The 60,948-nt window shown below is 45.9% G+C and overlaps 4 protein-coding genes and 1 pseudogene across 8 annotated transcripts in view; 2 read left to right on the forward strand and 3 right to left on the reverse strand.

Annotated features, from left to right (window-relative positions):
• Nucleotides 1-1,954, forward strand: part of RSPO1 (R-spondin 1) — a 23,476-nt gene extending 21,522 nt beyond the window's left edge. For all 3 annotated transcript variants that reach the window (XM_033227065.1, XM_033227066.1, XM_033227068.1), the window contains one exon: nt 391-1,954. In XM_033227065.1, the coding sequence (XP_033082956.1) occupies nt 391-557 (167 nt within the window). In that variant the 3' untranslated portion in view covers nt 558-1,954. The remainder of the gene's footprint in view (nt 1-390) is intronic.
• A 15,202-nt stretch (nt 1,955-17,156) lies between these two features.
• GNL2 (G protein nucleolar 2) lies at nt 17,157-48,542 on the forward strand. Of its 2 annotated transcripts, none has more exons than XM_033227069.1 (16): nt 17,157-17,383; nt 19,263-19,347; nt 20,301-20,395; nt 22,281-22,420; nt 25,336-25,520; nt 29,519-29,585; nt 30,537-30,695; nt 31,134-31,247; nt 36,912-37,040; nt 37,768-37,872; nt 38,665-38,823; nt 39,032-39,145; nt 45,750-46,201; nt 46,695-46,777; nt 47,287-47,378; nt 48,351-48,542. In XM_033227069.1, exons 1-16 carry the CDS (start codon nt 17,320-17,322, stop codon nt 48,501-48,503), a joined length of 2,196 nt encoding a protein of 731 aa, XP_033082960.1. In that variant the 5' UTR covers nt 17,157-17,319; the 3' UTR covers nt 48,504-48,542. The 2 variants fall into 2 exon arrangements, with proteins under 2 accessions (XP_033082960.1, XP_033082961.1); XM_033227070.1 differs by lacking the exon at nt 17,157-17,383 and adding an exon at nt 18,599-18,808.
• LOC117092856 (60S ribosomal protein L18a-like) lies at nt 42,052-42,672 on the reverse strand. Its single transcript, XM_033227072.1, has one exon. The coding sequence runs from the start codon at nt 42,628-42,630 to the stop codon at nt 42,100-42,102; it is 531 nt and encodes a 176-aa protein (XP_033082963.1). The 5' UTR covers nt 42,631-42,672; the 3' UTR covers nt 42,052-42,099.
• Nucleotides 48,501-59,263, reverse strand: DNALI1 (dynein axonemal light intermediate chain 1). 2 transcript variants are annotated; one of them, XR_004440937.1, is made up of 6 exons: nt 59,099-59,263; nt 58,420-58,565; nt 56,182-56,351; nt 53,930-54,104; nt 53,412-53,576; nt 48,501-50,324 (listed from the first exon to the last, which is right to left on the reverse strand). XR_004440937.1 is itself a non-coding variant. In XM_033227071.1 (6 exons), exons 1-6 carry the CDS (start codon nt 59,243-59,245, stop codon nt 50,289-50,291), a joined length of 843 nt encoding a protein of 280 aa, XP_033082962.1. In that variant the 5' UTR covers nt 59,246-59,263; the 3' UTR covers nt 48,501-50,288. The 2 variants fall into 2 exon arrangements, 1 of the variants encoding a protein (XP_033082962.1); XM_033227071.1 differs by having other exon boundaries at nt 53,926-54,104.
• Nucleotides 59,264-59,622: 359 nt separating this feature from the next.
• Nucleotides 59,623-59,930, reverse strand: LOC117092857 (annotated as a pseudogene).
• Between the last annotated feature and the right edge of the window lie 1,018 nt (nt 59,931-60,948).

A 60,948-nucleotide genomic window follows, 5' to 3' on the forward strand; every position in this document is an offset into this window, starting at 1 on the left:
TGGCGGGGAGGGGATGGGGGCAGTCCTGCCTGTTCTGAGGGTTGCACTGAATACCTGGGAAGTGCTCTTGGTCCATTGGGATCCAAGATCTGAGGAACCCATGAGGAAGAGGATGATGTCTTGTGTGCCTTGAGGGTTGGGGAGCGAAAGGGCTCTTGGGCTGCCTTTCAGTGCTCATGCCTCAGGGTCCTCTGAAGTGGCTGCTGTCAGAGGAGGTCACCATGACCCAACTACCTACAGGCAGCATCTCCAGCCTCCTCCCTGCCTCTCCCCTGCCTCCTCCCTGCCTCCCCTTCCGCTTCCTCACACTCCCCTCCTAGGGCCTGTGGCCATGCCCAGGGGCTCCCTGCACATCCTTTGTTGATTCTTCCTGCTGTCTGGTTGTTTCAGGGCAGAAGAGGAGGAAGGGAGGCCAGGGCCGACGGGAGAATGCCAACAGGAACCTGGCCAGGAAGGAGAGCAAGGAGGCGGGTACTGGCTCTCGAAGACACAAGGGGCAGCAGCAGCAGCAGCAGCAAGGGACGGTGGGGCCGCTCACATCTGCAGGGCCCGCCTAGGGACACTGTCCAGCCCCCAGGCCCATGCAGAAAGAGTTCAGTGCTGCTCTGTGTGATTAAAGCTTTCCTGAACTGGAACATCGGGGGCAAAGCATACACACACACTCCAATCCATCCATGCATACATAGACACAAGACACACACACTCAAACCCCATCCACATATACAACCACACATACTTGCACACATGTGTGTGCATGTATACACACACACAGACACCACACACACACACACGCACACCTGAGGCCACCGGAAGACACTTCCATCCCTCGGGTCCAGCAGTACACTCTTGGTTTCCGGAGCTCCCCGTGGACGTGTCAGAGACAACACTTCCCAGCATCTGAGACCAAATTGCAGAGGGGAGCCTTCTGGAGAAGCTGCTGGGATTGGACCAGCTAGTGTGGCAGATGGGAGCCAAGCTTGAGGACTGCTGGTGACCTGGGGAGAAGCCTTCTTCCCATCCCGTTCAGCACTCCCAGCTGTGTGACTTTATCATTGGAGAGTATTGTTACTCTTCCATGATATGTATCAGGGCTAACCTGACTCTGAAAACTGCCTTAAAGGTTTATTTCAAATTAAAACAAAAAAAAAATCAACGACAGCAGTAGACACAGGCACCACATTCCTTTGCAGGGTGTGAGGGTTTGGTAAGGTATGCGTGGGAGCAAGAAGAGACAGGGAATTTCAAGAGACCCCAAATAGCCTGCTCAGTAGAGGGTCGTGCAGAGAAGGAAGAAAACTTAGGGGCTGCTCTGAGGGTGGTAAACAGGCTGTCTATATCCTTGTTACTCAGAGCATGGACTGGCAGCAGTGTCGTCACAGGGCAGCTTGTTAGGAATGAGAATCTCAGATCTCATTCCAGACCTGGTGAGCCAGAGTCTGAATTTTAACAAGATTCCTGATGATTGGTATGTTATATAAATGTGAGAAGTGCTGCTCTAATTCCCCTTAAAGGATGGGAGAAAGGGCCCCAGCCATGTTGCGGCAGGAGGAATTCTGGTCATCTATAAATGAGGACTTTCCATCTGGGAGAGGCAGAATCTATATACGGAAGGGCTAGTGGCACTGCCAGGGGAAGGGAGTGCATAGGCTTCCAGTGATGGTTGGGGACAGTCCTGCCCAAAGGCAGGGCAGTGGATGGAATAACTCCTTGTGGCATTCTGAAGTGTGTGCCAGGCTCTGGACCAGGTGCTAGGTTTCCAGGGAGGAGCCAAACACAGGCCTTGCTCTTGTGGAGCTTAGAGGTTGGTGGGGAAGAAGACAGGCATGCACTGAGGAATCGTACAAACACATATGTAACTACAAAAGGATGGTGCCAAGGGCAGGCGACCACTGGCATCTGTGCATAGCTATGAAAGTTAATAAAACAGAATAAAAATAAAATACTTTCTCTCAGGGAGGTGTCTCAGAGGATGTGATATTTGAGCCTAACGCTGAAGGATGGATAGAAGGATTTAAGACAGATTGCTGCTGTCCAATAGAAATATGTGAGCCACAGGCCGGGCGCGGTGGCTCAAGCCTGTAATCCCAGCACTTTGGGAGGCCGAGACGGGCGGATCACGAGGTCAGGAGATCGAGACCATCCTGGCTAACACGGTGAAACCCCGTCTCTACTAAAAAAATACAAAAAAACTAGCTGGGCGAGGTGGCGGGCGCCTGTAATCCCAGCTACTCGGGAGGCTGAGGCAGGAGAATGGCGTGAACCCGGGGGGCGGAGCTTGCAGTGAGCTGAGATCCGGCCACTGCACTCCAGTTCGGGCCACAGAGCAAGACTCCATCTTAAAAAAAAAAAAAAAGAAAAGAAATATGTGAGCCACATATTTAATTTAACATTTTTGGGCCGGGCACGGTGGCTCATACCTGTAACCCCAGCATTTTGGGAGGCTGAGGCTGGTGGATCACAAGGTCAGGAGTTCAAGACCAGCCTGACCAACATGGTGAAATCCCATCTCTACTAAAAATACAAAAATTAGCCCGGTGTGGTGGTGTGCATCTGTAATCCCAGCTACTCAGAGGCTGAGGCGGGAGAGTCACTTGAACACGGGAGATGGAGTTTGCAGTGAGCCGAGATCGCGCCATTGCCCTCCAGCCTGGGCAACAGAGCGAGACTGCCTCAAAAACAAACAAACAAACAAAAATAGCCAGGCAGGGTGGCTCACGCCTGTAATCCCAACACTTTGGGAGGCAAAGATAGGAGGATCACTTGAGCCCAGGAGTTTGAGACCAGCTTGGTGTGCAAAACAAAGTTAAGTAATAAAAAAAAAATATTTCTCTAGTAGCCACAGTATAAAAAGGAAAAGGAGGTGAAATTAATTTTAATTACATCTGTTATTTAACTATATATATGCAAAGTATTATCTTTTTTTTTTTCCTCATAGAGATGAGGTCTCACTATGCTGCCCGGTCTGGTCTTGAACTCCTGGGCTAAAGCGATCCTCTTGCCTCAGCTTCCCAAAGCACTGGGATTATAGCCATGAGCCACTGCACCTGGCCCCAAAGTATTATCTTTGTAACATGCAATCAAGGTAAAAGAAAATTATTAGTGAGATCTTTTACATTTTTAAAACCACGTGTTCAATGTTCCATGTGTATTTTTACACTCACCGCATATCTTAATTTGGATGCTACATTTTCACTGGAAATACCTGATCTGTAATTACGCTGCATAAAAACTAAAGTTGAAAAAGAAGATACACATACCCAAGCTGTTTTGAGAACACTTAGCAGTTTTTCTGGAACTTAATGATGTATGTTTTTAAATTTTAAATTTAGGCAATTAAAATTAAATAACATTAGCAATTCAATTCTTCAGTTGCACTAGCCATATTTCAAGTGCTCGATAACCACATGTGGCCAGTGGCTACCATGTTGGACAGCACAGTTCTACAGACACAGCATATGCAATTGTCCTGTAGCAGAAAGTAGTTTGGCCAAGGAACTGAAAGAAAGCCAGTATAGCTGGAAGGTCTCGAGGGCAAATGAGTTCAGATGATTCTAGAAAGATTGCCTGGAGTTGGTCCTTTATTCTCAGAGCCAAAGGAGGCTGCTGAAGGGTTTTAAGCAGTAGGCCAAAACAAGTAGATTTGCATTTTGCAAAGATCACTTTGTCTGTAGCTTGAAAGACAGATTAGGGAGAGGTTGGTTAGGAGACTGTTGCTGTCATCTAGGTGAGAGATGTTGGAGATTTGAACTAGGGTGGAGGCAGTGGAAATGGAGAGAAGTGAGCAAAATTAAAAGGTATTTGGGGCATAAAGTTGACAGAGTTTGGTGATGCATTGGATGTGGAAGAGGGGAGAGACGGGGAGGGAGTTATCAAGGACGAAATCTCTGTTTCTGACTCAAACACCCAGAGAGATGATAGCGCTGTGTTCTGAGATGGGAAACCTGCGAGGAAGACCAGTTTGGGAGAAGAAGGAAGAATATAAATCTGGTTTCAACCACGTTGAGTTTGTAGTACCTCTGAGACATCCTGGTAAAGATGGTGAGCAGACATTGCTTAGACATAAACACAGGTTTAATTGTACAGGCAGAGTTCAGGCTGGAATGTAAATGTGTACAGAAGGCAATCGAGGCTGTGGGTTTGGAAGAGGTTAACTGAAAAGACAGCACTGGGTGAAGAGAGGAGTCTGGACCCATCTCTAATATAAAGACCCTCTAAATATAAAGATCAGATCACAAAGGGTGAGTTAAAGAAGAAGCAAGCAAGAGGAAACCCAGGGGAATATCAGGCCCCAGAAACTAGCAAGAAGGAGGGAGAGATCAAGCAAAAGAAGACTGGAAAGTGACCATCAGACTCAGCAACATGTGTGCCAACAGAAGCTTAGCAGCAGTGTTTGGGGAGGGTGATGGAAGCAGACAATTCCTTAGCTGTGAAAAAGAGGAAGAGAAATACGACAGGAGCTAGAAAGAAATATGAGTCAAGAGAGACCCTATTTCTTTAGATGGGAAAGACTTGATGGTGTTTAAAACCTTCTGGGAGGGCTGCACTTAAGAGAAAGCAGTTGAGTACACAGGCAAAAGAAGGGGAAATCAGTAGTGGAAGGTTCCATTGGGAGGAATTGCTCTGCAGGAGCAAGGAGAGAGTGATGCAGGTGTGGGAAGGCTGGGAGGTGAGGGAAGTGGGGGATTTCATGTCTGTGCACCTGCAGGTCTTGTCCCTTTTACACCTGTGATCTTCACTGCCAGTCACAGACTGCCCACAGCCAACCGCAGCCCTTCTTCCCTCACTCTTTCCCTTGTCTCCCCTCCTTGACCCTGGGTGTGTCTTTGCAAGTCTCTCTGTGTCATCCATCTTCCATCTCTGTGTTCTGTCTTTGCCCCTCTCTGCATCTCTAACTCTGTCTTCTCAGTCCCTCTTTTTGTCACCCTGACCTTCTCTGTTCCCACTTCAGCCTCTGACTCTATTTTTGTGCACCATTGATTCTCTTTGTCCTTCTGTTTCTCACTTCGGGGCATCAATCCTTAGTCCCAGTATGTCTTGGCTGTCTTTGGCTCTGATGTGTCCCTGACCCTTAGGCTTTTGCTACCCAAAGTGTGGCCATGGACCAGCAACCTTGGCCTAAAGAATCTGAATCTGCCTTGTAGGAAGATCCCTTAGGAAATTTGTGCAGATATTTAACAATTTGAGAAGCACTGTCATAAGCTTTCCTCTACACCAACATCAAAGCAGAAATTCAGAATCTTAGCAACATCAAAGAATGAGCTGAATCCTCCTGTATCTCCTACCATCAACTCTGTGATGCTCTGAGCCATCCCGCTTCTCCACATCACATCTTCGAGCCACCTAAAGCTGCTCTTGAAGTCCTAGGCAGCTAAGACAAGGTACATAGTATGCGTTTCAGGAAGTCCTGAATCCACTGATGTACACCCCACGCTTGAGCTTCTACATCTGCAGAATTACTGGCAAGATCGTCTGATACTGATACACTGGGTGCTTTCAGATGCGATCCCAGTACTTTCCAAAAAAACAATTAGCCCCACCTGGACCTACTCGTGTCTGTCTCACCCTGTCCTGTTTTGAGCTGGAGAGGGGTGTGTGTTTCAAAACCTGCTCACAACCCGAGAAGCAGCCCACCTGAGGAAGAGACCATAAGGGCTGAGAGCAGCCCGGAGTTGGTCCAGACATCACACCCTGTGCTTTTTAGGATGAGTGAGTGCTGGAGAGAGGGAATCTACGTCAAGATGTAGAGCTGCCTAACCCTATTTCCAGGTTTAGGCAACAACAGCACATGATTGTATGTGGTTGTTACGTGCCCACATTGTTATTTGGAAAATGTTAGCTTTTTCCTCTACAGGGCCACAGATTTGCCCAGACTAACACATTTCTGGCCACCGTATGCAGTTCCAGCTCTGGTATGTTTCAGATCAAATCTCCAGAGTGTAGATTTGTTTTCCATTTCAATATTTTGGGTGATGGGGTTGTGTTTTCTGGATTTGTTTACTTAAGTGGGGATTTTTTTTTCTTTCTGGTTTGTTTGGTTTGGTGTAGGAGGACTGAGAGTGAATTTAGGAAAAGGGTCAGCTTCTTGGGCTCTATTACAAGTCCCTGATGCAGGGCCAGCAACCCAGGTGCTGGCTTTTTGCGTCTCACTCCTCCAGCTGTGGTCCAGACAAGATTTAAATGGGCAACAGGTGGAAACCCAAGTGAACAGTGATAAGGTAGGAGGAAAACAATCAGAGAGAACAGGTTTCATTTTTAAGGACTAAATGGATTCATTGCAAAAGGGCTGGAATACTGTCTAGTACTGCCAGTAAAAGTGAGCCAGAACAAAAGCCTAGTTATAGGGGAGTAGAGAAGATCTGAAGATTCGGTGCCTCAGGGGTTGCTGAGACGTGAGCATACCAGGGTTGGGTGCACCTGCTTTGGTGTGGCACACCTCCTGGCTCTCCCAAGAGAAAGCCAACACACGGGGAACAATAAACAGGTTTTGACTGGAGGCTTGGTTGAAGCTCCTTTAGCATCAAGAATGTGAGGCCGGGCGTGGTGGCTCATGCCTCTAATCCCAGCACTTTGGGAGGCTGAGGCAGGAGGACAGCTTGAGGCCAGGAGTTCAAGACCAGTCTGGGCAACATCCTGAGACCTTGTCCCTACAAAAAGAGAGAGAGAGAGAGAGAGAGAGACCTGCACTAAATAGACCCTTGGGTGAGCTAGCATGGATGGGGACGGAGCGAGAGTTAGTAAATCTGGGCCCCTTCCTTTCTCTGTCACCGCTAGCCTACCAGGTTCTTGGTGACGAGAGACCCAGGCCAGTGGCTAGAGAAGGTGGCTTGGGTTCTGCCCCAGAGCCTTCCAGAAGTTAAGTAGGAAATTGCGAAACAGGGCTACATTTTGAAAGAGAAAGTATGTGAAAAATGGTTCCTCCCTCGCTTGTTCGCTCTCCCGGAGCTTGGTGCAGGGAGGTGGGTGAGATGGATTCCTGGCTGGACTCAATCTGGTGTGGGAAAGAGGCAGAGCTGAGGGGCCCCTCAGGCCAGGTCTCTGCAGCTGTCAGCCTTTGGTTATTGATCCTTGTTATTGGGATGCACTTTTTCCATCTGTCGAGCATCGGCCTGGTCCATGGAGAAGGCCAGCTCCTTCTTCTGGCTGAGTTTTGTCTCCTAAAAGGCCGGCTTCTGAGGGCTCCCTCTGCAACCCAATATGTACCATGGACTGCTGATTAAATACTTGGAATGTCTTCAGGGTGAGCCAGGCCTGTCCATAAAATGGGAGGCATTTTGGCAGTTCCAAGGCCCCTGGCACCCAGTCTTGGCCCCGGCCTGGCTGTCTTCTTCAAGGAGCTGCGGTGGGCCTCCCGCCAGAATGCTTCCCTGGGAAACATCGAAGTGAGTTAAAGTCAACAATGAGTTCATCTCCAAAAGGAATAAACTGGCAGCCTTCAAGGCAGGAGAACAGAAGCAGGGGGTGGGGGAGGGACAGGGACTGGGGGGCAGAGGAGGGGGATAGGTGATGCTGTAACAGCCAGATCAGATCCAAGCCTGTCAAATGAGCTGGCAGCGCAAGGAACAAAGAGAGGTGCTTTCCTGGGCCAGTCCTGGAAGGCTCGCTTGGCAAAGGTGTGACGATGAGGGTGTCACAATCCCAGGGACCATGGAAAGTATTCTCCTAAGGATTTGGAGCTGGAGCAGGACACTGAGATGGAAAGAGGCTGTGGCGGTTGGGTGGGTGGGGCAGTGAGCTGTGGCCCTGCTGACCCAAGCCTGCCCTGTGGGGATGTGAGGATGGCCATTCAGGCAGTTGAACTCCACTGTCTCACCTTGGAGGACTTGAAGAGGGAGGACTCGATGCTGAGGCCAAGTGACTAGCAGGCTCACCATGACAGAACCCAACATTTTAATCTAATCGTTGTTCCCATCAGATTTATCTCTGAGGGCTTTACATGTGGATGATGGTTCCTGATTTGAGCCAGTGTCTCGCTGCTACACTCTTCGCTGCCTGGGGCACGAGGAAACCACACCCTAAAGGGTATTGGACTGCCCTTGGCACACTTGGGCCTCAGGATCCAATGGCATGGCAAGCTCAAAGTGAGCACTGCCCTGGGATGGGCCTGAAGCTGGAGCCACCTCTTTGTGGGCCCCAGAGTAGAATCCCAGCCTACCCAGCTACTTCCAGGCCTGGGCTCAGCATGGAGGAGGGCAGCAGTACCTCCCTACTTTGGGCAGAAAAGTCTGATAAAAAGCTGCCTGCTCCAGGTTGAGATATACATAACCCATCTGGCTCAGACTTCGGATACGCCCCAGGGGCTCACGGACTCTGGCAACAATTGCCTTGAATATATACTTGGCCTTTCTCCCAAGGGCAGGACCATTGCCGATAGACTGTGCTTGATTTCTCTCATGCCCGCACATTCATTCTCACAAGGTATTTTATTGTACGAGGTATTTGCCTACCACGCATAGTTACAATTCTTTTCCCACCACCAAACCAACAAAACGTCCACAGACATTGCATCTCAATTTCTCACAAACACATTTTCATCGCATTCCCATGGTTTACCCTTCTGTTTCCTCTTTTTTTTTCCTCCCACTTTTTTCAAACCTGTTTCACCCTCCTGATCCTCCTGATCCCTCTCCATGCTGGCTGACTGGCTTCTCTGCTCTCCCAGACGGCCTGTAGCACCGCATCCACCGCTCTCCTTTGTCATCCTTTTTTTGCTTTCCTTTGGCTGTATGGCCACAGGTTCTTCACAGCCATGGCTTGCCCAGTCCATATTTCTCCTGTATATTTGACCAATTGCATTTGTCTTTTGGTATCACAGGCTAGATGTTTGTCGAGTGAATGAATGGACCAATCCCTCTTGGACGGGAATGTTCTTATATTATCCCTGGAGATGATAGTTGTTGATGGTGCTTACTCCTTTTTCCTTCTAGAAGGAAAAATGAGGCCAGCATCAAAGCTCAGTGGGGCATCAGGCCAAAAGCAAAACAATCTTGATCTTTCTGTCATTTGGCCACAACTGTTGATGGCAACCCAGATTTCCAAGCCCATCTCCTGCCACTCCCATCCCCTGCCCCATCTAGTCTTCTACTCAGAATTACTCACTGGTGCCCAGTAAAAATACACTTTCAAGTTCCCATGCCTTTGTCTATGCTGTTCTCTACCCTCAAAATGTGTTTCTCCCTGCTTTCATCTGCAGACCTTCTACTCATATTTCTTACCTAGATGGAATTACCCTTCCTCTGTGAAGGAGGCCCCTCCCCAGTAGCTGCTCCTCCTATATGTTTCTACGGACTATTTCACCTTTATGACATCCATGTCTGCATCCCACGGCCTAAGATCAGCTCCTGAGAGCAGAGACTGTGCGATGTATTCTTGCATTCCTGTTCTTTCCCAAGTCTCTTGAGGCTGTGGGTATAGTTGGAAATACTCTCATAGCACTTACCCTATGTGCATACATGTAGCGCTTACAGCACTACACATTGACACAGTGCTTATACTCTTCTAAGCCTTTTACTCGCATTGCTTCATGTAATCCTCGACACAGCCCTGTGAGGTGGATACCATTATTAGGCCCATTTTACAGATGAGGAAACTGAGACACAAAGAGGTGAAAGGATGTGACCAAGGACACACAGCTAATAAATAATGAGGTCAGAACTGGACCCCAGGTAGTCTGGCTCAGCTACCACTTAGCTATGTGAAAACTTGCATTTTCCATGTGCTTTTCCATAACTTGATACCATGATCTGCAGCCTGGTGAGTGTCTCATTTATTGGCAGGAGGGGATTCTGAGGGTTGGATCATATATGCTTATAAATAACACTATAGGGCCTGCAAGGACATCCACCCGTCCCTGCCTCACCTCTTGAGCCCCTCATCAGCATGCATTGCTCACAAAGCTATTCAAGACCACCTGCCAGTGTGTGCCCCTGTGCCATGCTGCAGGGGCTGCCTCCAACACGCCTGAAGCTGCCCGCACTTGGTGTAGCCCCTAAAGACCATGGTGCACCAGAACCATGCCGGGCAAGCGGACCATCTCCTCTACTTTCTGTTGTGCTTTGCTTCAAGGTCACCAAAGTTGCTTTCACAAAGACCGTGGACAAAGGAGCAGTTTGGATTTCTCCCTTCAGGCAGAAAAAAAATCCTGGGGCTCACCTAGGAGACTGATAGATCAGTGCTGCTCCCCTGAGACTTGCTTTTGTCCTCTAATACCAGCTCTCTCCCCATGAATTTTAAACCTCTGCAGAGAGCCCCCTGCTGGTCCATGAAAGTATCAGCTACATGAGGTGTGGAGTGGACCCCTCCTTTGAATCCCCAGGGCAGAAAAAATGAAATATACCTCTACAGTGGGATGGGCAATGTTCACTCTCAGAGAGCAATGGCAAATAGATCGTCAGTGAATGGTCAATTCCCTGTTTCTTCAATGATCACAGCACACACCAGTGCCCTAGCGCAGGCGGTTGTAGGCAAGTGTTTTCTGTAAAGGGCCAGGTAGTAAATATTTTAGGCTTCACAGGCCTTTTGTGGTCTGTCGTGTCTACTCATCTCTGCCTTTGTAGTGCAAAAGCAGCCATAGACCATATGTAAACAAATGGTGTGGCTGTGAACCAATAAAACTTTATGAGCCCAGAAGTTTGAATTTCATATAATTTTCACATGTTACAAAATAGTATTCTTATTTTGAATTTGTTCAGCCATTTAAAAACATAAAGACCATTCTTAGCTTTTGGGCCACATAAAAACAGCAACTGGTGGGATTTGGCCTGTGGGCTGTAATTTGCCTACCCCTGCACTCGGAGATAAGCTACTTCATTTGGTTCATGCCTTTTCTTGATGTAGGCGAGTGGGGAGGACACAGCAAAACCTGAGTCCCCAGGTCCTGGGCACAGTGACTGGGCATCTTGGGGATTTGCCCAGCTCTAGCTAGAAGCAAAACTGACAACTTTAAAGTCTCTCACATAGACTTTTAAAGCATCTAGAAGGGGCTGGGTGCAGTGATTCATGTGTGTAATCCCAGCACTTTGGGAAGCCGAGGCGGATGGATCATTTGAGGTCAGGAGTTTGAGACCAGCCTGGCCAACATGACAAAACCCTGTCACTACTGAAAATATAAAACTCGTCTGGGCATGGTGAGCCAAGATTGTACCACTGTGCTCCAGCCTGGATGACAGAGTGAGACTCCATCTCAAAACAAACAAACAAACAAACAAAACCATCTAGAAAGTTCCTCCAACCTGGGTTGCACAGTGGGTAGGAAGGATTGCTTTTCCCAAAGATGAGGAAGTGGTAGACTTATCTTTTTCTAATCGGGGTTCTAAAGAAGGAAACATAGCTAAAGGTTTTGACTAGTTCTTCCTCTGCTGCTTGAGAAGATATTCACCCTGACTTTCTTCCATACCTTTGCCCGAATCTCTATTTTAGAAATAAGATTTTGTTCCTAGTCTAGACTAAACCAGACAGAAGAGCAAGAGGGATGGAGGAGGTCAAGGAAAATCTCAGTGTCTTGCTGGGAGAGGATGCCCTTAGGGCAAGACTGACCATCTGACAGACAGAGCTCCACTGATTTGTTGGTTTTAGATGGGAAGTTAACTTTTCAGATTCTTCAACGTGACGTTATTCCACTGGAAACAAACCAAGGGACCTGGATAAAATTTTTTAAAAAGTGTTTTCTTAAAGAAAAAGGAGGGAGGTGGGCAGGAGACAAGGGGGTAAAGAATTACACAAAGATTTGGTCTAATGGCTTCAAAATCAAAAGGATCCCAGGACAGATAGATATCAAGTGTAATAGGAAACACACTGATCCTGGGGAGATGACTTAATATAGGCCCTCCAACCTCCTCAGAGCTTAAACAATTATCTACAATTTGGAATTATATTTTAAATTCCCACATCAGTGTGTGTTCTGGATCCACTTCTCAGGACACAGCCAGCAGTCTTGAGTTATCTAAACCACGCTGAAAATTAGAGGCCATTAATCGTATCTCATAAAAGGGCTTCTCAGATTTTCTTGCGCAGAATATGCCGAAGACCACAAGGGATTTGGTGATAGGAAGGAGTAAAATGCTTCTAGTTATTTTTCCAAAGCTTAATCTGGGGATCTTTTTGAAGAGCTCCTACCCAGCAGTGAGATGCATGCCAAGACTAATACAGACTGTTTTTCCCACTTAGAAGTGGTGACCATAAAGATAAGTTTCTCGGGGTTCCCAGAGGTGAGTCACCTAGCCATTTTTACAGCTAGCAAGCCCACCAGTTTGCTATATCCTTGTCCAAGAATTTCCCAGGTATCCTAGACTGAAAACTGAGGGTAACTTGGCCTATGAAGCTCCAAGTTAATACACTTTACTTTTCTTTTTTATTATTATTATTTATTTATTTGTGGCAGAGTCTCACTGTGTCGCCCAGGCTGGTGTGCACTGGTGTAAATCTTGGCTCACTGCAACCTCTACCTCTCGGGCTCAGGCAATTCTTGTGCCTCAGCCTCCCTAGTAGCTGGGATTACAGGCGTGCACCAACACGCCCAGTTACTTTTTGTATTTTTAGTAGAGACAGGGTTTCACCATGTTGGCTAGACCGATCTTGAACTCCTGACCTCAGATGATCTGCCTTCCTTGGCCTCCCAAAGTGCTGAGATTACAGGCATGAGCCACCACGCCCGGCCGAACTTTACTTTTCTTATACTTGAATTTGCTTGTAAAACTGTTGAGGTTGTATAACCAAGGACTCACTTTTTTGTTTTCTATCAATGAAACAAAACAACAAAACCCTGTAGATATATATTCTGAGCCTTTCTCTGTTCTTCCAGAGTCCCAGAACCTAGCACTTGGGGACTAGGACTGTTTCATATTGGGCAGCGGTCATTCCAGGGGCCCAACTCTTGGCCTTAGCAGGCAGGGGTCAATGCATCATGGACTTGCCAGAGGAGAGACACAAGAGGCCTGAAAAGAGCAGCTTCTGCTAGCAGTTCAATTGGGAAGTATAACCCAACAAGCTGACACTAATTAAGAGCTAATGGCCTTACAATGGAGCGTTGCCAAAGGGTAACCCTCCAGCTGCAGCATAAATATCAAGGCATTTGGGGCAGAGCCAAGACATATATTTTCAGAGTACGTTAGACACTGCAGCAGCCTTCCTCACCCTGGCTCTGCTAAGAACAGGATGGTTTAAGATAGGTAGGAAAGAAGCTGAATCTTCCAGGGCTGCCTTCTGGTCAACTGGCCAGAAAGCCTCCGAGTGACTCTTGGAAAACCCTTCACTTTTGTATATACAAAAATCGAGGAGCTTGCCAAAATGTAGATTCTCTTGGCCCCACCCCCAAGACGGTCTGATTTTGGAAGCTCTCCGATAAAACCCAGGAATCTGCATTTTTATTTTATTTTATTTTTGAGACAGGATCTCACTCTGTCGCCCATGCTGGAGTGCAGTGGCGCAATCTCACTGCAGCCTCCACTTCCCAGGCTCAAGCGATTCTCCACCCTCAGCCTCCCAAGTACCTGGGACTACAGGTTTGAGCCACTACGCCTGGCTAATTTTTGCATGTTTTGTAGAAACAAGGTTTTGCCATGTCACCCAGGCTGGTCTCAAACTCCTGAGCTCAAGCGATCCACCTGCCTCTGCTTCCCAAAGTGCTGGGATTCCAGGGATGAGCCACCACGCCCAGCATTTTTAAACAAATCCCCCAAGTGATTCTGATGCTTGTGGTTCTCAGACCACACTTTGAAAAATGCTGCTTTAGAAGCTGCTGCTATTTGCCCATTAGACCCCAATGACAAACTTTTTACAGAATGAAGATAAAAGTGAGGTCAGGGCCGGGCGCAGTGGCTCATGCCTATAATCCCAGCACTTTGGGAGACTGAGGCAAGGGGATCACCTGAGGTCAGGAGTTCAAGACCAGCCTGGCCAACATGGTGAAACCCCGCCTCTACTAAAAATACAAAAATTAGCCGGGTGTCCTGGCGGGTGCCTGCAATCCCAGCTACTCAGGAGGATGAGGCAGGAGAATTGCTTGAACCCAGGAGGCAGAGGTTGCAGTGAGCTGAGATGGCGCCATTGCACTCCAGCCTGGTGACAGAGCAAGACTCTGTCTGAAAAAAAAAAAAAAAAAGTAAGGTCAGGATTGTCTGCTTCCTGTGAAGACACCAGTCCAGAACATGGTATTCCCAGCCAGTCTCCATTAAGGTCTTCTCATTCACACAAACCTGTGGTTACCAGGAGCAAGATTTGAGGGGATGAGTAGCTAATCCTGGATTTTGAGAAAAACAGAAAGCATCCCTGGCCAGTGCAGTGGCTCACGCCTGTAATCCCAGCACTTTGGGAGGCCAAGGTGGGCAGATCTCGAGGTCAGGAAATCGAGACCAGCCTGGCCAACATGGTGAAACCCCATCTCTACTAAAAATACAAAAATTAGCCAGGCGTGGTGGCACGTGCCTGTAATTCCAGCTACTCAGGAGGCTGAGGCATGAGAATTGCTTGAACCCGGGAGGCAGAGTTTGCAGTGAGCTGAGATCACGCCACTGCACTCCAGCCTGGTGACAGAGCAAGACTTCATCTCAAAAAAAAAAAAAAAAAGCATCCCATCTGCATGATGTGTACCATGTCCGTGATGCTTCCATATACCGTAACTCATATGATCTTATTGCAGTCTTTCAGGGTAGTTAAGTTATTGCATCTGTTTTAAAGCTGAGGAACTGTAGACCTGGAGGTGTATCTTGCCTTTGCTGGTCGGCATGACATCAGAAAAGAGAGTGAAAAATAGTCACTGCATTACAATGCGGCAAGCAGGGCAGGCAAATCAAACAAGTAACTTAAGCTTGACCTACCTTGATCAGGCTTTTTATCTGCTGGTAGAATTGACGTTGGTTGTCGAGATTGGCAAATATTGTTGTAAAAGGATTGATGGGTCAGATTATAAAAATAGATGGAAAGTTTGTACGATAAATGCAAGCAGAGTATGAGAACAGGAGAGAAACAACCCACCATATCATCTGGGAAAATGAAACTCCTTGGCAAGACTTCACAACAGCCTGATTCAAAATTTCATAATGAAATTATGTCTCTGATCAAAGCCTGAATGAGCTCATAGGCTGATTTTTGCCATCCGTGTTTATTCTGGTTTGCACCAACTTGAGGCATCAGAAACACATTAACTGAATCTTCTCTCTGGGAGGAGGCTATTGTACCCTTGTTTTGGGGATCAGAGGGACAGTGTGGGGTGGAAGGGGGCATCTTCACTGGGCATGACTTTTTTTCCAAATAGCTCTCAGAGCTTCCCTAACACAAGTCAAGGTCAGGGCCTTCCCAGCAGAATTGCATTTAATCTCATGATACTTGCCCTTGGGGCAATGAAAGCGAAGCTCAAGGGACAGAAGGTATTTCCAGCTCTTGCCTATGACATGGTCTGCTTTTGCTCTAAAAAGAATGTTTCGGGGTTTGTTTCAAACTCAGAGAAATAAAGACTCAATCGTTCACTGCTCAATTAGAATACCTCACTTTATAACAAGTTGTTCGTTTTTATGAAATGAGCTACACTGCATGTATCCACCCTTCCTCTTGCCTAACCATCTCTTTTCTGGCCTATCCAGAGGGTACAAAGATGGCCACTTCCTGACAATTTGAGGTACCAAAAAAGAGACAGGGGCCAGGCGTGGTGGCTCACACATGTAATCCCAGCACTTTGGGAGGCCGAGGCGGGTGGATCACCTGAGGTCAGGAGTTTGAGACCAGCAAAGCTCGAGGGACAGAAGGTATTTCTGTCCTGGCCAATGTGGCGAAACCCTGTCTCTACTGAAAATACAAAACTTAGCTGGGCGTGGTACCGTGTGCCTGTAATCCCAGCTACTTGGGAGGCTGAGGCAGGAGAATTGCTTGAACCCAGGAGGCAGAGGTTGCAGTGAGCCGAGATCATGCCACTGCACTCCAGCCTGGGCGACAAGAGCGAGACTCTGTCTCAAAAGACAAAAACAAAAACAAAAAAATAAAAAAATGTTAAAAAGAGGGCTTCTTGGTTGAAACACTGGCATCTAGAAACTTTATTTTGGCTAGTAGAAACAGAAATCACTGGGTCTTAATGCCTTCCTTCACTCTCAAGGCAAGAGACATTCCCATCTACTCATTCTTTCATTTAATGAATATTTTTTGAGTCCTTTGTTTCAGGTGCTATTCAAGTCTTAAAGACACAGCAGTGAACAAATTTACAAGGTCCCTGCTTTCAAGAAGCTTACATTCTAGTTTGAGGGAAGCAGCCAATAAACTGGTAAAAAAAAAAAAAATTCAACTAGTGATAAATGCCATGAAATAAATAAAACAGAATACTGTAACAGAGTAACTATGAAAGGGTGAAAGGTGGCTGATTTAGACAAATCAGACAGGAAAGAGTTCTCACAGTATGAAGGGTCACCAGATAAAATACAGAACGTACAGTTACATTTGAATTTCAGGCAAACGATGAAGACTTTTTTAGTGTAAGTATTTTCCAGGCACTATTGGAGGTGTACTAAAGAAATGTATTCCTTTTTTTCCGCTGAAATTCTAATTTAATTTGGTGTCCTGTATTTCTATTTGCTAATTCTTGCAGGCCTACCAATAGGTGATATTTGAGCTGAGGATTGAATGACCAGCTATGCAAAGATTCTGGGAAAGAGTGATTCAGGCAGAGAGAATATCCAGCGTAAATGTCAGAATAACCAGAGGGAGGGAGGTACACATGAGATCAGATATACAGGCAGGCGCCAGATCACAGAATCCTGTAGGGATGGCAAAAAGTTTGAATCAATCTCTGTCTCTCTCTGTTTCTCCCTTCCCCCTTCCCCTATCTGTCATTCTAAGAGCGATGATAAGCCGCTGGAATTGTAAGGAAGAGGATGACACCTTCTAATGGATATTTGGCTGCTGTGTGGTCGGCAACTTTTGGAAGGATTTAGAAGACAAATTCAGAAGACAAACTTAAGCTTGTGCCATTGGCCTGGGAAGAGGCTTCTTTATTTGGAGGTGGACCCAACTGGGAGCTCTGGGCCACGCGTTCAGGGTATCTAGGCGGTTGCTATGGAGGGGCAGCTTGGCGGTTGCTAGGGCTGGAGCGGGCTGGGGCTCCACGCAGGGCGACGCCTAGGTGGCTAGGGCGGGGGAGGAGCCAGGCCCGTGGTGGCGCGCGCCGCGCGTTCACAGGAAGTCGCTCTGGGGCAGGGAGGGGCGCGAGCGGAAGTGACGTAGGTCGTGCACACGTGGTCCGGCGTAGTTCACGCGGGTCACTTCGGCCGGGCTTGGGTAGTTCTAAGTTTGTTTCCCCACGTAAGCCGGACCTCGCACTCCGGTCCCGGTCTCATCGCCAAGATGGTGAAGCCCAAGTACAAAGGACGGAGCACCATCAACCCGTCCAAGGCCAGCACAAACCCGGGTACAGGCGGCAGGGCTGATCGAGGGTGGAGCTTGCAGGAAGTATAGGGAAGGGCTCCGAGGAGGACTGGGAGGGGAAGGAGGGTTACTTGGGTGGCATTGCTTAGAATGACTACTAGCGGGGTGGCTGTTGGGGATGAAAAGGGAAAAAGGAAAGCAGTATTTGTGGTGGTTTCTTCTCAGGGGGACACTGAGGAGGGCTGACATTGCACGCCTGGCAGGCCAAAGTGTAGTCAGCTGGTCTAAAGTCAGGGGAAGTGAACACTCAGGCTGGCAGCCTCGGGTCCTTTCCAGTTGAGAGATGCAGAGAAAGTCAGCTTGAAAATGGGTAATCGGGCCTTTTACACGTGATCATACTTGCCGGCCACCTTAACTTTGACCTTTAAAATGAGAAAGGGATTGTAGTTTTTGCCCTTGGAATTATTCTATCTGGTAAAGTGCTTAGAGAACCCTAACAAAGAAGTCAATATGATCATTGCAGTAGTAAGGCTGTTTTGGAGATGTGTATAAGTTTTGGCGAGGTTCCACCTGTAGGATTAACAAGACATCCTGTGGGAGAGTTCTTTCCATTCAAGTTTAATTAATAAAACTTTGTTTTAAAATATGGTTTAGAATTTTTGACAACTTTAATGCCTGTTGAATGTTTACTCCGGATTGATAATAAATTATTCACTTTGCACAAACTGGAATCTCAGAATGTTAGACCCCAAAAGTCCCTTAGAGATTATGATTTTACAGGTGAAGAGACTAAATCAAAATGCAGGAAGTGGCTTGTCATAATTGCAACAGTTAGTGAATAGTAGTAGAGCCGCCAGTCTCTACTGTTAGAGAGTAGGAGAGCCAATGGGCTGTGGTTTCAGCCTGTCTTCTACTGCATCACTTCAGGACCAGACAGGTGATTTAAAGGGCTCCCAGCCGGGTGTGGGCTCACGCCTGTAAGCCCAGCACTTTGAGAGGCCGAGGCGGGAGGATCACCTGAGGTCAGGAGTTCCAGACCAGGCTGACCAACATGGTGAAACCCCCTCTCTACAAAAAAATAGAAAAATTAGCCGGGCATGATGGCGGATGCCTGTAATCCCAGCTACTCGGGAGGCTAAGGTGGGAGAATCGCATGAACCGGGGAGGCAGAAGTTGTAGTGGACTGAGATCGCAACACTGCACTCCAACCTGGGTGAAAGAGCAAGACTCCGTTTCGGGAAGGATAAATAAATAAATAAATAAATGGCTCCCAAAATGAGAAGCTAGGCTAGTATTACCCTGCTCTTTTGTTCTTCTCTTTCTCTTTGAGATGTAAGGCAAGAATTGCTGTGTTGATTAAACAAAAATCAAACATTAAGAAACTGGAACACATATATATCAAAATTATAGTCTCCATGGTGCCTTGCATGGAGGAGGCACTCAATATTTGTTAAACGGAGGCATAGAGGTAGGTATCTTCGTGGTTAAGACCATAGATGGTGATAAAATGCTCGTGTTCAAATTCTGGCACTTGCATTTAGTAACGGTTTGACCTTGGGCAAGGTGTCTGACCACTGTGCCTCAGTTTCTCACTCTGCAGCATGGGGATAATATATCTATAGGATTATTGTATGGATTAAATGAGATGATGCCTCTAATGTGGATAGCCATCATAAGTGCTCAAAAATACTAGCTATTCTTCTTCTCAAATACAATCCTATCGAAGATCAAAGGTTGGGTCAGCTTTGTCATACCATATAGCTTCAAGTAATAATTATTGGAACAACATGGAGAAAGAGATTTTTGTGGTTGGTGGTTTCTTACCTAATTTGGGTGAACTACTTGTTGCATTTTAAGCAATGACTTGTTGGTTATACTGATTGGTTATCAAATAGTGCACTGTGTACTTCTGCCTTTTGTAGATCGAGTGCAGGGAGCAGGAGGCCAAAACATGAGGGACCGGGCCACCATCCGGCGCCTGAATATGTATAGGCAAAAGGAGCGCAGGTGAGCATTGGGTGCTGTCATCCTTTCTCTTTTCCTTCATGCCTTGACTGCTAGCTGAGACTGATTAAGCCTTTGCTGTTCTCACCCCCACTTCCTCCAAATAGGAGTTATATATTCTCGAATATAATTGTATATGAATGTCATTAGGATAAATGGTTAATTTTTGGTTAAGGGCATGGGTAGCTGGTGGTGAAATAGTGATGGTTTCACAGTACTCAAAAGTAGAGGTCTTGTTTCTCACAGCCCTGACCTTCACAAATGGCGCATTAAATCTCAGCGTTAAATACGGCCAGATATAACAAAACCTACAGGACTATAGTTAGGAAAGCCACCAGAAAATGTGTTTTTTAATGCCAAAATGTAGATCACAACATTGTGGCACTTGGACACTCATCACAACTCTGAGTTCTGCTGAGGTAGCCTCTACCACAGGGATTTGCTGAGTGTGGCATTCTGCTAGCTGGTCTTAGTTTGTTTGGTAATTAGATTCTCCGTCTCCATCTGTTCTAGAAGATGTGACTAAAATACAAATGTCAATTAACTTAATATGCGTTAGTCATCTACTTTGCAGTTTGTTTTAGAATTTGGAATCCCAGCATAAATCACCCTCTACTTGAACAATTCATCTAAACCAGCCTTCTAATAGTTACCCAAAAAACTCAAGTATGTGTTTTTTTTTTTTTAAGTAAACAGTAAACAGATTTTTTAAAACGTCGCTGTTAGTTGTTATTCATCTAGCAGTAATCATTATGTGCTCTGTTGCAAGTGGTTAGATGGCTTTTGGGCAATCTGTTTCAAATGTAGAAGTACTTTGTGTTTACTGGAATTGGTATTTCATGATCATTTAAAACCAAAGTAAGAAGTCCTTTTGATGGAAAATATATTCTGTAAATCAAACTTTGCTGTTGCCATTCTTCTGTTGTCAACCAATATCTGTTCTTTCCTCAATTTAGGAACAGTCGTGGTAAAATAATTAAACCCCTGCAATATCAGTCAACGGTGGCTTCTGGCACAGTAGCAAGAGTAGAGCCAAATATTAAATGGTTTGGTGAGTATTATCCCCTGCTACTTTGCTCTACAAAATGTATGCTGAGTGGAAACGGCTAGGATGTTTAAATATCTAAACGACAGGAGTTTTTGGTGAGTGGAACTGTCAAGGATTATCTGAGAAAGGGATAAGAAAAAGTACTGGGAAAAGTAGTGGTGGTAGATTTAATAAATAACTTCTTTTTGAAGAGTGCTCACCATTAGTAATTGTAATTGAACCCTCTTAAGCAGATAAGACCATCCTTAATGACTAGCATTCACAGACCTTAGAATGCTCATCTTGATCTTTTATGCTTGCCTGGAGAGATACTGTTTGAGAGGTGGCCTTGTAGGTGTTTGTGCATATATCCTGCAGGGTAAGTGCATTAGCCCAGAGTTCCTCTGAAACACTTCTTAATGGGATTTTTATTTGAACTTGGGTGACAATTAAAGGGTCTCACTGTTGAACCTTCCAACAGTGAATAGAGTATCTTCAGTCTCAGGGTGATCACAGCTTCTTCCTTGGGAAACTCCCTGTTCCATTTCAGTCTGGGCTTTTAACTTTGCGCTTAGCCACTGGTAATGTATGGGCACTTTAGATGATCAGACCCCAGTGTTTGCTTGGTGTTTGACCTCTGTCCTTGAGGGCAGATGGCGGCTGCCTTTGAGTCTCTTATACTTTTGGTAGGATACTTCCTAGGAACTGCAACACAGAAAGGTGTCAAAGAAAACTCTGCAGAGAAGCATTTAGCATGGCTGCTGGGTACTGTGACTCCAGATTAGACTGCCTGGGTTTGAATTCTAGTTCTGTCATTTATGTGCAAGTTATTAAGTCTGTCTGTTCATCAGTTTTCTCATCCCTAACATGAGAATAAGATGAAACCTATCTCACAGGACTGTCATGGTAATCAAATGAGTAAATACAGGCAAGGCACAGTGGCTCACGCCTGTAATCCCAGCATTTTGGGAGGCCAAGGCTAGTGGATCACTTGAGGTCAGGAGTTCGAGACCAGCCTGGCCAACACAGTGAAACCCCCATCTCTACTGAATATAGAAAAATTAGCCAGGCGTTGTGGTGGGCACCTGTAATCCCAGCTACTTGGGAGGCTGAGGCAGGAGATTCCCTTGAGCCTGGGAGGCAGAGGTTGCAGTGAGCTGAGATTGTGCCGCTGTACTCCAGCCTGGGTGACGGAGTGAGACTCCGTCTCAAAAACAAAAAAAGTAAATGCATATAAAGTGCTTAGAATAGTACCTAGCAAGTAGTGAGTATAATGTAAGCATTACTTGCTACCATCATTACCACCTTGCTGTTTTGCATTCTTGCTGCAGGCATGCTGTTTAATTGAATGCTTTTCAGGATCTCCTTCACAAGGTGTTTTCCAGGTAGTGGTGCAGGGCTCTGTCTTGTTCCCTTGCATGGATTCATTGGTTAATGAATCATTAACCAATTGATTAACCAATTGAGGTCCCTTTGCATCCTCATAACCCTAAAAGTGGTAACTATGACTTAGGTTTCAGTGTTTCAAGATTCTCTGTCTATACTGACTGATCAGCTGTGATTGGCTCCAAGTTTCTCTGCCAGATCTAGCAGGAAGTAGGACATTTGTCAGATCTCAGTTCCATTCCATGCTATTTATTTCTCAGTTTCATTTAGTCAGGAAACGGCTTGGAAAACTATTGAAACCCTTTGTCGGTCTGGGTTGGTGGAATAGTTCATAGTGTGCAAGTGCAGGAGAGGCAGCTTTTTGGGTTTTTTTTCCTCCTTAAGTTTGGAAACAGCTCCAAGGATGGATGGATCAGGTACTTGGGTGAGTGAGGGTAATTTAAAATCTTGCTTTTCACCGTGTCAGCGGAAGATGGATGTGCAAATGTTTATTAAGTGGCAACGTTCTTTATTTGTAAAACAGGAAACACACGTGTGATTAAGCAGTCATCATTACAAAAATTTCAAGAGGAAATGGATACAGTTATGAAGGATCCATACAAAGTTGTCATGAAGCAAAGCAAGTTACCAATGTCTCTTCTCCACGATCGAATCCGGCCTCATGTAAGATGTAGGATATCCCTGGCGATGGAATTTCCTGGGCAGACTCCTTGCAGCTCCCTCTCTAACATATTTGTCTTTTGTTTTTCTTAGAAAATAGCAACTTCAATGTAGCAATGATGAACTTCCTAAGACCTCTGTCATCTTTTCACTTTTAGTATGAAGTGTGGTAGTGTAATGGATCAAAGCACAGGTTTTGGAGTTGAGACCTGAATTTTAATCCTTGCTCTATCCGTTCCTGTACCCTTAGTTGGGTTTCTCTATGAACTTTAACTTCTTTGCCTTGAAAGTATAAATAGGCTGGGCGCAGTGGCTCACGCCTGTAATCCCAACACTTGGGAGGCCAAGGCGGGCGGATCACCTGAGGTGAGGAGTTTGAGACCAGCCTGACCAACAAGAAGAAACCCCATCTCTACTAAAAATGCAAAATTAGCTGGGCGTGGTGGTGCATACCTGTAATCTCAGCTACTCAGGAGGCTGAGGCAGGAGAATTGCTTGAACCCGGGAGGCGGAGATTGCAGTGAACCAAGATCATGCCATTGCACTCCAGCCTGGGCAACAGGAGCGAAACTGTCTAAAAATAAAAATAAAAAGAAAGTATAGATAACCCACCGCCTTGGGTTATTGGCTACAGATGAAACGTCTGTAAAGCACTTGGTCCGTAGTAAGCACATAGCACACCACCTAATAAGAGCTAAATTGATAACAGATATTAGTAATATTATTTATTATTATTTATTTTGGTAGGCAAACTTGTTTTAAGTGGTAATTCCATCAAACATTGGGACAGTGTAGAATTAGGATTGAGTTGGTAGAACTTTGGTGTTGGGTACGTTCAGCTTTTGTAAGATTCTTGAGATTTCTTCTCAGCTGAAGGAAGGGCTGCTGGTCACATTGGTTGTCAATTGCTGAAGTTTGAAGTACAGTAAGGATTCAATCTGGGTTGAATGGAATGAGTTTCACACAGAACAAAGAAAGAGTCTGATGTTTGTCTGCTCATTTTTACTTGCATTGAATGATAATTCCCAGAAATGTAGCCATTACGTAAGCTTCAGTTCCGACATGGGGAGGGGAGAAAAACATTGACATGCGTACGTGGGTTAAATAGTTCAAAGAAAAGTGTTTACTTGCAGAACAAAATAAAAACTAAGGCCTGGTTATTGCCTCAGGTTTTGTCAGTTATGTTTTGTTTTATGATGGACTAGAAGAATGGCACCTATTAGTGGAATGACTGTTTTCTTTCAGGGGAACACATGAGTGTAATTCATGAACCACAGACAAGTTGCTCATTTCCCTTGTTCTCTTTGTCTGTTCTCCCTAAAGCCATCTTTTAAGCAACTATTGAATCTTGTTTATGAGAAGAACAGAGAGGCTCTATCATGGATTTATTGCTTTGTTGCCTGTTCTTGTTGTCAGCGCTTCTAAAATTCAGTATTTAAATATCTGTTATGTAGAATGAAGGGTCTGCAGTTGCACCAGTCAGCTTCTTTGTTGATGCAGAAAGCTGCTCAGAGTAATTGATGCGTTTTCTGCTTTGGTCTTGAAAAACCTTACCTATTTTATTTTAGTGTGATATCTATTACTTATAAAATCTGATTCTGAGATTATTTTGCACAGTGGAGTTAGATCAGATATGCATATTCATCTATATGTGTTTTAGAACTACTGTATTTCTGTAGCAATACAGTAAGAGTACTGTAACTTTGCATATGTACTTTGTTATATACTGTATATTACTGTATCATACTTATTAATGTGTAGGTTTATAGACAAAGCCTTGTGTGCTGTAACTTATAGGTTAAGAGATTTTGAAGATAATTTTGGTCACACTTGATTTTACCCAGTGACATTAGAACCTGTTTCTCATGTAAAATGAGCTGCTTCTGTTTGGGGATGCTCCCGAGTGGAACACAGTGACTAAAACTAAACTGAGTTGTGGGTCAGAGCATCTGAGAAAATGAAAATAGTTTAAGGATCTTTAGAAGTTGGAAGAGGGGATATGTTAAAGTTCAGAAGCCATGGGGGCTGCTCCATCATCCTCACAGCTTTTGGTAGTGGTGCTTACGGAGGAGCTTGTACTGGGGGGAAAGGGTGATTTTCTTTTCTTTTTTTTTTTTTTGATATTGTCTGCCGGCTGTTAACATTCTGTTATGTGATAGATCCTAACCCAAACTTTGATTTTTATCTTGCTTCAGAAATTCTTATGCCTGTAACTCCTTTACAGGCACATCAAGTTCTAGTTAGTATCAGGTTCCTTTTATCACATCTAAACTATTATTTTGGACTTTTGCTAGATGTTTTTCATCTGAAGACTTGCCATGTGCATTTAATAAAAACGTTACCTAAATTAGGGAAAATGTTATCTGAAACTAAAATGCATCTTACAAAACAAACAATTCCTTTTAGCCATGAAAGAAACTAACTTCCAAGAAAAAGTTGGCATTTACAGTTGGTTAAAAAAAACCTCACAAATTTGAGTATGATTGTCCTTGATAAAATCTATGAATTTGGCGAATTTTATGCACTTGTTTGAAAGCTAAAAAAAATGGTGGAAAAGATTAGTTAATTTTCATCACTGTAGCCTTAATTACATTTGACTGAAGTTTATGATAAATGAAATAAAGCAGAGTTTTTGGCAAGTTTTTGCACAACTATTCATATTTACTTTGATTATTTGTATTACTTTTGTATCTCTCTAAGGAAGCTTATAGAACTTCAGAATAAGGGAACCAGTGTTTGTGCCATTTCAACAAGTATTTCTGATTTGAAACCAGACTGAAACCATGTTCTTATAGATTTGGGTATGGGTTGAACCTTGGAAAAATAAAATCAGAAAGTCTTTCCTAGGAGGGTGTTTAGGTTTTCGCTTTTCCTCAGTGCTTTTCTTAGTTTTACCTGTTATTCTTGTTTCTCTTCAGAAATCGAAGGTCCACATTCTTGATACTGAAAGTTTTGAAACTACATTTGGCCCTAAGTCACAGAGGAAGCGACCAAACTTATTTGCAAGTGATATGCAGTCTCTTATCGAAAATGCTGAGATGTCCACTGAGAGCTATGACCAGGGCAAGGATCGTGATTTGGTAACTGAAGACACTGGTGTGAGGTACAGTTTTTTTGTTTTGTTTTTTGTTTGTTTGTTTTTTGAGACGGAGTCTCGCTCTATCACCCAGGCTGGAGTGCAGTTGCACGATCTCGGCTTACTGCAAGCTCCGCCTCCCCGGTTCACGCCATTCCCTTGCCTCAGCCTCCCGAGTAGCTGGGACTGCAGGCGCCCGCCACCTCGCCTGGCTAATTTTTTGTATTTTTAGTAGAGACGGGGTTTCACCGTGTTAGCTAGGATGGTCTCGATCTTCTGATCTTGTGATCCGCCCACCTCAGCCGCCAAAGTGCTGGGCTTATAGCATGAGCCACTGTGCCTGGCCTTTTTTTTTTTTTTTGTGGATAGAGTCTCGCTCTGTTGCCCAGGCTGGAATGCAGTGGCACGATCTCGGCCCACTGCAACCTCTGCCTCCCAGGTTCAAGCAATTCTCCTGCCTCAGCCTGCCTCCATGCCCGGCTAATTTTTTGTATTTTAGTAGAGACAAGGTTTCACCGTGTTGCCCAGGCTGATCTTGAACTCGTGAGCTCAGACAGTCCACCCGCCTCGGCCTCCTAAAGTGCTAGGATTATAGGTGTGAGCCACCCACCGCGCCTGGCCGAGGTGCAGTTTTGAAGTTCATGCAAGTCTCATCATTTGGTCTTCTGCAACAAAACATTTTCTTTCAAGTTATTTTGCCTGTGTGTAGCTCAGTGCTTTAACTCATATGTGGAGCTGTCTTCTTCCCTCAGGCTGGAGACATTGGTGAAATTGGGGCTAGACTGAAGATGTCTAAGGTGGCTTGATTGACAAAGGTCTCTCTTCATCCCCAAAATAAATAAGATTTTCTTCATTTATAATCGTAATACACCATAGACAAATTAGGAAATATAGTTAAGTTGGAAAATGCAACACAAAGAGCATAACTCATAACCCCATTACACATATTAAGCATTGTTAATGTCTCCGTGAATATCGGGGCTTCCTTAACTGGAGGACTCTGAGTTCATGGATGGCCTTTAAGGTTTCTTTGACTCTTTGAAGCAAATACGGAAAATTTGTGAGCATACATAAAGGTCGTGGGGTTTTGTCTTTTTTGTTTTTGTTTTGGGGAGGAGAAGAGGAAGTGTCTATAACTTTCATCATATTCTTGTAGGGATCCATACTCAAAAGAAGAATCAGTCACTAGCTGGCTGCAGTGGCCCACCTGTAATACTAGTTTTCTGGGAGGCCAAGGCAGGAAGATCGCTTGAGCACAGGAGTTTGAGACCAGCCTAGGCAACATAGCGAGACCTTGTCTCTACAAAAAATAAAAACTTGGCTGGGCATAGTGATGTGCACCTGTAGTCCCAGCTACCCAGAAGGCTGAGGTGGGAGGATCACTGGAGCCCAGGAATTTGAGGCTGCAGTAAGCTGTGATTGTTAGGAATACATTTCTATGTCAGTATATAATCAACAATAATATAATATTTATTGTCAGAGTAGTGTTTTGTTTGTTATGGCTAGTCTGATTGTTGGACATTTATACTGTGTATAGTTTTTCCTTATAGTGAACAACACAAGGATGAAGCATCAATGTGACCACATCTTTTTCATCCTTAATTATTCCCCAAAGATAAATTCTTACGGAGCAAATTGTGGTATTAAAAGGTATGCATGTTTTTTGATAGGCAGCTGCCACATTGCTCTTGAGAAAGGTTTAATTTCATTTCCCTTGGGTAGTGCTAGAAAGCTCTCATTCTCCGTCCATCTCATGTCTCTTAAATGAAGTGGAGGTTTTGCTGTCTTAGTGAAGAGGCATTGTCCTTTGACTGCATCAGTGTTATTACCTCATTGCTATTGTCAGCCCATCTTCAAGCATTGGGCCACCTAGAGATAAAATGTCAAGCCATTTGAGGCCAAGCAAAAAGAGGCAGTGAGTTCATCTATTTATTCTTAGAATTATTTGAACTTTCGTTGGCTTTGTATTCTGCCAATTTGAATTTTTCCTCCCGCAAAAGGTATAGTAGGTAATGGAGTAAAGATAAAACTATTTTTTGTTTACCTTGGATAAATGTCCTTGAGACTAGTAAATGAACAGATTCTAAACCTTATCAGAAAAATACTGCTTTATATGGGAGCTATGGAGTATAGGTTGTGATTCAGCTCCTGCCAATTCCATTTTAAAATTCTTTTAATTCTTTTTTTTTGGGACGGGGTCTCACTCTGTTGCCCAGGCTGGAGTGCAGTGGTACAATCTCAGTTCACTGCAAGCTCTGCCTCCCAGATTCACGCCATTCTCCTGCCTCAGCCTCCCAAATAGCTGGGACTACAGGTGCCCGCCACCATGCCTGGCTAATTTTTTGTATTTTTAGCAGAGACGAATTTCACTGTGTTAGCCTGGATAGTCTCGATCCCCTTACCTCATGATCTGCCCGCCTCGGCCTCCCAAAGTGCTGGGATTACAGGCGTTAGCCACCGCACTCGGCCTCCCACTTTATAATTCTCTGTGACGTACTGCTTAATTCAGTCATGCTTTTTTTTTAGTTTAATGTTTTATTGTGGTAAAATGTATGTAACAAAAAATGTGACCGGACGCAGTGGCTCACACCTGTAATGCTAGCACTTTGGAGGCTGAGGTGGGTGGATCACCTGAGGTCAGGAGTTCGAGATCAGCCTGACCAACATGGTGAAACCCAGTCCCTACTAAAAATGCAAAAATTAGCTGGACCTGGGGGTGAACACCTGTAGTACCAGTTACTCGGGAGGCTGAGGCTGGAGAATCACTTGAACTAGGGAGGTGGAGGTTGCAGTGAGCCAAGATCGCACCACTGCATTCCAGCCTGTGCGACAGAGCAAGACTCTGTCTCAAAAAAAAAAAAAAAGTACTCTTTTTTTTTTGAGAAGGAGTCTTGCTCTGTCCCCCAGGCTGGAGTGCAATGATGTGATCTTGGCTCACTGCAACGTCTGCTTCCCAGGTTCAAGCGATTCTCCAGCCTCAGCCTCCCGAGTAGCTGGGATTACAGGCACCTGTCACCACATCCGGCTAATTTTTTTGTATTTTTAGTAGAGACAGGGTTTCACCATGTTGGTCAGGCTGGTGATCCTGGCCTTGTGATCCACCGCCTCAGCCTCCCAAAGTGCTGGGATTACAGGTGTGTGAGCCACCATGCCCAGCTCTTCTAACCATTTTTAAGTGTACAGTTTAGTGGCACTAAGTTCATTTACATTGTTGTGCAATTATTGCAGCTATCCGTCTCCAGAACTTTTTCATCATCCCAAACTGAAACCCTGTACCCGTAACACTAACGCTCCATTTCCCCTCTGCCCCCAGCGCCTGGTAACAACATTCTACTTTCTGTCTCTCATGAATTTGACTGGTTTAGGTGCCTAATATAAGTGGAATCATACAGTATTTGTCCTTTTGTGTCTGGCTTATTTCACTTAGCATAATGTCTTCAAGGTTCATTCATGTCATTGCATGTGTCAGAATTTTCTTCTTCTTTTTTTTTTAATTAATTAATTAATTTTTTGAGACAGGGTCTTGCTGTGTCACCCAGACTGGAGCAGTAGCCTGCTCACGGCTCACTGCAGCCTCAACCTCCCGGGCTCAAGGAGTTCTCCCACCTCAGTCTCCCCAGTAGCTGAGACTACAAGCATGCAACACTATGCCCAGCTAATTTTTGTATTTTTTGTGGAGATGGGCTTTTGCCATGTTGCCCAGGCTGGTCTTGAACTCCTGGGCTCAAGCAGTCTGCCCTGCTTGGCCTCCCAAAGTGCTGGAATTACAGGTGTGAGCCACTGAGCCAGCTAGAATTTCCTCCTTTTTAAAGTTGAATGCTATTTTGTTGTATATATGTGCCACATTGTGTTTACCCATTTATTTGTTGACAGACGTTTGGGCACACTGTTAAAATTCAGTTTGTTTCTGGTCCATCTCCAACTGGGTTTGATACTGTTTCTTTTGGTACATTGACTTTACCCTAAAGTATTCTTTTAGTCTTAATGGTGCTTCAGTTGCTCATTTGGGGTGCTTTCTTATTTAGAAATGAAGCTCAAGAAGAGATCTATAAAAAGGGACAGTCCAAAAGAATATGGGGTGAGCTCTACAAGGTAAGACTCATAAATTCCCTCCCATTGAGTGGTTCCTTTGGATTTCATGATTTTGTAGAAGAAAACTAATTTTGATATATTGAAGCTCTGTTGCCCAGAGTACAGGCACCACTGCCTCTTCCATCCTCTTCCTCCTACAAAGAAACTCGGAAGACATACTAGCATTGATCTAGGGAACTGCATTGTTTAAAGTACTTGTATAAGAGTAACAGCTATCTTTTATTATACATGCGTATATTTATTACCTGTCAGTATTTTTTAAGATTTCCGCCAAAGTGATATTCCTGTTTAGATTTATCATGCCTAGTTAAAGTCATATGCAACATTTTAAGTTATTTAGTCCATCCCTCTCCTTTTATAGATGAGGACTCCTGTCTAGAAAGGTTTAATGCTGTACCTAGCTCAACTAGCTTGTTAGTGAAGGAGGCTTTGTGTGTCTTGATTTCTGATCCACTGCTCTTTAACTGGCAGAGGTTTATGTCCATGCACTAATAATAACAACCTTCAGAAGAAATATTTTCAAGCATAATCATGTAATTAAATAATAACATAATAGGAAACTAGTACCGTGAAGGCAAGCTAAACTTTTCAGTTTTTTGTGAAATACACAAAACCTATAATATTACAAACTTAAAGATTATATTACAAACTTAAAGAAGTCTAAGAAGTAATCCGTAGTAGTTCAGTAATCCACAGTAGTTAGGAAATAAGTTGAGTTTCATCTAAGCTAGTTTTCCTGTTTTAAATTCAGCAGGTTTCAAAAACCACAGGATGAAAAACCTTTTGAATTCTGATTACTGGGCCTTGAGATTAACTACAACCAACTCTGCCCAGAGACTGTTTTGAAGTTGTCTCTAAATGTTACTATTTTATTTTCCCCAGACTCCCTTAAATGTCATCCCTCTTTTATTTGTACTGTAGCAAACCATTTTTGCCTCTCTGAATTTTCAGGTGATAGATTCATCAGATGTTGTAGTTCAAGTTCTTGATGCTAGAGATCCAATGGGCACTCGTTCCCCTCACATTGAAACTTACCTGAAGAAGGAAAAACCTTGGAAACACCTCATTTTTGTACTTAACAAATGTGACCTTGTTCCAACTTGGGCAACAGTAAGTACAACTACCAAACCAGAATAGACTATTAAGACATCTGTCAATAAGTCAGTTGTGGGGTTTTTAGGCTAAAGTGTTGCACTGCTGAGATTGTAGTAATGGGAGTGCTCTCGTTGGAAACACGAAAGTGTGCTCATTGATGTTGGGCGGAGGCACCAGGAGACAGCTGCTGAGGCCACTGCCTGCTTCACGTTATGCTCCATTGGTTGCATTTAGTAACAATGAAGACATCTTTTGGAATACTGTTTTGTATTTATAAGACAAGACAAAGCATTAACCATTATACTTGGAAAAACCATTTCGAAGAATTATGGCTAACATTTTCCTTAGACAACATTATATTTGAAACAGTTCTGTAATTCAAGCTCTGATTCTTCCACATAATGTAAATAAATGAACTGCAGTTTACCAGCATGTTTTCATCTCTCCCTCTAGAAACGGTGGGTTGCTGTTCTCTCCCAGGATTATCCGACACTTGCTTTCCATGCAAGCCTTACTAACCCATTTGGCAAGGGAGCATTCATTCAGCTTCTGCGGCAGTTTGGAAAGGTATTGAGCCCTGATCTGTTTCTCCTGGAGTTGTGTAGCTGTGAGTTGGTGTAAGAATCTGTCTTGCCATGGCATAGCAGAAAGTTACCAATTTCTTAGCTGGACATGGTTGCGCAGGTCTGTAGTCCTAGCTACTCAGGACGCTGAGGCAGGAGGATCGCTGGAGCCCAGGAGATCAAGGCTACAGTGAGCTATGATGGCACCACTGCACTCCAGCCTGGGTGACAGCAAAACCCTGCCTCTAAAAAAAAAGATGTGGCTAGGCGTGGTGGCTCACACCTGTAATCCCAGCACTTTGGGAGGCCAAGGCAGGCAGATCACAAGGTCAAGAGTTTGAGACCAGCCTGGCCAATATGGTGAAACCCCGTCTCTACTAAAAATACAAAGATTAGTCAGGCGTGATGGCACACGCCTGTAGTCCCAGCTATTCGGGAGGCTGAGGCAGGAGAATCGCTTGAACCTGGGAGGCGGAGGTTGCAGTGAGTTGAGATTGCGCCACTGCACCCCAGCCTGGGCGACAGAGCGAGACTCCATCTCAAAGAAAAAAAAAAAGAAGATGTAAAACTTCCAGAGATGTAAAAACTCACACAGCGTCAGGATTATAAGAGATTCTGAAGTGTTTTCTTGCTCAGCCTTTGCCCCCATCCATGACCAGTGTTACTTCCATTTCTGCCACAGCCCTGGCACCTGACGTTTCATGCTCTGCTGGGCTTTCCAGGCCTGCTGTACCTCCTCTGCCCATGGAGCCCATTCAGCTTCTGTCTCCTCTGGTTGGAGAGGGCCCTGCCAAAATTCAAGCTTCAGATCCCTGGTCAGATGTCAGCTCCTGAGGGAAGCCCTGGAACCAGACTACCCTATCAAATGTTCTTAAAGCTTCATGCTCTGTACCTGTCATTTTGAATTTGTATATTTAGTTAATTCTACCTGGCTTCTAACAAAAGACACATGTCTGCTGTCCCACCCTTCCCCACTGTACAGAAGCAAATGCTTCCAATAGTTAGCTGTTAGTTCTGTTATTTTCTTCCATATTTTTAGTACATGCTTAGGATTTTTTCTTGATCTGTGCCTACTCCCCCACCCCCAGTTTAAGATGCTTATTAATTTCCTACTATGGAAAATGAGGATTTGCTTTCTTATAGCCATCCTCCCTCTGTATGTACTTCCCCCTGTATTGTTAGATGCCAGTGTTGGGTTACAGTATTATTCATTCAGTGTTGGTTGGTGGTGGTGGTGGTTGTTGTTTTAATTTGGAAAGGAGAGCTTTATTTCTCGTAAAGGGTTGCAGCCTGCAGGGTGGCCACTCTTAACAGGCTGGGAAGAGTAGCCTCAGCCATTCAGCCTTTACGCTGTCATGACTATAACATATTAGTCACAGCTGATCTACATGGTGTGCTATGAGTATAATTCCTTTCTGATCGAAGCTTTTATTTTCACTAGTGTTACTTTGCTGTGTTCTATCTGCATCTGTCACTATCATATTACCAAATTCTCTGATACAGTAGGAACTCTCAGCGCTTCCGGGCAGCCCAGGTAGTTCCCTTCGGTGGCCAGCACTCCGTCCTCTGCAGGGCTGGCCACTCTCCAGGCTGCTGCAGTGTCGTCTTTCTGGGATTTCCTTTCACTGTCATCCAGAGAATTCCCATGGCTGTTTTCCTGTGTAGGAACTCTTGTTCATAGGACCTCTTTTCTTCTTTTCTGTTTTACTCCTTCCTTTCGATGGGACATATCTTCTAAAAGTTTCCTTAGAAGGAATACTTGGAAAGAACATTTTTTGAGATACGCCTTGCATTCTGAGAATATCTTTATTAACGTCTTTATTCTACACTTGATGCTGTTTTTCCTCAGAATACTGAAGTTACCACTACACTGTCTTCTGACTTCTGAGGAATCTGAGGCTATTCTGACCCCTCATACTTTGTGTGGCTGTGATGTCTCTTTGAGACAGGGTCTTGCTTTGTCACCTGGGCTAGAGTGCGGTGGTGCAACCTGAAACTCCTAGGCCCAAGTGATCCTCCTGCCTCGTCTTGGCCTCCTGAAGTGCTGGGATTACAGGTATATGCCACCACGTCCAGCCGATCTTTTCTTATTCTAAAATTTAAAATTCCTCTTGTTCTAAAATTTCACAGTGATGTGTCTTGAATTGGGCCTTTTATTGCTTAGTGAGCTCGGCATTTGATGAGACTTTAGTCTGATACTGTCTTACATTATTTCTTTGAAATTTTCTTTCCTCCCTCAGTTGTCTGTATTCTTGTTCAGAAATTTGCTTTTACCTCCTGGTTTAATATTTGAATTATATTTTCTTTTTTTTTTTTTTGAGACGGAGTCTCACTCTGTCACCAGGCTGGAGTGCAGTGGCGTGATCTTGGCTCACTACAACCTCCGCCTCCTGGGTTCAAGCGATTCTCCTGCCTCAGCCTCCCGAATAGCTGGGACTACAGGTGCATGCCACGACGCCCAGCTAATTTTCGTATTTTTAGTAGAGATGGGGTGTCACCATGTTCAGGATGGTCTTGATCTCTTGACCTCGTGATCCGCCTGCCTAAGCCTCCCAAAGTGCTGGGATTACAGGCGTGAGCCACCACACCCAGCCTATATTTTCTTTCTTTTGGTACATATATGACGTTTTCTTCTATTTTCTGGGTACTTTCCTTGTTTTCTTGAGACAGAGTTTTGCTCTTGCTGCCCAGGCTAGAGTGCAATGGCATGATCTCGGCTTATTGCAACCTCCACCTCCCAGGTTCAAGCAATTCTCCTACCTCAGCCTCCCGAGTAGCTGGGGTTACAGGCACCCACCACCACACTTGGCTAATTTTGTATCTTTAGTACAGATGGGGTTTCTCCATGTTGGTCAAGCTGGTCTCAAACTCCCGACCTCAGGTGATCTGCCTGCCTTGACCTCCCAAATTGCTGGAAATACAGGCGTGAGCCACCGCGTCTGGCCACTTTCCTCGTTTTGATCATCCAGCTGCCCTATCACAAAATTTATTTTGCCAATCACTTTTAATTTTTAATTTCTGAGAGCTCTTGTTGAAATCTGATTCGCTCTGCCTCCTTTTACACCTTATTTCACAGTCACACTGTCTTCTCTGTCTCCAAGAACATCAATGATGTTTTGAAATTTTCCTGTCTACATTGATTCTGTTACCTCCAAATTTTTGTTTTTTTTTTTTTGTCTTTTCTGCTAGAGTCACGCTTAAAAATTTTTTCTTTTACTTTAAAAATTTTTTTGAAACGGGGTCTTATTCTGTCTTAACCCAGGCTGAAGTGCAGTAGTGCAGTCATGGCTCACTGCAGCCTCGACCCCCAGGTAGAGTCACATTTAAATGTTTATTCTTGATTCTCTATTTATGTTTAAGAGTAAGGCGTTAGGCCAGGTAGAGTGGCTCATGCCTGTAATCCCAGCACTTTGGGAGGATGAGGCAGGCAGATCGCTTGAGCTCAGGAGTTCTAGACCATCGTGGGCAATATGGCAAAACTCCATCTCTACAAAAAAAATAGAAAAAAATTAGCAAGGCATAGTGGTGCACACTTACGGTTCCAGCTACCCAGGAGGCTGAGGCAGGAAGATTGCTTGAGCCCAGGAGGCTGAGGCTGCAGAGAGCTGTGATTGTGTCAGTATACTTCAGCCTGGTGACAAGGAAAGACCCTGTTTCAAAAGAAAAAAATTAAGGCATTAAAAAACTCATAGGTTCTTTTTTTTCTCCATTGAGTAGCCTTGTTGACTGATAGACTTCATTGTAGGGTGATTTAATAGGGACTCAAATTTTATTTATTTATTTATTTATTTTTATTATTATTATTTTTTAGATGGAGTCTCGCTCTGTTGCCCTGGCTGGAGTGCAGTGGTCCGATTTCGGCTCACTGCAACCTCTGCCTCCTGGGTTCAAGCAGTTCTCCTGCTTCAGCCTCCCAAGTAGCTGGGACTACAGGCAAGCACCACCAGACCCGGCTAATTTTTGTATTTTGAGTAGGGTTGGGGTTTCACTATGTTGGCCAGGCTGGTCTAGAACTCCTGACCTCAAGTGATCTGCCCTCCTCAGCCTCCCAAAGTTCTGGGATTACAGGCATGAGCCACTGTGCCTGGCCGGGACCCAAATTTTTTGTTGGGAGGACATCCTATAGATACCAGCGTCTGTAGGTCTTTTTTTTCTTGGGCTGGTGAGTTTCCCCAGAAGAGAATCTTTCAATCTGTAGCTCTGGGGGTATAGAATCCTGGCTGCTAGAGTTCTGGAAACTCAAAGGGAGTGGTAGACTGGGCATCTCACTGTTTAATACTTACATTTTCAATTAATCATTCTGGGAATACTGTTGTTATCTCTAAATCCAGGATCCCTTTCAAGTCTGAAGATTACAGATACTTTCAAACATGTGACATTTCAAAAAATCCAAAAGCCTATTTCATAGGCCCTGGATGTCTTTGAGAGTAAAGAAGTTGTGTGCCCACTCTAAATGAGGGAGGGGATGGAGAAGTGTGGCTGCTTTGGCAGACTATCTGCTGGTCCTTGTTTTCAGCCCTATCTTAAGGGGGATCCACCACCAATTCCCAGGGCTCTCTCTGATTCATTGTCATTATTATTGCTGGATCTTTAGTTTTTCTGTCTTTACAACCACTTAGCTTTTATGTTTTTTAGTAGGCCAAGTTTGATACTACTTTTAAGCATGTAGTATTTTGTTTAGCATCATTTTAGTTTTCGTTGTCTCATCTCCATCCTATTCTCTGGTTCAGTATGTTTGGTTCTGTTGGTTTAAAAGTGTTAATGTCCACTGCCGTCATTCTAGTGGAGTTGGTGAGGGAACGGGGTTAGCATGTATGTTCAGTCCACCATCTTTAATCAGAAGCCTCCATTCGTTTGTAGGCCGTCTTCTTGATAGCAGGAAGACTTCTTGAGACTTTCGCCCAGTAGTCTAACTTTCAAGGTTGCTTTTTTTTCTTTTGTTATTTATTTTTGGCAGTGGAAATGCAGATGTATTATGCAAAGAAAAGGAGGGGTGAGTTGTGGCATTTCTAGTTGATGAATCTGTTCAGATTCTTTTTCCTGAAGATATTTTATCAGTAGATGGCATTGTCCTAAATCAGTGACTAGCAGGCTGTTTTTCTTCTTTTGTTTCTTTTTTTTTTTGAGACTGGAGTCTTACTTTGTCACCCAGGCTATAGTGCAGTGCATGATCTTGGCTCCCTGCAACTTTGGCCTCCCAGGTTCAAGCGATTCTCCTGTCTCAGCTTCCCAAGTAGCTGGGATTATAGGCATGCACCACCATGCCTGGCTAATTTTTGTATTTTTAGTAGAAACGGGATTTCATCATGTTGGCCAGGCTGGTCTTGAACCCCTGACCACAGGTGATCCGCCCTCAGCCTCCCAAACTGCTGGGATTACAGGCGTGAGCCACTGCCTTCTTTTGTTTCTTGACCTACATACTTTTAACCTTAACACATATAAGGATAATTTCATATGCATAACCGAGGAAATGACTCACCTCTGATTTATTAATAAGCTTATGTATCCAGCTCACTCAGATTATGTAGGTGGTGTGTATCTAGGCTTCAGATCAAGTTGTATCAACAGCTTTGCACTGTATTCTTGATATTAACAAAGTAATACAACCTGCTTGTCCAAAGGGATACGTATGACTGCATGTATGGCTGTGTGTTCTTTCTTTGAACAGTTGCACACTGACAAGAAACAGATCAGCGTTGGGTTTATTGGCTATCCAAATGTTGGCAAGAGTTCTGTGATAAATACATTGCGTTCTAAGAAAGTTTGCAACGTGGCTCCCATTGCAGGTGAAACGAAGGTATGTTTGGCGTGGGGTGACCTTACCTCTGCATATTTTATTTTCATAGAGGGTGATTGGTTAGGACTTGTTGATTTCTCTCTGCTTCTCTTGAATGCAGACCACCATTAGGAGTTTAGCTCTCCATATAATAGTTTGGAACATATCAGAGTTGTTTCTGCCCACTTTGATAAGACCGAGAGTACTTTATATGCCACCGTGTGGCTTTGGTGTGTGTTGGTTAATGTGATTCATATTTAAATCTGTTTTAAATGGTCACTCCAGCCTTTTATTTTGATAAACAAAACTAACCCAAGAATGTTTGATGCCTAATTTAAGAAGCCTCAACCTTAGGGTAGGTTCTGAAAGTTGGGGGTCATATCCTACAACACAGAGTGGGGAACAGCATGGTTTTGCTTAAAGGCAATGAGATCAAGCAGTACTAAGCTCTCAAGAGTACTTTTAAAACTCAGGGAAAGGTTCACTGGGTATAATTGCACAATACTAGATAGAAATCCTGTCTGTGCGTTATTTTTAGACTCAGCTGCTGGAAACTATAGTTTATACTTAGTGGAAGTATCTTGTGCATGGCACAGATGAGAGAGTTAGTAGCTTAATTACTTAGCAGGTTGCTTTCCTTTGACTCACCCCTTCCTCCTTTCCAGCATCATACATGAGCATCAGGGGTTTGTGAAATTAGACTCTTAGTGTTGGATACAGGACATCTCTGACTTTTTTCTGACTTCAGGTCTGGCAGTATATTACTTTGATGCGTCGGATATTCCTGATTGACTGTCCAGGTGTGGTTTACCCCTCTGAGGACTCCGAGACAGACATTGTGCTAAAAGGAGTTGTGAGTATTTGGCCCCGATAGGCTGTTTGTGTTTGCGGGGGAGTGTTCTGTAGGGAACCCTGGATACCTTTCCTTTTTACTCATTAAGAAGGCAGTTTGGGGTCAGCCTGTCTGATCAAACTTTAGGAACATGATGCTGAGCAGGGCAGCCTCTCAGCATAAGCTGTTTGAGGAGCCTCTCAGCATAAGCTGTGGAGGAACCATGGGCATATCTGGTCAATATCATGCCACAAAAGAGTTTGTAGTTTACACACAGGATCCAAAGGGAAGCAGGGCCTGTTTATGCTTAGCAATAATTAATCTTCGTGGGTTTATGGGTTGAGTCATTTTGGAACCCAGTCATTTCCTCACTTGTTTCTGAGTACGACCGAAAACTATAAATGGTTCCACTTAACCTTGACCATGCTTCTGGCTATACATCCTGTGCACATTCCTCCTCTCCTTTCTTAAACTATTCCATCCTTTTTGTGTCCTGGGATGGGCAGGCTTTTAACCATTTCTGCAAGTGAGTAACATGAAGCATTCCAAGTTTAAACTGTTTGTGGCAGCCACACAGTTAGTTTGTGGTGAGTGGGGATTAAAGCTGAGTTCTGGGCTCTGTGGCTATGGTCAGCTTTCAGCAGTGCTCCTTGCAGCCGACCATGTCTAGCCACCTCAGAGACAGGCTCCTGCCAGTCTCCACTAGCTTTGTGATGTTGAAATCTATTTTCAAATAGTGCTGCGAAGGACAGTGGGAACTTCACTGCTTCCACAGCAAAGTTTGTAAATGGGAGATTTCCTATTAACATTTAGGTTCAAGTGGAAAAAATTAAGAGTCCTGAAGACCACATTGGTGCTGTACTTGAACGAGCAAAGCCAGAATATATCAGCAAAACTTACAAGATTGATTCTTGGGAGAATGCTGAGGACTTTCTTGAGAAGCTCGCTTTCCGGACTGGGAAGTTACTAAAGGTGAGCCAGCGTTTGTGAGAATTTAGACTGATACCTGTTGCAGGCATATATGTATATGATATGGGCCTTTTTTTGGTATGCATGTATGAAAAGTGTGAAACTTGTCACTTAAGTGATAATGAACCCCTGGGACAACTGAAATACCCTCAAAGTGGTAGGTGGTTTTGGTCCTTTGAATTTAATTGGGAATCTCTTCGTGACCTTTCAGGGTGGAGAGCCCGACTTGCAGACTGTGGGTAAAATGGTCCTCAATGACTGGCAGAGGGGCCGGATTCCTTTCTTTGTCAAGCCACCCAATGCAGAGCCACCTGTGGCCCCCCAGGTAAGAGCAGGGTGGGCCCACCTCTGGGGAGCATGGGTCCTAACCTAGATTTGGTGTAGCTTGTGATTGCCTCTCTTCATAGAGCATGTTTTCATTCAGGTGCAGTGTCTCTTATTTTATTATTTTTTAAAATATATAAAAATATTTTTGGGGCCAGGCACGGTAACTCACACCTGTAATCCCAGCACTTTGGGAGGCCGAGGTGGGTGGATCACAAGGTCAGGAGTTCGAGACCAACCTGACCAATATGGTGAAACCCTGTCCCTACTAAAAATACAAAAATTAACCCAGCGTGGTGGCAGACGCTTGTAGTCCCAGGTACTTGGGAGGCTGAGGCAGGACAGTTGCTTGAATCTGGGAGGCAGAAGTTGCTGTGAGCCAAGATCGTGCCACTGCACTCTAGCCTGGGCCACAGAGGGAGACTCCATCTCAAAAAAATTAAAAAAAACTTTTTTTTGAGGATGAAGCACTGTTTGGGAGCCACTGCTGGCCCACGGTGATCACTCCACCCTCTCTCATTCTAGAGTGCCAGTGCCATGGCCTTGCTAGGGGGTGCATTTGGAGACTAATAAATAGACATATGAGAGAAGACCAAGCTTAGATACTAGTCTTCAGGGCCTTGGAAAAAGAGGGCTCATTAAATAATAAGTGATCTTCTGGTACCTGTATCTTTTCTTATGCTTAAAAAACAGAATCATTGCTAAGATTGATTTGTTTAAGAAACATTTATTAGCATCGACTGTGTGCCAGGCACAGGTAATATGGGAATGAAAAACAGCCCTGGCCCTCAAAAAGCCTGTGATCCAGTGAGAAAGGAGAGTGGTACTATTGATAGTTGGAGAAAGAAGTCTGATGGCTGGGGCCAGAAGCTCTCTTACTATCCCCATTCCCTCACCCTGGCAGTGGACTGCCAGAAGGCTCAACATTAACGTTTTGCCTTTCTAGTTCTAGGACCTTTTTCAGAACCCAGCCAAGTCTCTTGAAATGGTGGCTTCAAATTTTGCATCTATGCTTGCTAGTGTCATTGGGTCCGTACAGTTCTGGTTTCCTCTTGCCTGACTCCATTCCAAGTTGCAGTGCAGCTAGGTATTTTCAGTTGAATGTATTCTGCAGCATTTGAAAGTTAGCCTGAGCCGGGCGCAGTGGCTCATGCCTGTAATCCCAGCACTTTGGGAGGCCGAGGCAGGTGGATCACTAGGTCAGGAGTTCGAGACCATCCTGGCTTACACGGTGAAACCCTGTCTCTACTAAAAATACAAAAAATTAGCTGAGCGTGGTGGCGGGCGCCTGTAGTCCCAGCTAGTCGGCAAACTGAGGCAGGAGAATAGCGTGAACCCAGGAGGCGGAGCTTGCAGTGAGACGAGATCACACCACTGCATTCCAGCCTGGGTGACAGAGCAAGACTCTGTCTCAAAAAAAAAAAAAAAAAAGAACGCCTGAAACTGAGCTTAATTGACTTTCTTCCTTCTCCCTGCCCAAACCATCAGACAACCAAGTAAAAGTTTCTCTCTCTCTTCATGTGTATTGCATAATTCATTCATTCGTTCATTCACCAATACATTCACTCAACAATCCCATATTGAGTGTCTCTATTGGCCACAGACTCTTCTGGGTACTGGTGGTGCTGTGGTGAGAAGCTGACAGCAGCTGCACATACATTCCAGCAAGGGAGTGTGTGGTTTCTTCTGACACCAAATACATATTTTTTTTCCATACCAGTTCTGCAGTTCCAGAAACCAGGTGAGTGTCCCGACAGTTCAGTTCAGTCATGACACTAACTCCCAGAGTTAGCACAGACCCCACAAGTTAAGGCCTAGGCCCCCTGCTTCAGATGGCAGCTGTGGGCTATCTACATTTATGCCCAGGTAACTACAAATTCCAGGGTTCTGGAGTTCGATAATTTGCCAGAAGGACTCCCAGAACCCAGGAAAGTGCCGTGTTTACAATTAACAGTGTATTATACAGGATGAAGCTCAGTCACAGCCAATGGAAGAGGTGCACAGGGTAAGGCATGGGGAAGAGGGACAGAACTTCCGTGCCCTCCCCGCACATTGATGTGTTCAGCAACCCAGAGCTTTCCAAACCCCATCATGTAGGGGTTTTTATGGTGATTTCATTACATAGACATGACTGATTAAATCTGTGGCAGTTGGTGATAGGCTTAATTTCCAGTCTCCCTTCTCACTTCTGAGCGGCTGAAAGCACCAACCATGTGGTCAACTGCTTGGTCTTTCTGGTGACCAGCGCATCCCCCATCCTGAAGCTATCTAGGGGTCCATCATGAGTCACCACATTAGCATCAACTCGGGTGTGGTGGAAAGGGGCTTGTAACCAATAACAAAAGATACCCATCACTTGGGAAATTCCAAGTGTCTTAGGAGCTCTGTGCCAGGAAGTGTGGTATTTATATCACAGGGAGGCAGTAAGCAGATAAATATATAATGTCAGGAAATCTTGTGTGCTGTGATGAAAACTAAACCAGGCGAAGGGGTTTGGGGGAGATGAGGAGTACTTTGTGTGGGGTGGCCGGGGAAGGCCTCTGAGGCAGTGGCACTTCAGCAGAGCCCTTAATATGAGACAGGAACCATGCTAGTGTCTAGGGAGAATGTTCCAGGCAAGGGGAACAGCGCATCCAGAGCAGCTGGGGCAGGAGTGTGCTCTGTGTGTCCCGATGCTGAAAGGAGGTCACTGTGGCTGGAATGTCATGGGCCAGGGGAGGGTGTCATGGTGGATAACCATTGGAGGGTTTTGAGTTGGCAGCTGGATTCTAGGGTCATTCTGGATGTCTGTATCCCTGCTCTCTTGGGACCCTGTGTGGAAACACTGGCATTGTCTTCAGCCCTTCCTGCATATCTAGTCAGTAAGTGTAGATAAGTAGTTCAGATAATTCTTTTTTTTTTTTTTTTTGTCATTCCTGAGTTTATTTGGGGCACACCCAGGCGAAGGCCCTGCACCTAAAAGAAGGTGTTGGGCCTCTTGGTGGTGAAGCGTGGCTTGTGCTGACGGCGCAGGACCTGGTGGGGCAGCGGGAACTTGATCTTGGAGCCGTGGAACTGCTTGACAGCCGGCCAACGGCACTTGCTGGCTGCGATCTCCTCCACCTTCATGATTTGAATGGAGTGGGCCCGGGCGCGGTGCCGGGCGCCCATGTCTCGGTAGCACTGGGTGACAGCGCCCGCAGTGGTCAGGTCCCGGTATTCCCGGTACACGTTGTGGGTGCTGCTCCGGGAGTCATAGCGCAGCCAGATTCCGAAGTTCTTCACCCGCAGTGGGGACTTCTCAAACACCTGCCCACAGTAGACAATCTCCCCTGAAGACTTCTTCATCTTCTTTAACTGAGATACGAAGTACCAGAAGCGGGACTTAGTGATGACATGATTAGGCGCAAAGATTCGCATGCGGTAGAGGGGCGGTGTGTGGCATTTGGGGGTGGGCAGGCAGCGACCCACCACCTTGTACTCTCGTAGTGTGCCAGAAGCCTTCATGGCGTCCTCTCCGCTCTCGCCGCCGCCAGCAAAAGGAGCCAGATAATTCTTAAGAACTGTTGTAACCGTAGTAGATTTGTTGCCCAGTGCACACAGTAAGTCAATACGCTGAGACACCACCCGGCTGCATCAGAGAAAGAAGTTTAATCATAGGGTCACCAAAGGAGGAGATGGGAAGAATCCTGAAATCCATCTCCACGAAGAGTTTGGAGTTAGGGTTTTTAAAGGGTTTTGGAGTAGGCTGGAGTGAGGATCATTGGTTGGATGAAGTCACGGGACAGGGAGATGAAGAAGCTGTGTTCTCATGCAGATCCCATTTCTCTGGGGATCTTCAAACTGGTTGCTGGAAGTAGGGATCTGAAAAAACATTGTAAGCAATCCTTAAACAAAAACCTGATGATTCCAATGTCAGAGATCTTGCCTGTAGGAACAATGGGGATGCACATCAGTTCTTACGTAGTCTTATGACCCAAATGTCAGAAATCCTATCTGTAGGGACAGTGGGGATGCAAATGATCAGTACCTAGTGTTTCACTACTTTTAGCAACAAGGATATGGGCCAAAGTGCCCCCTAATTAGTGCTTAATTATAATTTCTGTCCAGAACTTGGCAGGTACTTCTTGTCAACCCTTCGGAGGCAGTTTCACTATCATGTGCCTTACTCTGTGATTCTGTTTTTCTCTTTTTGGTTGAGGGCAGAAACTCTTCAGAAACTGAAAGCCAAAAATTGCCCTTCCTAGAAAAATGTATATATAAATTTTGTGTGTGGTTTCCTGCATTTTATAGTTCTGTCCTTATTTAGTGATTTGCCTGGCCACTTTTGACTTGAGAACATCACTTTAAGTTCTGTGAGTTTTTGTTGCAAGGATAAAATGATATTATACATGTGAAACACCAGTAGAAAGCTTGGCACATTTTTGCCTTTGCAGTTACTTAAAGCAGGCCAGTCATTTCAGGGTCCCCAGACTTAATGCTCTTATGAACTCTTCACTCACAGAACTCCCCCTCCTTACCTTATACTCTTGCTTCAAGATGCCTCCTCTTTTAGTCTGTTTTGTGATGCTGTAACAGAATACTGCAGACTGGGTAATTATAATGAGCAGAAATTGTTTTGGCTCATGGTTCTGGAGGCTGGGAAGTCCAGTATCAAGGCACCAGCGTCTGACTAGGGTCATCCCATCATGGAAAGTGGGAGGACAAGAGCAAGCAAGAGAGGGTCAAACTTGCTTTTATAACAAACTCACTCCTTTTTTTTTTTTTTTTTTTTTCTGATGGATTCTTTCTCTGTTGCCCAGGCTGGAGTGCAGTGGCACGATCTTGGCTCACTGCAACCTCCGCCTCCTGGGTTCAAATGATTCTCCTGCCTCAGCCTCCTGAGTAGCTGAGATTACAGGCATGCGCCACCATGCCCAGCTAATTTTTGTATTTTTAGTAGAGGTGGGGTTTCACCATGTTGGCCAAGCTGGTCTTGAACTCCTGATCTTGTGATCCGCCCACCTTGGCCTCCCAAAGTGCTGGGATTATAGGCGTGAGCCACCACATCTGGCCAACAGACTCACTCTTAAAATAACTAACCCGGCCGGGCGCGGTGGCTCAAGCCTGTAATCCCAGCACTTTGGGAGGCCGAGACGGGCGGATCACAAGGTCAGGAGATCGAGACCATCCTGGCTAACACGGTGAAACCCCGTCTCTACTAAAAAATACAAAAAACTAGCCGGGCGAGGTGGTGGGCGCCTGTAGTCCCAGCTACTTGGGAGGCTGAGGCAGGAGAATGGCGTAAACCCGGGAGGTGGAGCTTGCAGTGAGCTGAGATCTGGCCACTGCACTCTAGCCTGGGCGACAGAGCGAGACTCCGTCTCAAAAAAAAAAAAAAAAAAAAAAAAAATACTAACCCACCCCCAAGATCACATTAGTCTATTCATGGGGTGGAGCCCTCATGATCTAATTACCTCTTATTAGGCCTCACTTCCCAACACTTGCTGCATTGGGCATTAAGTTTCTGTATCAGTCCATTTTCATACTGCTATGAAGAAATACCTGTGACAGGTTCATTTATAAAGAAAAAGAGGTTTAATGGACTCACAGTTCCACATGGCTGGGGAGCCTTCACAATCATGGCGGAAGGTGAAGGAGGAACAAAGGTATGTCTTACATGGCATCAGGCAAGAGTGCGTGTGCCAGGAAAATGCCCTTTATAAAACCATCGGATCTCATGAGACTTAACAAGAGCGGCATGGGAAAGACCCGCCCCCATAATTCAGTTACCTCCCACTGGGTCGTTCCCACAACACGTGGGGATTATGGGAACTACAAATCAAGATGAGATTTGGACACAGCCAAACCATACCAGTTTCCAATGTATGAATTTTGGGGGATACTTTAAATCAGAGGACTTCCGGCCGGGCGCGGTGGCTCAAGCCTGTAATCCCAGCACTTTGGGAGGCCGAGACGGGCGGATCACGAGGTCAGGAGATCGAGACCATCCTGGCTAACACGGTGAAACCCCGTCTCTACTAAAAAAATACAAAAAATTAGCCGGGCGAGATGGCGGCGCCTGTAGTCCCAGCTACTCGGGAGGCTGAGGCGAGAGAATGGCGTAAAAAACCCGGGAGGCGGAGCTTGCAGTGAGCTGAGATCCGGCCACTGCACTCCAGCCTGGGCGACAGAGCGAGACTCCGTCTCAAAAAAAAAAAAAAAAAAAAAAAATCAGAGGACTTCCTCAAATGCCTCTCTGTTCTAGTCTTTCACATCCAGCCTGGCCTTCATTTTTATGTAGTTGTTGTGTGATTTTGCATGTGCTTATATCAACAATTCCCTTTGGAAGGTCTAGGGAGCCTTGCTTGTCTGTGGTAAATCATTGGTTGGTTTTAATGGTTTAAATAGTCTTAGTTGGCTCATCCTATGGAACTACATATATATTCCTTTGATCCTAGTACTGGTCTCTGGGCTTAATGTACATTGGTTTAAAAATAGATTAATGAAATGACTCAAATTTGGGTGTTTTCAATACCTTCCCTTAGTCCTGAGAAGAGGACTGTTTAAGAGCAAGGTGTGAGTTCAGAAATTCCATTTTTCATTTTCTGATTCTATTTCTCTCCCCCATTTCCACCCTTTAATAGCTTCCACCCTCCCCATCTTTGGAAGTTGTCCCAGAAGCAGCCCGAAAGAATCCAGGCGAGGAAGTCACAGAAACTGCAGGTGAGGGGTCAGAATCTGTCATTAAGGAAGAAACAGAAGAGAACAGTCACTGTGATACTAACACAGAGATGCAGCAGATTCTCACACGGGTTCGGCAGAACTTTGGTAAAATCAACGTGGTGCCTCAGTTTTCTGGGGATGACCTGGTTCCTGTGGAGGTGTCAGATCTTGAGGAAGAGCTTGAGAGCTTTTCTGATGAAGAGGAGGAGGAACAGGAGCAACAAAGAGATGATGCAGAAGAGTCTTCCTCGGAGCCTGAGGAGGAACATGTGGGAAACGACACCAAAGCCGTTATTAAAGCCCTGGATGAGAAGATTGCCAAATATCAGAAGTTTCTAGACAAAGCCAAAGCCAAAAAGTTTTCAGCAGTCAGGTAATATTTTCATCTTCTCACAAATTGCAGATTATTCATTCCTTTCCCAAAACTTTGCCATGAGTACCGGAGCCATATTTTTACATGGGGTTATTGCCATTTGTTTATTTGATTAGGTTTTTTGTTTGTTTGTTTTTTGAGACGGGGTCTCGCTTTGTTGCCTAGACTGGCTTCACTCTCCTGGGCTCAAGCAGTCCTCTCATCTCAGCCTCCTACGTAGCTGGGACTACAGGTGTGCACCACCACATTTGGCTGTTATTGCCATTTTAAAAAAGTGAGCTGTAAATTTTGTAAAATTCAGCTGCCTGCAGCATGAGAAGCTTTAGAAACACCCAGGGAGTTACAAATATGTTGGATGTTAACTTCTTCCACTGGTGATAACTACATGGATAGGAGTGGGGTTTCTTGAGTCTGTGAGTTTGTCGCAGGTCTCCAGCTCAGCATGTGATTCCGGGGAGTGAGAGGAGGAATGTTACTTTGCTTTCTGTTTCAGGATATCCAAGGGACTGAGTGAAAAGATATTTGCAAAACCTGAAGAACAAAGAAAAACGCTGGAAGAACATGTAGATGATACAGGTGAAGATAAATTATTTCAATCATTTAGATATAATTTGCGTCTTTAGAGTTTTGAGAAACCTAAGTTCAGTCTCCAAATTATCTCAGTCATCCACATAAATGTTTGTCATATCTGGCAGATAACTTTAAATTTACATACTGTTATGCAAATTGAATTATCCACTTTTCATTCTGCACATTTTTTAGGATTAAATTGACAATTCAGGAAACTTCCTAGAAAGGGTTCATCATTAACCTTAGAATCCAAGGGTGGGTCCACAGACAAAGAAGAGGGCGTGTTTCCTGCATTTATCCTTTCCTCCATTTGACCATCAGCTTCCACATTGAGAGCATGGCTCAGGGCATCCTGACCTGGTGGCCTCCCCTTGGCCTGCTTTACTCACCTCTCTGCTCACCTGCTCTGTCCACATTGGGTGACCTCCTTCTGATACATCAAGCTTGTTCCCACCATTGGGTTTATAGACAAATTTTCAGTAGAAAATTCCTGTTTGTGTATTGTTTGTATCCAGCACCTTCCAAAAAGGGAAAGAAGCGGAAGGCACAAAGGGAAGAGGAACAGGAACATTCAAATAAAGCTCCCAGGGCGCTTACCTCAAAAGAAGTAAGTGTTGTAGGTCTTAAGTGTGGCCCAAGTAGAGTAAATAGAACCCCAGTTGTCAAGACCCACTGAAACAAATGGTCTAGAGCTGAATCCCAAGAACCCCAGTCCTCGTTGACCTAGTTGAGGTCAGATAAATAGGGTCGGGGCTGGCCCGCTGGATGAAAGTCCTTGAGTCCATGTCATATGTTTTAGGAGTTTTTTTTTTTTTTTTTTTTTTTTTGAGGCGGAGTCTCGCTCTGTCGCCCGGACTGGAGTGCAGTGGCCGGATCTCAGCTCACTGCAAGCTCCGCCTCCCAGGTTTACGCCATTCTCCTGCCTCAGCCTCCCGAGTAGCTGGGACTACAGGCGCCCGCCGCCTCGCCCGGCTAGTTTTTGTATTTTTAGTAGAGACGGGGTTTCACCGTGTTCGCCAGGATGGTCTCGATCTCCTGACCTCGTGATCCGCCCGTCTCAGCCTCGCAAAGTGCTGGGATTACAGGCTTGAGCCACCACGCCCGGCCAGGAGTTTCTAATCAACATCTCCACACCGGTGGACTGTCCTCTAGAGGAGTCAGTTTCTAGTCCCAAGGGAAATGATCCGATGAGCAGATCTGTTTTGGGCAGATCACTGACCTCTGTGAAGGACAGCTTTGGAGCTGAGCTGTTCAGAGCTGGAGAGGGCCTTCTGGGGAGGGGAGTGGTTAGCAGCGCTCAGTCTTGCTGCAGGGGACTTGTCAGGAGTGATGCAGAACAGATTCTCGCATTGGATAAGGGTTGGATCACATGTGGATTTGTAACTTGGAGATTCTTAAGTCACAATGGAAGAGTAACCTTAGGTCTAAGGGGGAGCCCTCCCTCATTAGCACTGCTTCCAGTAGCTGTGGAAGCAGCACGGGAAATAGAACACAGAGATGAGAAGCAGAGACTCCTGTTTTGTGAATGACTTTCAGGATTTTTTTTTTTTCCTTCATCTTTTCTTGCCATTTTTTACAGCGGAGGCGAGCAGTACGGCAGCAACGGCCGAAAAAAGTTGGTGTGCGCTACTATGAAACACACAACGTGAAAAATAGGAACAGGAACAAAAAGAAGACCAATGACTCAGAGGGACAGAAACACAAACGCAAAAAATTCAGACAAAAGCAGTAATGTTTAAAAGGTTTTTATTAAATTATACAAAACATGCAATTAGAAATTGTGTTTTCTTCCTGCCCCATTGGCATTTCTAAGGCCATAACGCCTTTGTTCTGAGGTTTGACAGTTGAAGCCCTTCCCCAGTGCTGGGGAAATCAAGCCTCCGCACCCTTAAGGATTTCAGTGATAAGGGCCTGAAAGTCTAGCACTTCAGGTAGACTGTGGATGAACTAAGAGGTTCATCCAGTCACCCTGTCATATAAATGTCTGACAGAAATAGGGGATGAGGTCTACAAAATGGAAAGGGTGGTATTTCTTTTTTGTTGGTAATGAGTGATTTGGAATAGAAGCATACTGAACTGCAAATGTCAAGGACGTTAGCGTACACGGCCTGGGCTTTGAGATACAAGAAGGCTGGTTGTGGAAGAAATAGGAGAAAGCGGCAGTAATTTCTGCCTCAATGAGTCTGTGAAGTGGACCCACTTACGACACATACATTCCTGTCGTAGAGTCCTGGAACTAGCAGATCTCGTGGAAAGAGTTCTTTCCCATGGAAATGTCAACACAGGCAGGTCATTTGAGTAGAGCCTTAAAATTCCTCAGGATACTGGATCAGGGTAAAAGCTGCCCCTTAGATTCCAGATGAGAATGTGTATGGTGTGTTCAGCTTGGGGAACACAGCTTTTCTTGGGGAACGACAGTGCTTCCATTGTGAGCCTTGAAGCTCACTGGACCCAAGACAGATGACAGATGGAAGCTCTGCTAAGGAGAGCCCCTTCTCGCACCTCTTTCCGGGGAAGCTGAGCATGTTAGTGCCTTTTAGGTAACGTTACTTGTGCAGCCTAACCGAAGGGTGGAAGTTCTCCAGCTTACCACCCTAGCCCATCCTGCCTTGCCCCGAACTAAAGATGTATGTCACTCATTCAGTCTTCTGGGTCTACAAAACCAGGAGAGTGGAAGAGAAATACTAAAATGCAGTTGTCTAGCAGCCATACTCCAATCATTAGTCATTAGACCTGCATTTGGTTACCTCTTCAGTTAATTAACATCACTACTTAGGGGGGTGCAGAGTCAGCGCTTGATTTTCTGCAGGATAAGGGGAACAGATCGGTGCTGGGGGAAGAGCTGAGTTGCAGACAACTCACAAAGGCCACTGTGACTAGTATTCCTTTCTGGCAAACATTTACTTTCTCCAAAGCCATAGGGTTGACTCTGCCGTCGTTTCCTAACGTAGGCAGTCTGAAACCGAGGAGGAAGGGGTTCAGTTGACTGGCAGGTGTGGATAATACATTAGAAAACCAAAGCTCCAAAATGAGTTAGAAATGCATTCGAGCAGGGATAAGAAGACATTAAATAAGGAAGGCCAGAGGCGCAGGAAGCCCAAGTTAAGGTAGAAGATGAATTGTGAACTAAAAGTTTGAGGGGCAGAGAAGCAGATTCATTTGGCCAGAAGTAAGTATTGGTATAGAGTGATGACAAGATAGCAGTTACTTTCTTAGAATTTGAGCTGGCAGATCCCAAGGCTGACTAGGAAGCCACACACTTAGACTAACAGGGCCACACCATCTTTCATTGCCCAGATGAAAGGAGACTGGCTGGCAGACCTTAGGTGTTTCATGACATTGGAGCAATAGTGTGACTTCTGACAAATACCTAGGTGGTGGTTAGGGGAGGGTGTAGCTTGTTCACTCAGGAAACTAGCTTTTTATTACAAAGGGCTTATGATGATTTTATTGGCTGCCAGAGGAACATAGTAAATAACTCCCAAGTGTCTTGTTGGAAATTATCATGTGGAAATTATCACTTCTTTGGTGCAATAATGCCTTCCAGTTGGGCCTGAAAAACAAAAACAAACTCCATTAATACTTGAAACTTGCAGCCTGATACAAATAGCTAAGAGGTGATAAAAGTCTGGGAAGAATAATCCAAATGCTGTCACTCCAAGCGTTCTTTTTCCCCTTGATCCCCAAATCCATATTTTCTAGATTAGCTAATTTCTGGCTTGGCATACAGTCTTAGTACATGAGGAGATGCCAGAGCTGTCCTGGTTTCCACACAATAATGGCTCCGGGTATGATATAAAGCATTGACAAGGATATTGAATGCATTGTTGTAAGGGCTTTTCATGGCTCAGATTTCAGGCCAGAATATGTCTGCTAAGTTAAATATTTAGCTCTCTGGCCGGGCACAGTGGCTCATGCCTGTAATCCCAGCACTTTGGGAGGCTGAGGCGGGTGGATCACGAAGTCAGGAGATTGAGACCATCCTGGCTAACACGGTGAAACCCCGTCTCTACTAAAAATACAAAACTTAGCTGGGCGTGGTGGCAGGCGTCTGTAGTCCCAGCTACTCCAGAGGCTGAGGCAGGAGAATAGCATGAACCCGAGAGGAGGGGCTTGGAGTGAGCCGAGATCACACCACTGCACTCCAGCCTGGGTGACAGAGTGAGACTCCATCTCAAAAAAAAAAAAAAAAAAAAAAAAAAAAATTGGCTCTCTTGTTTAACATCCTGGGAGTTCTGCTGGGACCAGAGGTTTGAGAAACAGCAAATTTTCAGCCACTGAGACAACTGGACACCTAATTAGAGAAATGCTGCCAGTGAATACAGAGCTGTCCCTTTTTTTGGGGGGGGTGCAGGTGGGGAACGGAGTTTTGCTCTTGTCGCCCAGGCTGGAGCGTGATGGCATGATCTCGGTTCACTACAACCTCTGCCTCCCGGGTTCAAGTGATTCTCCTGCCTCAGCCTCCTGAGTAGCTGGGATTATCGGCGCACATCACCACGCCCAGCTACTTTTCATATTTTTAGTAGAAATGGGGTTTCACCATGTTGGCCAGGCTGGTCTCAAACTCCTGACCTCAGGTGATCCACCCACCTCGGCCTCCTGAAGTGCTGGGATTACACGTGTGAGCCACCACACCCTGCCAGAGCTTTCCCTCTTTACGTAAAGCTTAAGACACTTGGGAGTTATTTACTATGTTCCTCTGGCAGCCAATAAAATAATACTGGACAGATCTGTAGGTAGGTCTAGCCTGGGGACAGCAAAGCTGCTTTATTTGCAATTGCAGTTTTGAGCCAATAAAAACAGCTCACTTTCTGTGTTACACGCCTGTAATTCCAGCACTCTGGGAGGCCAAGGTGGGCGGATCACGTGAGATCAGGAGTTCATGACCAGCCTGGCCAACATGGTGAAACCCTATCTCTATTCAAAATACAGAAATTTGCTAGGCATGCTGGCACATGTCTGTAATCCCAACTACTTGGGAGGCTGAGGTAGGAGAATGCTCGAACATGGGAGGTAGAGGTTGCAGTGAGCCAAGATTGCACTCCAGCCTGGGCAACAAGAGTGAAGCTCTGTCTAAAAAAAAAAAAAAAAGGCTGGACACGGTGGCTCATACCTGTAATCCCAGCACTTTGGGAGGCTGAGGCAGGTGGATCACCTGAGGTCAGGTGTTCGAGACCAGCCTGGCCAACATGGTGAAACCCCATCTCTACTAAAAATACAAAAAATTAGCCAGGCATGGTGGTGGGCGCCTATAATCCCAGCTACTCGGGAGGCTGACGCAGGAGAATCGCTTCAACCCGGGAGGCAGAGGTTTGCAATGAGTCGAGATCATGCCATTGCACTCCAGCCTGGGCAACAAGAGCAAAACTCTGTCTCAAAAAAAAAAAAAAAAAATTTTTTTAAATGCCCACTTCTAAAGAATCTTTTGCTTTTAAATGTCAGAAATATGGTAAGGTATTTGGTTTGCTCTTGTTGCTAATCCAGGACGAACTGGGGAACTCAGGCTTGTGAAAAAGAAATATGGCAGTTAAGGAAAGCAGCCTCAGAGGCTGCTAAGGAAGCAGATTCATCTATGGCTGTGAAAGTTTCTTGCTTTTCTTTTTGTTTAACTTTTCAGCAACAAGAAAAGTTCCAGTAGTGGTTAATAGAAAGCCTTCTTTATTGCAAATGGCCAGTCCTGCTGGTGTGTAGACCTAACAAGCCTGCCAATGTCAAGACCATAAGGTTTCTATCTGAGTCTAGGGAGGAGAGGGAGATCCATCCAGGGTCCTTTGGGCAGGGCCGTGGGAGAAAGCCACTAAATGTCAGTAGGCCATCTCTCCAGAACAGTGATGCTTAAACTTTTGCAAACATTAGAATCACCTGAGACCTTGTTAAAGCACATTGCTGAACCCCAACCCCAAATTTTCTGATTCGGTAGATCTGGGGTGGGTCCAATAATTTGTCTTGCTTCATTTGCCAGGTGAGGATGATGCTGGTCTGGGGCCTACCTTTTGAGAACCTTTGGACCAAACAGCTGGGAGGTGCAGTGCCGGTAGCATGGCCTCCTGCCCAGCTGTGTCCAGCAGCCCCCTCCTTCCCATGACCTCAGCTAGATAAAAGACCACTGCTGGCACTGGGCTTCGAGGAAGAGCACCTATGCCTGGGTTCCCCGACCACATTCCTGGGGAAGGTTTCTGATTTGAAATGGTTCTTCCTCTCAAAGGGCCCTGCTGCCCACTGGTTCTGACTTCTTCCCTGGTTATGCCCTAAAACAGTCCCTCAGAGGAGACAGCCATGGGACAGCACTACCACGCAAGCCAGCTGGAGCTCTGCTCTCCCCCAGCATACCAGCTTCCAGGGGAACGGAGTTTCACTTTTTGCCATATCCACCTCTTCCTTGAGGATGGGCAACTTTTTTCCAGGGGGAAGAATCCTCCACTGGAGAGCCAGGCTGAGGCGCCTCAGAGATTTGGAGTTGAGCATAGAGACCCCCTCTGGAGCCCTCCCCTTCTCCCACCACCAAAGTCAGCTTCCTTTATTCTTTGGCAGTGCATGTGGACAAACATTTAAAAGCCATGGAAAAGGAACCGAATGCCTGGCCCGTGGGGCTAGGTCTCGGGGCGGTGGGCACCTCCACCCCAGCCTGCGCGTTGATTACCTTCAGCTGCTGATTCGTCCGCTTTAGGAACTGAATCTCCTCATTGTGCTTCTTCTCCTCCACCTGCCGCCTCTCGCTCTCCCGCTTCTCGGTGGCTTCACATTTTGCCTTCTGCTCGTTCACTTGCCTCTCCAGGTCTCTCTTTTCCGTCTCCAATTCTGCAATCTGAGGAGAGAATGACCAGTCATCCTGGGATGTCGCCAGGTGAATGGAATGGTGTGAGCCTGGGTGGAAGGGACATGGGACATAAGACATTGCCAGGGTATATACTGCCACCCGGTGGGAGGTCGGTGCCTGGCATGGAGCGTCCACAGTGGAGACAACTCTGCCAAGACCACCAGGCTGGCCATCATACTCAACCAGGGGTCCCTCACTGAGGTGATGCAGGTCCAAGTGTCGTGACTGTCAGGAGAGCACCTTAGGAGGCCAGAATGTAGTGCTGGAATGATAAGCACGTAGCCCTGAGGTTTACAGAAGAGACAGGGGGCCAAGGGTCACGGTAAACCCCACTCACTTTCCTCTCCATGTCTGACTTCCCCTGCTCAGCCTGCAGTGCCTTCCTCATGCCAAACGCCACGCTGCTCTCGTACAGGGTCTGGTAGGCAGCAATGGTCATGCGGATCTCGTCCCGGACTCGCAGCAGCAGCAGCCCCCTCTCCGCACAGTTGATGGTGACCTCCCGGATCAACTCATCTTCCAATGCACACACACCATGAGATCAGACAGGGCGTGGGGAGGGGGCTTGCACTATGTCTACTGCAAACACCCTTCCTCTTGGGAAGGACATTAGGGTGTTCTCGCTTGGAGACAAAGTACAAAGCCTCAGAGAAGGGCCTCAAGGAGGCTGCCTTCAGTGGCCCAAAGAGCCTTGCCATATAGTGACTCCAGAGTGAACTTGGCACTTGTGAGTAGCACAGAGTCAGCAAACCTGGGTCGTCCAGGGCAAAGGAAACAAGAGGCTCTGGTTTGTTTACAGCACTGGGTCCCCTCCCTTCTGGCCTTTGGTAAAAACTGGTTACTATTCGAAAAAACCTGACTTTTTCTGTTTAAAGATGGCAGCTGTTTTAAAGCAGCTGGGACATCCTGCGTGCCCCCTTGGCTGCATTGGTTTGAGGCTGGAAACGGCAACGTCTAGAGCTTGCCCGCCTATCTCCCCATAAATGCTGACCTGGAGGGCGAAGCGTAACAACACACGGATGGGGGAGCCTGCTAAACCCTGCAGCTGCCTGAGAGTTTGAAGGTGGTTTGCAGATCGGCATCCCTAAGAGCCAGTGAGACTGGGCTGGGGGACAGCCATTTGACACCAGCACTCAAGGAGGTGCATCTTAAATCTCTCGTGTCTGTCGGTTAACAACAAATCACAATATTTTTCTGGACCAAGGGCCAGATATTCATGGATGGATGGATGTAAATACTGAACATTAATCTTTCTGACTAAAAAATTAGCACATGCTTATTATAGAAATCTTTGGGAAAACAGATAGAAGTTCTTGTTTTACTCCAAACATCTGCTAAGGGGTGAGGAACGCAAGTTGCCAAGAATACAGTGGCTGGCAGCTGGAGGACTTGTAGAAGAGGTGGGGCTGGTGTAGGGAAAAGAAAGAGAGATCAGACTGTGACTGTGTCTATGTAGAAAAGAAAAGCATAAGAAACTCCATTTTGACCTGTACCCTGAACAATTGCTTTGCCCTGAGATGCTGTTAATCTGTAACTCTGCCCCAACCTTGAGCTCACAGAAACATGTGTTGCATGGAATCAAGGTTTAAGGGATGTAGGGCTGTGTAGGATATGCCTTGTTAACAAAATGTTTACAGGCAGTATGCTTGGTAAAAGTCATCACCATTCTCCATTCTCGATAAATCAGGGGCACAATGCGCTACGGAAAGCTGTGCAGGGAGGTCCAGGGCAGGGACCTCTGCCCTGGAAAGCCGGATGTTGTCCAAGGTTTCTCCCCATGTGATAGCCTGAAATACGGCCTCATGGGATGGGAAAGACCTGACTGTCCCTCAACCCAACACCCGTGAAGGGTCTGTGCTGTGGAGGATTAGTAAAAGAGGAAGGGCTCTTGCCGTTGAGGTAAGACAAAAGCCTCTGTCTCCTGCCTGCCCCTGGGAACTGAATGTCTCGGTGTAAAACCCGATTGTACATTTGTTCTATTCTGAGATAGGAGAAAAATCGCCCTGTGGTGGGAGGCAAGACATGTTGGCCACAACACTGATCTATTACTCTTTAGATGTTTGGGTGGAGCGAAGCATAAATCTGGCCTACGTGCACATCCAGGCATAGTACCTTCCCTTGAACTTATTTGTGACACAGATTCCTTTGCTCACATGTTTTCTTGCTGGCCTTCTCCCCACTATCACCCTGTTCTCCTGCCGCATTCCTCTTGCTGAGATAGTGAAAATAGTAATCAATAAATACTGAGGAAACTCAGAGACCGGTGCTGGTGCGGGTCCTCCGTATGCTGAGCACTGGTCCCCTGGGCCCACTTTTCTTTCTCTATACTTTGTCTCAGTGTCTTATTTCTTTTCTCAGTCTCTTGTCCTGCCTGACGAGAGATACCCACAGGTGTGGAGGGGCTGACCCCCTTCAACTGGGAAGGGAAAGAGGGCAGTTAGCTGTTGCTGGGTGGGTCAGGCAGGGGGAGAAAAGGGGATTCCAGTATGAGATGGGCTCCAGCTCTAGGGTGCTCAGGCCTGGATCTGTGCTGAAGGTGAAGGGAAGGGAGCAGTAGGGTGTGTAGTGTCCATCCCTCACCTGGCTCACTCACCAAAACACTGTGAGTAGAGTTCCCTGCGGACAGGGCAGATGCCTGTTTCCCTGGCCTGCCGCTGCTGCAGCTTTAAGTCTAACTGCTCCTGGAGGTGCACCACGTCCATCCTGGTGCTGGGGGTGCTGGACACCTGCTGGATCCATAGCTGCGTGTCTTCCACCCACTCCCTGTGGCAGACACAGCAAGACTGAGCAAAACCCATTGACTCGAGGGTCCCCAGCACATGACCAGAGAGGGCCCTTTGAACCCTCTGCCTGAGCAGCAGTGAGGGGCAGCTTTGCCACCAACCCAGAATCCTCCATCCCTTGGGATGTGAGGTTCCAAAGCCACACCCGCTATGCCGCCTCCATAGGGACCTCGGGAATGGGTAGGTGGTGGACAATTTCCACCACGGCAACGGGCCTCTGTGAAATAATTCCCCACCATTTCAGATCTTACCCTCCTAACATGTTGAAGACCGATTTATGGTTGTTGCTTGATCTGAACAGTAGGAACTACCCACCAACTTATGGGGTGGGAAACACAGGACATCATGAACCTTGTGTAAGTGAGAAAGAGGCAGATGTGTGTTATCAGGGGTGGGGAGGTTCGTGAAGGTGTGTGCCTGTGTAGGCCCCCACAGTGAACCTTGTGGCAGAGATGGCCAGGTTGTGGAATCACACAGAGGAGGTTTGAAGTGCCATGGGGGAGAGGATTTCTGCATCATTGGTGGGAGGGAATCAACTGAAAAGTTATCCCCATCCTTTGACCTCCACCTCAGAGGAGATGACAGTCTCTCTTTCACTGTTTTCCCTTTTCCTCATAGCCTTACAAACTGTGCTGTCAACTTATTACATAAAAATAGATGAAAAGGCATGTTGCTGCAGAAGAAAAAAGCAAGAAGAGGAGATCATGTTGGACAGGGGTGCTCTGCTATAGTGAATTCTCAAGGAGAGCCTCCTGGAAGAAATGACATCTGAGAAAGACCTGAGTGAAGAAATGAAAGGAACCAGGAGAATATCAAGGGAAGAACATCTTTGGCAGTGAAAACACCAACTGTCAGGGCCCTGTGATGGGAGAGTGAATGAGGCATTTCAGAAATAGCAAGTGAGGGCCGGGCGCGGTGACTCACGCCTATAATCCCAGCACTTTGGGAGGCCAAGCTGCGCAGATCATGAGGTCAGGAGATCAAGACTATCCTGGCTAACACGGTGAAACCCCGTCTCTACTAAAAATACAAAAAACTAGCCGGGCGTGGTGGCGGGCACCTGTAGTCCCAGCTACTCAAGAGGCTGAGGCAGGAGAATGGCATAAACCCAGAAGGCAGAGCTTGCAGTGAGCCGAGATCGCACCATTGCACTCCAGCCTGGGCAACAGAGTGAGACTCCGACTCAAAAAAAAAGTAGCAAGTGAGGCCCCTGTGGATTCAGCACAGTGAACAAGAAACAGAATAATAGGAGATAAGGTCAGGGATATATCATAGGCTAGATCATGCCACATCTTCCAGGCCATTGTAAGGACTTTTGATTTTAGTCTGAGATGGGAAGCCATGAAAGAGCTTTGGGCAGAGACTGGCATGATCTGACTTATGACTTAGGGGCTGTATGGAGGATAGATTTTAGGAGCAGAATGGAAGCAGTGTTTTCAGACAGGAGACCATTGCAGCAGTGCGAGTGGCCACCAGTGACGAGAAGCAAGATGATATGATGGAAGCAGAGGTGGTGAAAAGTGGTTGGATTTGGGAAAGAATTTGAAGGTGGAGCCAAAAGAATGTGATGAAGGATAGGACACATGCTGTGAGAGTGACCAAAAGGAATGAAAGGTGGTTTGAGTCCCTAGTAAAAAGTTCTCAGAAGACGGGGGATGAGCAGACTGGGGGAGGAAGAAATTGCGATTTAGTTTGAATATGTTGAGTTTGAGATGTCTATTAGATATCTTCATGAAGATAATGAGCAAGTAGAAGACTATATGGGCCTGGAGTTTAGTGGAGAGGACAGGGCTGGAAATACACATTTGGGAGCACATAGGTGGTATCTAAAGCCATGAGATTGGGTGACAGCATGCAGGAAACAAGGGTAGATTGAGAAGAGGTCTCCCACCAGCGTGCCAGGATCCAGCCATATGTAAGTTCTAGGAGCTCTGTGATACTGAGAGAAAACCCCAGACAGGAACAGGGCAGAGTGCCTCCTCCCACACTCCCAAAATCCACGATGCAAAGCCTAGGCCTTCTCCCAGCCACTGCTCCTACTTTCTTACCTTGGGGGTAGTATGGCATTCAAGATTTCTTCTGCCTGCTTTGTAGGATCTGGGACACAGGGAGCTGAGGGGAGGTTGGTCTTGGGTAGCTGTGGGGCTGAACCTGAAGGTCCAGGCTGCTGGGGGCTGACTTTCAGTAGCCGAGCCTGAGATGAAGGCACAGGTGAGGGCAGGAAATGGTTCAGGAGCTCAGCTCCACACATCCCCAACCTGTAGATTGCTCCAGGTCTTCTGCACAGTTCTCCCCTTTTCCTAGCCTACTTTGGGTCGGTCTTCTCAGCAGAAATTATGTCACAGAGCTGAAGGACGCCATGAAGTCTGGTCCCAACTCAATGCTTGAACAAGTGTTTCTGGCATATGTGCTCAGGCATGGGCTTTCACATCTCTGGTGATGGGGAAATCACTACCTCATCTATTCTTGGATCCGGGTACCATGAAGAAGAGTGAGCCCCATCCATCTCCCTGTGATCTCCTTCCCCATCCTAAATCTGCCCTCTGGGGTCACATCCAACATCTGGGCTTCCTATACAATCCTCTCACCCTCCTTCTCCGACTTCCCAATTCCTTTTACTCCCAGTCGCTGCAATCCCTGTCCCTTGAGATTGCTGACCCTCAGTGAGGGAACGTGTCTTTCCCCATTGGAGTTTCGAGGCTTTGTCCCCTGAGCCCCCGTCCTCACCTTGGGGCTCCGTTTCTCCGTGTTCCGGCTCACCAGTACAGGGGTGTCATACTTGAGCAAAGAATCTGCGGGGGGAATCATGGCGGCAGCAAGAGTAGCAGCCCAGCAGCTGCCGCGTCCAGTGTGGGCCTTGTTTGCCGTCACCATGGAAACCGCCCCTCACTCCCGCCCCCGCGCTTCTTGGCCTGGGCGGAGCTTCGAAGTGGGGCGGGGCCAACAACGGGCGAGTTTCATTCTGTTCGTCCTGGGCGGAAACCTCTTGTTCCTGGCTTCTTAGGCCTTCTGCTCACCGGTTCGTCCCTGTACTCTTGGAAGCAAGGAAAACGGCGGTTCGAGTCCCTGCGCTGCGTCTAGCTCGCGATTTGAATGAAGTGGGCAGATCACCTTTGCCGTGCCCCAATGTTGTCACCTGAAAAACAGGAGCCATCTCCTGACTCCTCAAGAAGGATTAAGGGACAATTCCCAAAGGAAGTCATCTGGAGTTCCTAGGTTTTTTGAAGGGTTTTTTTTTGTTGTTGTTGTTCCCAAAATGTGTTTATTGAGATTGTTTCCCACTCATCTTGATTCAGGGTGCTTTTAGTGCTGCTTCCTCCTGAAGGAACATCCTTCTGTATGCCTTACTTTTCCTCTCCTAGGCTGGCAGAGGACAGTGGAGCAGCCAACACACAAAACTGCCGTTTGTGCATGGCTAAAGACTGGTGATTTTATAGCATCCTGGGCATTTCACATCCACGAAGTAGGAACTGGGGCTCCGCACCAGGCGTTTCTTTTTGTGTTTCCTCTTCTCTTCTGGGGAGGGATGAAGGAGATCCTTTGCAAGAGGCATGTTCTCATGGGTAGGTCGTTACCGCCAGAAAGGGCTTGTTTTGTTTTTTAAATTGAGACGGAGTCTCGCTCTGTTCAGCCCAGGCTGAAGTGCAGTGGAGTGATCTTGGCTCACTGCAACCTCCACCTCCCAGGTTCAAACGATTCTTCTGGCCGGGCGCGGTGGCTCAAGCCTGTAATCCCAGCACTTTGGGAGGCCGAGACGGGCGGATCACGAGGTCAGGAGATCGAGACCATCCTGGCTAATACGGTGAAACCCTGTCTCTACTAAAAAATACAAAAAACTAGCCGGGCGACGAGGCGGGCGCCTGTAGTCCCAGCTACTCGGGAGGCTGAGACAGGAGAATGGCGTGAACCCGGAGGCGGAGCTTGCAGTGAGCTGAGAGCCGGCCCCTGCACTCCAGCCTGGGCGGCAGAGCAAGACTCCGTCTCAAAAAAAAAAAAAAAAAAACGATTCTTCTGCTTCAGCCTCCCGAGTAGCTGGGATTACAGGTGCCTGCCACCACATCTGGCTAATTTTTGTATTTTTAGTAGAGATGGGGTTTCACCACGTTGGCCAGGCTGGTCTCGAACTCCTGACCTTGTGATCCGCCTGCCTTGGTCTCCCAAAGTGCTGGGATTACAGGCGTGAGCCACTGCGCCTGGCCCGAAGTATTTTTCTAATTAAAGGAGAAATGACAATGTAGGAGCCAATGGGAAACTTCCCCTTTGCCCCCTGAAGAGTCACTCAAAAATCAATTCACAAAAGGCAGATTAATTGGAGAAAAGGCATACGAATGTATTTAAAGTGTATCACGGGGAGAATCACAACGTGATTACCCACCCCAAAAAGAGTTCAGAAGCTTATATACCCTCCTGGTAAAACAGACTTATGAGGGTGGGAGAAGGAGGAATTCTGCTCAGGGATTACTAGGCAGAATGAATTAATAAGGGAACAGAGATACATTTGTAAATAGTTTTTTGTTGTTTTTTTGTTTTGGTTTGGTTTTTTTGAAGACAAAAACCTGTAGCCCTGGCTGGAGTGC

This window comes from Trachypithecus francoisi, unplaced genomic scaffold (genome assembly GCF_009764315.1).
Source record: "Trachypithecus francoisi isolate TF-2019V2 unplaced genomic scaffold, Tfra_2.0 Lachesis_group12, whole genome shotgun sequence".
In the NCBI taxonomy this organism is placed as follows: Eukaryota; Metazoa; Chordata; class Mammalia; order Primates; family Cercopithecidae; genus Trachypithecus; species Trachypithecus francoisi.

Excerpts from the sequence above, each read along its gene's own strand:
- DNALI1 (XM_033227071.1), bottom strand. The coding sequence starts at position 59,245 with ATGGTGACGGCAAACAAGGCCCACACTGGACGCGGCAGCTGCTGGGCT. Across the intron at positions 54,105-56,181 it reads ACTCTACTCACAGTGTTTTG|ATGAGTTGATCCGGGAGGTC; the intron begins GTGAGTGAGCCA and ends GTGCATTGGAAG. Across the intron at positions 53,577-53,925 it reads AGTCAGACATGGAGAGGAAA|ATTGCAGAATTGGAGACGGA; the intron begins GTGAGTGGGGTT and ends TTCTCTCCTCAG.
- GNL2 (XM_033227069.1), top strand. The coding sequence starts at position 17,320 with ATGGTGAAGCCCAAGTACAAAGGACGGAGCACCATCAACCCGTCCAAG. Across the intron at positions 30,696-31,133 it reads TTGTTCCAACTTGGGCAACA|AAACGGTGGGTTGCTGTTCT; the intron begins GTAAGTACAACT and ends CTCTCCCTCTAG. Across the intron at positions 38,824-39,031 it reads GGACTGGGAAGTTACTAAAG|GGTGGAGAGCCCGACTTGCA; the intron begins GTGAGCCAGCGT and ends GTGACCTTTCAG.
- LOC117092856 (XM_033227072.1), bottom strand. The coding sequence starts at position 42,630 with ATGAAGGCTTCTGGCACACTACGAGAGTACAAGGTGGTGGGTCGCTGC.